The sequence below is a fragment of the Ziziphus jujuba genome, chromosome 11, assembly GCF_031755915.1.
Source record: "Ziziphus jujuba cultivar Dongzao chromosome 11, ASM3175591v1".
Classification (NCBI taxonomy): Eukaryota; Viridiplantae; Streptophyta; class Magnoliopsida; order Rosales; family Rhamnaceae; genus Ziziphus; species Ziziphus jujuba.
The window spans coordinates 12517407-12582781 of NC_083389.1; the positions used below are offsets into that span (position 1 = coordinate 12517407).

The following is a 65375-nucleotide window of genomic DNA, read 5'->3' on the forward strand; positions in this document are numbered from 1 at the left end:
ACATATATTATATGAAAACTTTTATCCATAATAGGATAAATCCATAAATTTTTGTCCAAGATTCATTTTATTATCAATATTATAGACAGAAAAAGAAAATTATATTGAAAATAATTCTATTATATATATTATTTAATTTTAGTTTAGTAGATGTTGTCATCCAAATTATTTTGAATATCAATACTTTATCATGATAATAGGATATGGACATCTACAAATTATTTAGAATGCAAACACCTAGTAAAATTTGAGTGATCAGCTTTGAAGATTTAAATTGATATTAATTGTTTAATGTAAATTTAATGAAATAATGAAAACAAATTTGGGTAAATCAAATCTTATGTGGATTTATTGTTAAATTTCATCAAAAAGAAAATAATATATTGTTAAATATTGATACTTATGTGCATATAGAGGAGAAAATTTATTGAGTGGCATCAAACAGTTTATGTATCCGATTATCACTTGATTACAAATAATTTAGAATAAAATATTTTATTAGTTATACATAACCAGGCTTTTTAATGGGACAACATAAAAGCTTGTTATCGCCAATAAGAAAACAACTATATATGTATATATATATATATATATATATATATAGATATATGCTTGAACACATCATTCTTGGTTTTGTAAAAACCCAAACAGCCTAAATATGATACTATTTATGAATTCCCTGACCCACCTCTCTTTCTATGTCGAAAGCTCTTCCCTCCTTCCTCAGCTTTATACATGTTGAAAGAAGTATTTTTGGGAAGCTGTGTCCTTCAAAAACAAAACAAAAGCAAGTGGACTAAGATTAAAGAGAAATTCACTGAACTTGGAATAAACAAAGGATTGTATATAATATATATTTATTAATTATATTTATTAATTATCTCTATTAAATATCTTCTAAACCTTTCTTAAATCTCTGCCAGGAAGACAAGGTGATGAATGCAGATCACTATAACTTATAAAGGACAATCATTTTTTTTTTTCTCTCTTATATTAATTGCAATCCCAAGGAGATTATTAAACGAAGCCCCCACTTATTAAAGAATTAAAGTTTGGAACATGTATTTAATATCTAAGAAGGAGCTTATAAAATTAATCAACGGTTGGGATAGAACTAGATGTGGGTGTGGCCATTTGCGCAACATTGTGGGAATAAAGTTTGACTAAAAGTAGTGATAGCTAGAGAAACTCATGAGCAACATATATCATTCAACACACAAACTTCTTTTAGAATATCCCAAAGAAACACTTGACTATTATTATTACAAACACCACCTACTTGTGTGTGTTAAAATTAAGGTTGAGTTGGCCAAGTATAGGGATTCAATCATTTACATCACCAAACTTAAGCAAATTCAAATAGTGATTTTTTTAATTTATTTTTTATATTTTTTAGCATTCCATGTGTCTCATGCCAAATCAACATATATGAAAGAAAAAGAAAAAAAAAAAAAATGCTAATTTGCTAAACCACTCAAAGTCCTTTTACTATAAATACAATTTATCCCATGCAACCAAATCCTCCAACATTAACCTCCATGGAAAACACTCGTCGGAGAAAAAGCTCCTCCGGCGAAGCATTCTCATTTCCTAGCACTCCAACCCAAGACGAAGACGATCACTACCAAGACTCGAGCTTCGAGTTCGGATGCATCACACCGGACTCACCGTCCACCGATCCTTTCAAAGATTCTCCGGCCGACCATTTGTTCTTCAACGGCCGTCTACTTCCTCATTCTTTTCCATTCCAACCGGGTAACGGGAACGGGTTTACTGTTACAACAGATACTAAGTCTCGATGTTTCGGGAGCCGAAACAGCAGCATCAGCAGCAGCAAGGACTCACTCACGACATCCCGCAGTAATAGCACCAACAGCAGGAGCAGCAGCTGCAGTAGCAGTGCGAGGGCGAGCTATAGCGATGGTAATTATTATTATTATGGGAGGACAACGATGGGAAATAATAACAATAACAAGCGGGTTTCGGGTCATGTATATGGGTCTTCTCAGAGATGGCAATTCATAAGTACTCCGGTACCATCTTTGAGTCGGGAAACTTCCAGGAGAAGGAAAGTAGAAGGGAATGGGGAATTGAGATCGGAAAAGAAACAGGACCATTATAGGAGAAATAAGGTGGTCGTCAGGTATCAGCTTGGCCGGAGACTTTTCCGGTGGTTTGTGTCGGCCTGTAAAGAATGCCACGCAATTGAACCTTCCAGGAAAGATAAAGATAAAAGTCTTGCGCCCAAATGTTAAATAATTACAATCATTTTGCCTTCTTGTTTTTTTTTTTTTTTTTTGGTTTTTTTTTTTTTTTTAAATTTCTTTCAGGTTCTGCGTATAGTTGTCTTTTAATTTTAATTTTTTTTATTTTTTTTATTTATTTATTTTTTGGGTTCAGCGGTCGGGTTAGAATTTGGAATCGAAATTAATGGGCTTTTCTTTAAGAATGAGAGAAAAAGTAAAGCCCAATAAATGCTGTTGGATTGTAGTAGTAGATGAGATGTTTGCTTTGTTTAACAATGCTTTTGTTATTGTTTTGTTCGATCAAGGTAGCAGAGGGAACTTTTATAGGATTTGTAATTGACAATACTAAAATAGTGGAAAATCTTGTTCTTACTTTTTTCTTAATTATTATTATTATTTTTTTTTTAACAATGTTTAAGCTCATTGAATTTGGTTTGGCCTTAGCATCAAAAGTCTCTCACTGATCATCAGCTCATTGGGCATGAATCTTGGAGTGAGAAACTGGTAAGACTCCAATTTTCAACACATTTGAAAAAGGATTACCAACAAAAAAATAAAAAATAACCCACATTTGAAAAAGGGAAAACCATCTATATTATTATTATTATAATACTATTACATTATGTATAGTGAAAAGCACATGAGCATATCACCTAATTTCATGCTTAAAAAAACTTTGAACAAGGAAAATATAGTTCAAAATTGATTCTATACCTGTTCATCCATTGTCAAATAAGTCTGGCAATGAATGTAAATCTGATCATCAAATGTAGGTACGCAGGAGTGGAAAACATTAATCCGACCGGGTTGAAGAAATCTTTGGATCCATAAGCTCCCACAGTGATTTTATGTGACAGTGACTGTTCATGAGTGGAGCAGGCCCATCACTTAATAATGAAGCAGTTAGGCCAGCAATGTTTGAAGATTGGAATATGATATTTAGGAATTTCTCAAAGTTTCGGTTTGTGGGTTTCTACTTTCTAGGATTCAGTAGACTTGTAGGTTTTGTTTTCTAATCAGGTATAATAGCTCCTGGATATATTAGGTACCAGTTGTTAATCCAGTATTCTAGACATTTTCACAAGTAAAACATTATTGTGACTCTGTGACAGCTCAAAACTTCATCTGATTAATTAAAACCGTTGGACTTTTTGAAGTACAAAAAACACATCTGGGCAATAAGGGAAAAAATCTTAATTGAATATCTCATCTATTTTGTCCATTATCCACGGAGAACTATATATAATATTTACCGGTTTTGTTCAAGTAACGAGTTAGAAGTTGGTCTTGCCTTTAAAGTCACAAGGAGGCATTTAGAATTGGATTTTATTCTATGAAATCGAGACGGCTAATTTTATTAGCTGGATTAAAATTGGAACATGCAGTTCGTTTTGCTTTTAACAGCAATATTCCTAAATGTATTTTATGTTCAAATTAACTAATTGTTCCCATCAATACTTGAATTTTGTGGCAGCAAGTGAGAAATGTTTAGGAAAGAATGAACTACAAGAAAACAAATAATCATTAAAGTCTCATCAACTAGAGCAAAGAAACACAAAATATATAAAAGAACATGAAAAAAAAAAAAAAAAAAAACACGGGAAACTATTAGCTGCAAAGGAACAGAAAATCTTTGCCTAGATACAACCTTCCCAACCCTTGCCTTCCAATACAAATATTACTCTCCCCATTTCACTCCAAGAAGGTCTCCATGACATCAGAGTACATCCCTGCCTCGGAATTTCTATACTCCACCGGTTGGTGCTGGTGATGGTCGACCGAAGTTGACGAAGACGAAGGAGTCATTCTTGCTGGCAAAGTAAAGCTCCTCTTGAACTTGTTTTCCATCTTCCTTGCACCATTATCTGTATGGCTGTCCAAGCTCAAGAACTCATTAGGATTTGCACCACCGGCGGCGGCATTATGCATATTCGAAGAATCTGAATTGGCATTAGGGGTGAGAGGGTGGTGATTCTGATCCGGTTTGTTACCCAAGCTCTCAGGGTTGAACAAAAGCTTTGCATAGTCTGCACGTCCGGTGAGAGCATTGAAGAAAGTAAGACCATTAGGCCATTTGATGTCGTTTTCGTGCTCACCCATCATATCTTCAACTCGGTGCTCAGACGAATGAGGCAGTAGAAACATATGTGTCTCATCTTTGGTTTGTGGATATGCAAGTCTGGCTGAGTTTTGAAAGTTTGGTGAAGGAAGCATAGATGTTGAAGATGGAAGTGGCCTTTGTTGCCAATTAAACAGTGGAGGAGGAGGCCGGATTGAAATGGCGGATTGCTTTGAAGGAATCGAGGTGGATGAGGAAGTATTTCTGGTTGAAGAAAAGAGCTGGGAAAGGTAGAAACCAGATTGGTAACCAAGAGATTCAAAGGTATGCCTCATTCTAAGCACAAAATGAAGGTCTTCAGGTATCTGAGGATGTTACATAATTCGCAATATAAGATCAAAGCTATTCAACAAATTAACAGCTCAAGCAAAGTTTGCAAACGCTGCTACCACATACTCATAATAACCACACATAAATACATACATAAGAATACAGACAGAACAATAAAAAGGAAGAATTTTCAACTCACAATCTTGCAGGAACCCAACTGTAGAAGACCATGGCCCGCTTGAATTACTGCAATTGTCTGATTAAAGTAATGAACAGTATAATTAACTGAAAAACTTCAAAAAGAGAATCTAAACAACACTCGGCTAACAATAGAAAGATTAACCATGTATGATCTTTCTTTACCTGGATGCCTGATTCAAACTGATCAGTCCATTCAGGAGGAAGCTGCAGTAGATAAAAGCATCAAAGTAAAGGGCAGTCACAATCAATCAATAATGAAGTACCATCAAACCAGCAGGACAATATTTATGCTAAATTATGTACTGGTGAAAGACACTGAGTCCCAGAGAGAGAAAAAGTTGGAGAAAAAATAAAAGAAAATAACAATAATAATAATTAGATTTTATTAATCACATACAGCATCAAAAGAACTTTGCCAGTAGTTGGAAATATTTGGTTCACATTCTGTTGGTTCTTTAAAGACCCATTTGTGGCACTTATCAGATGCAACCTTCCCCATCAACCTGCTTATACAGTTATACCAAATTTCATCCACAATCAGTGCAACATATATAAAACAAATTTCTCTTAATAATGCTTTTCTATCATATATGATTTTTATTTAGAGGCAGAGACAGCAAGAGAGAGACTGAGACTGAGACTGAGAGACAAGTGAAAGACAGAGAGAGAGAGAGAGAGAGAGAGAGAGAGAGAGAGAAATGAATCCACAACCAAAAAACACCTACCCAGCACCCACCCTTCTCCATAATTATACAATTGAATGGACATCTTGCTGAAGGCTTTTCTGACAGGATCCTCTCCATCAATTTCTTCCAGACAATCTGAAACTCTTCCTCGGCAAAATCCATCTTCCCACATCAACATCCTTCACATGAACAAAAATAATTCATACACAGAGAAGCAACATAAATCAGTTTGTTATTCAAACAATACCCAAATCAACAAATTGAACCAAACATTATTTACTTGTATAACGTTTATTAAATTTCTAATTCATAAACTAGTTCACTGTGTCATTTTTTTTTTCTTTGCCTCCGCTTTAAAAGAAGAAGAAATGATACAGAAGAATGGAATTGCAGCGGTAATTAAGTTGACTTAGTAATTCAAAGAATACTACTTTTTTTCAGTTTCTCTCTAAAAATTTTCAAAAAAGAAAACCACACTTACAAGCTGCCGTTGTCATCTCCAACCTTGCAGCCATTACCACCTCTGACTCGTCTGCAAAATATGAAACGGAAGATTACCCATTTAAGGAAACAGCTTTAAAAACAAAGCATCCCCAAAGCTAGTACACAGAGAGAAAGAGAAAGAGAGAGGAAGACAGAGAAATTAAACAAAGAGAGAGAAAGAGAAAGAGCGAGACAGAGAGAGAGACATACGGTCTAGGACGGATGGTCCAGAAGACAGAGTAAGTCCAGTCTGTGTTGAGACAGACGCTTCTGAGGGCCTCATGAAGGGCCATCATCCCAACAGCTTCTTTGCTTCTATCTGATGCTCCTGAGCCCACCATCTCTTTCTCTCTTTCACCTTTGTCTCTCTCTCTCTCTCTCTCTCTCTCTCTATGGCCTTCTTTTTTTTTTTTTTCCTTTGTTTCACTTGGACAAATTTAGACCACCCTCCACTCTTTCTTTCTTTTTCCTCTTCTTCTACCTTCTCTACTCTCGGTTTTCTCTGGAAGACAAAAAGAAAAAAAAGAAAAGAAAAAAAAACCAAACAAACAAACTCTAGCTAGCCAATTCTAACCTAAACTTTTTTTTATCTTCTTTAGCAACTCCACACTGCTTAACCACCACAAAGGAGACCCTTTCTTCATCACCCTTTGTTTGTCTCTCTTTTTATCACATATTTTATTCTTTTTGGCTTGCATCTCTCCGTCTCTCTCTCTTTCTCTGTGTGAGTCTACTATTCTTTTGTTGGTCCCAAGTAATCTGGTTTGGTAACCTTGACAGAGGGAAGGTAAAAAAAAAAAAAATTTAAAAAAAATAAATAAAAAAAAAAAAAGAGAAAAGAAAGAAAGGAGAAATGGGGGGTGGTGGATATTTGGTTTTTTGATGTTGTAGCAATAAGTATTTAACCATGGAAAAACAGTGGGGACAGCTTTTATCTTCTTTCTCTGTCTCTTGCATTTTGCAAAGCACAAATGTAAGAAAGGATAGCTAAAACAAAAAAGCTAAAAAAAACAAAGTCCTGGTCTTTATTAATCAATTCACCATTTTACCCTTCTGTTAGAAGTTTGTCTCTGTAGCTGTGTAGGGTTGGTTTAGCCATTGTTAGGTTTGGTTTTCTTCCCTTTGACCTGATATATATATATATATATATTTTTTGTTTTTTTTTTGGGGGTGCCATGCCCATATAAACCCTCGTTTGGGTGAATGGGTCAAAGCCACTATGCTTTCTTTTGTGCTTTCCTTGGTAGCTAATTTTGTATAAGAGAAAAAAAAAAAAATCTGAAAAAGAAAGAACATTCCTGTTGAAGTGCAAAGAGTAGGCTTAGGCAATTGCTTTCCTTGTGCTTTTCAAGTAGTTTTCCAAAAGTTTCTCTCAGATTTGCTTTGCTTCAATGGCCTTGGTGGGTGTTTTCAATGCATCTTTCCCTTTTATCAAAAATAATATACATCTCTTTTGAAAATGATACTATATCACACCCCAACTCCATTTCAGCATCATATCTCACTTTTCTAGTATTAGGTCAAAATTATATGCCTATCATTGCATCATTTATTGTATTGGTAGAAATTAAGTGAGCAACCAAAAAAAAAAAAAAAAAGGAGGTAAGAGAAACAAAAAAGCAAACAAAGTGCATTATTACCGGCAAACAAAATTTCTTCAAAAAGCTATTTTTAAGAGTTAGTAGTAGACAACTAGACATCACAAAAGATCAAGTTTATTTTTTTTATTATTTTCGGCTGCACTGCAAATTTACTTTAAATCATGTTCTTAAGCGGCAACAATCTTTTGACTGGTAGTTTCCCATTGTATAAAGTACACCAATGGTGAACGCCAATACATGTAAAAATTACTTACATATAATAGTTACAAGGGTAAATAGGCAATGAATCATTCATAATATTCGATAAAGTCCATATCCTGCATTTTGATATTGTATATGATTATATCATTAAATTTATATTGTACGTAAGTATTTATTATTGAACCCATTAAATTTACATTGCACATAATTGATCATGGAAAATAGATACTTTGGTGCAGTAAATTTTTCTTCAAGCTTGCAAGTTGGAGCTGGGCTCAAAACTAGGGCAAAGAATAGTCCGAAAATACAGTTTTTTTATTATTTTCTCTGTCAAATGGGATACCCAAAAAAGTCATGGTTATTCGATTACCCAACTTTTTTCCTATATTTAGATGCAATAAATCTGACTCATCTGATTCATAAGAATAAAAAAAATAAATAAAAAATAACTCTGACTCATTTTAAAGTTACAAAACAATCCTTAATATGGATTTCTTAACATCAAAGGTTGAAGGATTACTAAAACAATTGGTAAGGCGCAGAATCTTTACCAGTCAAAAGTGATAGGGTGTATACTGAAGTTTAGATTTGGACTAATATTTTTTTAGGGAATTTGATATTGTTTGTCATGTCAGATTGTATTTTTTTATAAGGGAAACTAAGTTAGAGTAATCATAGTAATTTTTGTACGATTCAGAGTATAAAGGGTGTACACATATTTTTGAGCACCCTTCTATCTGTTAGTTTCCTAACTTAGCTTCACAACCAAGGCAATTGAAAATTCAGATTTGCCCTTGAATTCAGGAAAAAAAAAAAAAAAGAGTAAAAATTAAAAATTAATTCGTATATTAGGTTCTACTTGAATTACTCTTTTTTGATTACCATGTTAGTTTCATTTGCTCAAATGGATACCTCATTCACTATTCTTTCATTGTTTTACATCATATCATCTTTACCCCGTTCAAAGAAAAACAATAATAAATAACCACTATTATTTATTTGTTTTTTTCCAACCTTAACCTTTTATGTCACTTTTGTTCCTTTTCCTAGTGAGTGATGATGTAGACACAGTATATAAAAACCATATTTATCTACACCCAAAAAAAAAAAAAAAAAAGAATCAGCTTGGTTAAAAAAAAAAAAAAAAGTGAATTTTGTAACCAATTACTCAAGTATAAGACTTCTACAAATCCCAAATAAAAAAAATATTTACCAAAAATGAAAAATCCCACATAAAAGTATCAAAATTTTATTTCAACCTATAATTGCAAAATTTTGATAATAATTAGGATAAAATAGAGTTTTTCTTTTCTTTTCTTTTCTTTTTTCTTTTTTTTTTGGGGGGGGGGGGGGGGGGTTGTATTTGGATAGAGTTTAAAGGGCATTGGTAATTTAGTCATTTTGAACGAGTACGGTGTCCCTCAGTCTAAAATTCTCAAAAAGGGTGCTCAAATCACATCTCATTATAGTAATTAACCAAAAGGTAGTGTAGAGAGAGAGAGAGAGAAAGAGGGAATAAGAGAGGGATTAAGGAGTCACGTGAGCACGTGCCATGACAGTGAGTCGGTGCATCGTTTCTCTTAAAGAAAGCGAAGCGCACGAATTGCGGGGCACTGCGTCCCCTACCTGCGACATCCACCTCCCTCTTTACCACGCGCTATTCCAGCGAGCAAAGCTCTAGTATCGTGAAGAGAACGCCAGGTCGCCAATCCGGTGGGTCCCACAAGGCCAATGAAGGAGCGCGTGGAAGAGACGAGGGTGGTGCATATCTAGAAATATAAGCATCAATCTCAATCCTTGGGCTCACTACCCTCCGCATTGACCGGCCCAGGCGTCGCTCCAAACCCATGACCGTATCTTCATGTGGGACCCACTCCTAAATCTTTTTTGGTTTTTTTGGCTCTTTCAATAAGATAAACCCGAGTCTAGTCTAAACCCTAACTCCAAACCCTAATTATTCATCCGCCAAAAAAAAAAAAAAAACTCCCAACCTAATTTATATATGTTTATTTTGTTTTTTGGTGAATTATGTTTATTTTGTTTATTAGTAGGAAGGAAGAGACTGGAATGAGAGTGGACACACAGCACGGGGAGTTTCTGCAAAGTTGTATTTGGAGGGTCAATCCAAAAGCACTTTGGATTTCAATTGTCATTTCCAAGCTTTCACTGGCAAACAATCATCAACAAAGTAAATAAATCAATAAGTAATTACAATTTGATTAGAATTTTAACAATGGGGATGCTGAGAATGTGAACATAGCCAGCTGTGACTAACCAATATATACATACATGAGATTTTTCTTTCTTGCTTTTTTTTTTTTTTTTTTTCATAGCAATAGATAAATAAATAAGATTTTTTTTTTTTTGACTTTGTATAATATATATATATATATATATATATGAGATATACTTAAAGAGTATATCAAATGAAAGAAAGCTATCATATTATAACATTGTAAGTCTAAGATTGTGGATTCCAACATGACAAATTTCATTTGTGCCTTATGATTAGATGCCATGTAGAATAGTTAAGGGGGACCAGATAGCTCACCCAAGCAGTTCATGGGTGGATAAATTCCATCTTGAAGCCCACTTTTTTTGTTTTTTGAAAGTATATATATATATATATATATATATAACAAAGTTCAAATAAAATGCTTAATATGAGAAGATTAATATAAGATATTATTTTTCAATTTCTGAATCATATCAAAAATTAAATTTATATTTATATTTATTAATTATCAAAATTTATGAAGTTTTTAGAATTTTAATATATTATTAAACTAATTAAATATTTTTTTAATTTTAATTCATAATGTTTAATATGATTTAATAATCATTAAATATGAAGTTTAATTTAATAAAAAAAATTTATTAGAGATTAATGATGTATATATATATGAGATATTATTTATAGGGTATGTTAACAGTTAAAGCCATTTCAAGTAATTTCCATCCTAAAGAAAAAAAAAAAAAAAGTAATTTAAAGTCAATATTTATTACTGTACTCTCGTAGATTTTAGAATAGATTTCCTATTCATTTTTTCATCAAGCATAATGATATGTTTATATTCCATGAATTGAAAGATTAATATAAATAAATGAAGTGAAAATAAATGCAATCCATTTCAAATTATGATACATCATCATTTGATAAAACAAAGCATTGTTGTTTTTTTTTTTTTTTTTTATATCCCCCTATATGTATACTTGGTCAAATTAAATTCGATTAGTTAAATCATTGATTATTCTGCAACAAACAATTATTGTTATTTGTAAGGACAAATATAGATAGAAAAATAAGACATTATTGTTTCGTTAATTAATGTTTGAATGGTATAAGAGATTACATGGGATTTTAGATATCATCAACTTGTAGTCAGCCAATAATAAAGCAATAATTTGTATATTAGGACAAATAAATAAAAGGTTTTTCTTTTGGTTTTTTTTTTGGCCTTTATATATTTGTGTGTAACTTATTTACCTTATATATTTATTAGAGTTAATTATAGCATCTAGACTTTCAATTGATGCTTTCTATCTTAAGACACCGTTTTTCTCCCACGATGGAGAACCAAAAATAAAAAATAAAAAATAATTTCTCTACTGAAAAAATCTCTTGAAAATTGCAAAAAACTATGTATGAGAGCCTCAAGAAATCATCTAAATTATTCTTGTGCTATGCGCGTGTAAACATACATATATATATATATATATATATATATATATATATTATGTGTTTGAAGACATGCATGCAGTACCTCATATGATATGTTAAGGAAAACACCACGAAAAAAAGAAAAAGAAAAAAGCATAAAATACAGAAAACAACCTCAAAGCAGGAGGACTCAAGTCAAATAAGGTGTTTTATTTTGCTGATATTTGATATGAATACATGGAAAGCATGCAAATTAATACTTTATTTCACATCCACATTTGAAATTTTTTTTATTTCTTTATGTATTTATGAAGTAGAGGGGATGGGTATAGTTGATGGTACATAATCATTAAATTTTCAAAGATTTCAGATATATTATATTAATACACTTTGAGAGGTGTTTAAAATAAAAATTAAAAGCCATGAGAGAATAATAAATTGAAGGGCGTGTGGAACGGGAGGCGAAGGGCTGAGCACGCTGCAATTTGAGTGTACGTCCAACCGCCGTGGATACTGGATTGTTACCTCAGACGCACGTGTGTTGATCAGTACCTCATACAACGCTAATCACTCCCATCACAATGCGCACGTGTTCATGCTGGGCTGCTGACAGCTATGCTCCAGAACAAGCATAATTTTCTTTCTTTATTAATTCCTCATATGTATGATAACAATAAATAAATATAAATTGATTGGATAGGTTCTATATAGGTAGATATCAAGATAAATAGATAGATAGATAGATAGATCCGATCCGGTAAAAACTAAAGATTTGCATTTTCTTCGATCCTCGTTTGTAATTGTTCTTTTTCTTTTTTCTTTTTTTAACAATGAAAATGAATGTTTACTTATTATATGTTTGATTTGAATATAATTTTCTTTTTTTCTTTTTTTTCTAATTACAACTTGAGACGTAGAAAGGGAGTTTATAAATACTTTTAAATTTTGGTCTTTTTTTTTTTTTAAATAGTTTTGTAGCTTCAATTTGTATCGGTCATTGGATTTGGAATGCAATAAAAGATATGTGAATATGAGGTGTTAAAAACATAAATGTACACAAGATAGAAATTTTGCAAAAAGTAAATTTTTATTGGGATAATTCAGTAGCAAAAATACATATATATTTTTTTGAATTATGGTTTTAATTTCAATATTTTTATTTCCAATGTATAAAAACATTCCTCAAATAGAAACATATACAATGGATCAATTAAATTGGTACATCTAATTTTAACTATTTGGGTTGGATTGACCAAGATAATTGATTTAGTTTGACTAAAAAAAGTAGGTTGGAATTTTATGAATTCCTAAAATAGAAACATATACAATGGATCAATTAAATTAGTCCATCCAATTTTAAGTATTTGGGTTGGATTGACCAAGATAATTGATTTAGTTTGACTACAAAAATTAGGTTGGAATTTGATGACAATGCTATTTTCAATATCTGGTTTCCTTTGGGCATTTGTCTTTTACTTCATATCAGACCAATCTATATATTAATGGGAGTTCAAAATTTCGTAGACATAATAATCACATATTTTTATGCATATAGATACAGGTAATAAGCAGCTGACTAGGTTTGGCGTGGTGTTCAAATTTGGATTCAACTTTCAAATGTTCTTTTTGTACACCGACCAAAAAATTTAGCTCCCAAGGACAGAATCTGGTTGCTGGTATTTATGTTTTTATTTTCCAATTTTGAAGTTTTTCCACCTTGTGTGCTTCCAATATCAAAATATGCCGCTCCACCTTACACATACAGCTGGGTTCCTGACTCAATTAGTCATATCCAGTTATCTACCAAATCAAATTGTAAAATAATGTTTAATTAACTCATCATATCATCCATATCTATGCACCGACTTGTATATAAGTAAATATATAATATAAGATTAATTGTTTGAATTATGATCTACATAAAAGAAAGATTAATTGTTTCATGTTACTACCTGCAAACTTCTTCTTTTATTAATTTTAATCATTTTAATGAATGAGACTTTAAAATGCATATTAGGCATATATATATATATATAATATGGTTCCACATGAAATTTACTTTGGTTAGATAAGAAATTTTTGGTAATTTGGTTATATAAGATTTTAGTAATTCACTATTGGACTCTCTCTTTATATATATATATATATATATCAATGAAAATATCCTTAGTCGTTTAAATAATTATTTCATAAACAATGTATTCTTAACGTTTTATGTTAATTTGCTTATGATACGAAGATACTTTGATTAACACACTCAAGAAGAAATTTTTTTTGGCAATATAACACATTCTAGGAGCATGGCAATTGGTCAAAGAGGGAAACTCTAGCTCCCGTATGAATATTGCTAATTGCTAACCATATATAATACTTTCATGCTTTTATTTTATTTTATTTTGTTTTGGTGAATAATACTTTCATGCATTTGCAAGCACATTTAAAAAAAAAAAAAAAGAAAAAAAAGAGAGTAAATTCTTGAAGAGGGTAGTCTTCCAAAATTGAATATGATGGTTCAAAAGTCTTTAGGGAGAGTAAGTTTAGTAAAAGGCACATGGTAGAAATTAAAATTATTTTGAAATTTGGTAAGTGTAATAAACGTGTAATTTCCTGTCACTTGATTTGATGGGAGGTACATACAATAAGTGCGGTGTGCACACCACTCCGCTAGAGGATTGAGGTATGGTCATTGTCTTTTTCTCTGTTTAACTTTGACGCCAGGTCAACTCTCTCCACAGTACAATTGACAGCACGCCACAGTTTACAATTAACTTCGTTGACAGAATCAAAACACCCATAATAAGGAAAAAAAAAAAAAATCATAATGCTTTTCAAGGCAATAATTTAGAGGCTTAATTTCATGATAAAATTCATGCATATGGATGGAGTAGATGAATGAATTCTATATTATATTATTAATATAAATTCTCCAATTCTCAGTTTGCTAATTATTATTTTTTTGGTCTGTTTGTTTCTTGGACACACTGTAATTTTTTCCTTTAGAAAAGTATACTTAAAACTAATTAACTAGGCTTATGGCAAATCTGCATCTCTCATGTGTTTTCATTTTCTCTGTAATTTGCTTTTAGTCTTTAAAAAAAATATGATGATAATATTAAAGAGCAATACTTCTTTTGATTTGTTTTCTTTTTTGTTTTTTTGGGGAACAATCTACACCAACTCTTTTTTGGAATCCAATGTGTGTGTGTGTGTGTGTGTGTGTTGGGTTGCTGTGAACCTCAATAACGTGGACCTTGAAATTTAAATAAGAGGGCCCAAAGGCATTACAGAGCTCAATTTTACCGTTTACGAATCAATGAAAGATTAAAGGCCCCAAAGCAAGCAACTACTCTAAAAAATGAACAATAAGTATCCAAGCCCCAAAAAAAGGATATAAAAAAAAAATATATAAAAACAAAGAAACAAACAAAAAATTAAACAACTAAAACAATGGAAATAACATTAGTAGCCAAAATTTTAAATATCCCAACATTATTTTCTTATGAGAAATACTAAGCGCAATGCCATATTCCTCTATATATTAGGTCTTGAGTTTTAATTGTCATAATAATAATAAATAAATAAATATTAGGGGTAACAAAAAAGTATACAAGAATGCGTTTAGCAAGAGATCATTGATCATTAAGATGTCATTAACTCATTGTTTTATTCGTTGAAAAATTAATATAATATAAAGCAAACTTTTGAAATAATAAACATAATTAAATATAAACTAATAAAATAACAAAACATCTCGATAAACATTTGTTTACTTTTTGATGCTCTCACATTATTCTTTTCCTATATGATAAAATTTTATTTTTATTAACAATGATGATAATCACTAATAAAATATGACTAATATAATAATTAATTATTAATTGACAGCATTTAATTATGCAATATTTTTAATTTATGACAATAAACTCTTTTCATATGATCCCACTGTTGCTAGCCATAGCAATGACAAATAACATTTTTTTATGTGATAAATATAAACTTCTATATTAATTTTCAGTCACGATTTTTTTAGAAACGAAGGATCCACTATTACAGTGACAAAACGTTGTACACAGTGAATATCACCAACCTGGACTTCTAATTATTGTTTCCTTAATTAGAATTCCCATGTCTAGGATCTTGTAGTTTTTTTTTTTTTTTTTTTGTTTCCCAATTCTTTTTTTTGATAATATACTAACATTAAAATGGTGTATATTTTGATAATATATTACCATCCTTTGATGATATGTTCATTGATTAATATCTAAAAAAGAAATATACATACATATACAATTTTTATTCAATACGTGGAATCCTGAATAAATTTTAACCTTATCCTTAAATATTAAATGCATCAATAAAAATATATCTTTATTTTTTAATGATAAATTATCTCAGAGAATCGTTATATACATAAATATATAAAATGAATATTATTCTTAACAGCAAAAAATGTTATTTTCACTGTTGATGACCATTATTAGTGGTATCCATGATTATGTTCATTGGCTATTTGAATTCTAATTAATATTAGTGATTAATTAAATTGTTAAACTTGAATTTGATATTATGTCATAGTTAATTTTTTTTTTTTTGGTAAATTATTATGTCATAGCTAGTTAACAGAGAACATTGCTTAAAATGATCATTTTTTTCTTTTTGATAGCATGGCATTTGGCAGACTTACATTTAGATTTCATGAAGCTAATTAAAAGCCAGAGGTTGAAAGTGTTCAGGTTTATGTTTATGCTGGGCAATAAGGAGAATACAGGATAAATTTAGATGGAGCTGTCTCCGAAGAAAAGGGAAGAGTTGGCACGGGTTAAGCTTTTTGTGATGATAAAGGTAATCTGATGACAGCATTTGCCAAACCTTTCAATCAACTATGTGGTCCCTTAACTATTGAGTTTATGGCTACGACAGAAGCTTTGCTTCTTTTTATGCAATTAGGTTTTTATGGTGGAGATTTAGTGAAGGATTCAAAGGTGGCAATTATTTTTCTTCATTATTGTTAAAGTCTTATTAGGTGTTAATTGTTTTTTAGTTGATGATATTATTATTATTATTTTTTAAAATTTTTATGGTCAAATGGTAATTTTTAGGTGTTTTTTGGCTCATAGAGAAACAAATCAAGTGGCATATGAGTGAGCTCGACATGCTTTACCTTAAAAATCTCTTTAATGTTGGATGAAAAAAAGCCGTAATTGGTTATCATCTGTTTTACAAGTTGATTTTAGCATTCTTTTTGCTTCTTAATGAATTTATTTCTTTCTCACTTCATTCCTTTTTTTTTTTTTTTTTTGGGATAAATAATTGTATTGTACTGCATTGGAGAGCCAAAATATAATATTAACTCTAGCAGCTCTAGGCCAGAAGAAAAAAAAAAAAAATGATCTTAAGCAAGACTTAAAGGGACACCCTACTGTATTTTAACGCCAGTACATGCTACCTGTTCAAACTCTTCAATTAATTACTAAACTTAATTGCAATTAATTAAACAAAAGTTTGTCAACAACAGTGGCAATGTCTACACCCCTCCTCCATATGTGGGGTTCTAGATTAGAGTAACTTTAATGAAAAAAAATAAAAAATAATAATAATAATAAACAAAACCACCTTAATATGAAATTGTTTGTAACCAAATTAATTCAAGGATATGACGATATGATGTATGCATGTAAAATTTGGATCCTATACTTTAATTAATATACATATTCAAATAATTTTCGAAAAGAACAAGTAAAAGATATGGATCAACTTGGTTGTAGGAAAATTATGATTATTGTTATGTTATTAGGAGCTATTCCAGTTTTAATAGCAACAAATAATCCTCCTCTACTTTCTAATGGGCTTATTTCCCCTTCAATATCAATCCATAATACAATATGTTTTGTTTCTCTAATCAGATTTAATATTTGCCTTGAAGGCTCCGTGAAGATGTACAGCAAGAGATATCAAATTCCTTAGTACACCTTCAAATTTCAATGAATGTCAAAATGTTTATGCCCAATACTGCCTTCGGAAGCACTACGTATTAAAATATTTGATTTTTCATGTTCTAGTGATAATAATATTGGAGCACCCTTTATATATGTATATATATATATATATATATATATAATTTTTTTTTTTTTGTATATATATTGAAAATGCACTTTATGATACTTTGCATTGGCAATGTTGTTTCTTATTATGTTACTCAATTATAAATAAGATGACCCAAGTACAAATTATATATATAAATTTTGAACCTTATTGTGTGTTATGTGTATAAACATATATATATATATATATATAAATAAATTGCAACATTAATCGCATGAATATAATATAACATGTATAGGTTTTCTCAATTAGTCCTACTAAGTAGTGCAATAAATAAAAAAGAACAAATTATATTTTTCAAACTTCTATTTTATGATCTATATTTTTCAAACTTCTATTTTATGGACTATAACTTTTTTTTTTTTTTTTTTTTTGTTTTGTTTTGTTTTGTTTTGTTTTGTTTTTTTTTTTTTTTCCTATTGAGATCTTCAAATTAAAAGCTTATGCAAGTGTAAAAACAACAGGATGATGAAGACTGAGGGGAATTTACGAATGTAAAAATGTGAGAAATTCATTTATAGGGTTTGTTATATATTGGGAGAAATAAAGGACAAAAATATATTTTTTTTGTTGGGAATGAACCTAAAAGTTCTGAATGCAAATGTTATTAAATGAAAAATGTTAATTAATTCCTGTAATACAAATTTAATTATTATTAAAATCAAAACATATATTTAGTAAATGTGGCTCGATGTCTTCCCATGCGTTCTTTGTACCAAAAAATTGATCAAGAATGGATCATTAAGTCACTTTCATATGCTCCTCATAGTTCTACCACCGAGGGTCGTCTACAGGATAAGCCTTATAAAGCAAAGACATGGCAAAGAGCACAGCCTTCAATGGTTGTGAAATGAGTACTGGAGAGGCATGCAACAGCAAATATCCCAGCAGTCATGGCTGCTGCAGCTGCAGAAGCTGGAGTTAACTTTGGACTGACAGAAGCTTTCAATTTGGAAGTACTCAGACAGTATCGGCATAGTCAGCGCGACGGTGAAGTGCAACCCTGCTGGAGAAATTGCTGGCATAAAAAGGTTGCATAACAGCATTGGTGGGTTTCAATCTGGTACCACAACAGGTGGTTTTGGGATTGGTATTGCCTCCTGAGATTGATCTCTGGAGCATTTCCTCAACAACCACTAGCTTAGGATGATTCGTATAATGGGATATTACTTGCCAAGTTTGTGCGGATGCTTCAACAGTTTGTCAATATTTCTGAAAAAGGTGGGGAAGTGGACAAACTGCGAATTCGTGAAACCTGTTCTCAGGCCACTGCTTTACTTCAAATCTGGGTTCTTATTCACAATCAAATGCAGAGGGCTTCTCACAACTTCTCCGTCTTCTCTGTTGGTGTCCAGCTTACATTTCTACCCCAGATGCATTGGAAACTGGTGTTTTCATTTGGACTTGGTTAGTTTCCTCTGCGCCCGTGTTGGGGTCGCTTGTTCTTGTGGAGCTTGTTGATGCCTGGTTATGGACAATTGATACAAAACGAGGTCTTTTTGCATCTGATGTGAAGTATTGTGGCCTGCTAAGCGCAGCCTGAAGTTGATCCTGTTGAACAAATAATTGCTCAAAGAATATAGCTTGGATTTTTTATTGATCGTTTTGGGGTAGTTCGACATAATAGTGCAGAGAAACTTTTTGCTTATTGGTAGACTGATACTCAACAAGGCTCCCTTGGAAATTTTCTCACCATCCTGCAGCTGCTGGTACATTTTTCACTATTATGCTTCTTGGGCTCAAGTTCTGCTCATGCCAATCCCGTGGCAGTCTGCAGAATTTTAAAACAGGGCTTCAGCTTCTGGAAGACCGTATTTATCGGGCTTCTTTGGGCTGGTTTGCATATGAGGCAGAATGCTGCGGCATAAATAGTATGAATTTTTCCCAGAGTGAGGCTCATTCTGTATCTGTGTTTGTTCACTACATTTCAAATGATAAGAGTAGATGCAGGCCGATATCTGATTTAAAAGTACGAGGGCTTGAAAATGGGAGTACTTTGGTTGATGTGAACCATCAATATCATCCTGTCTGGGGGCCAAATGGAGAACTATGCTGTGGGAAGAGAAAGGAGGAAGCAGTTACTTCTGATAGCTTTGTCATTGAGGTTTGGGCTCATCCTACTAAATGCAAAGGAAAGTACATCTTACCGGTCAAAAATTAGCTCGGAGAAATGGATTGAATATGCTAGGACTGCCTTTTCCTTGGATCCTCTGATTGCTTTGTGCCTGGCCGCAAGGTTCCCAACTCATACGTTTCTGAAGTCCGAAGTAACCCGTTTGGTTCAGTCACGTATGTTGGATATCTGCGGCATTCCTAAGCATTGCCATATTTTTTTGACCCCAAAGGCAGTGGATGAGAATTCAGCACTTTTGCTACAATTGCCACACTGGGCAGCTTGTTCTATCACTCAGGCTCTTGAACTCCTTCCTCCTACATATAAAGGGCATCCACGTGCCATGGCATATGTTCTGAGGGGTTTTGGAGTTTTACCCTCCTGAAAGAGTTAAAGTTCTTCATGCCGCAGTTAGTCAGGGAAAGAAGCTGTCTCTGGGAAGAATACTTCTTTTCAAGAACTGTTGCCGCTGGTTAGGGAACACATAATTGATGGTTTCTCTCCAGTGGTACTTGAATTGTTTATTAAAAGAGAATTTGATTTCTTTGACAAAGTTACATCAATTTTCTGGTGTACTTTTTCCTCTTCCCAAGGACTAAAGGCGAGCTGGTATCCGAAGGGAGTTAAAAGAAAATTGAAGTGGACGGAGAAGTCCTGTATCTACCAATTGCTCCGACTAAGCTTGTTAGGTGCATTCAGGCGGACAGTGGAATTCCCTTGCAGTCAGCAGCAAAAGTTCCTATCATGATTACGTTTAATGTGGTTGATCGGTATGGGGACCACAATGATATGAAGCTACAAGCTTGCATTTTTAAGGTTGGAGATGATTGTCGCCAAGTTGTTCTTGCACTTCAAGTGATTTCTCTTCTTAGAGACATATTTGAAGCAGATAGAATTTCTTATGGTGTACTCCCAACTGGCCCAGAGAGAGAGACATAATTGAGGTGAGTGGTTATCTTGTGGTTTCATGTTGTAGGAGTGTGGTTTTTGTGGTTCATGGAATCGTGGCTAAAACTTGTGCTATTATGCTATCTTTACGCGGATTATTATGTGTTCATCGCAATTGCATAGTTGTATTGTGTGTATTTTTAAAATTGTATTACTAAACAAAGCTTTTTGTGAAATAACTCATGCGTATGACTGGGCAAAATGAAAATTCAGGTGTTTCTCATTTCTCTATTATTTTGACCATCCCCCTGCCCCAATTTCTGAATTTATATATGGTACTGGTATCATTGTACAACTAGGTAGAACTTTTTTTAAAGTCCTGAAAATCGTCTAAATATAAGACCTCTCAGTTTTCTTTATAGTAAAAGGACTAGTCATAGTATGTTTTGTATTTGCTTTCTCTCTCTTGATTGCTTTCTTACCTCGCAGGTTGTGCCTAGCACAGGGAGCAGACGCCAGATGGGTGAAATAACTGACGGTGGTTTGTATGAGATTTTTCCAACAGGACTATGGGCCTGTCGGCTCTCCTGGTTTTGAAGCCGTGCTGGTTATGCAGTTGCCAGCCTCTTACTTCAGGCAAAGGACCAGCACAATGGGAATGCTTTAGTTGACGAGTATGATCTCCTGTCACTTTCAATAAATTTGCAATGTAATTTTGAATTTTGATGACAAGTGAAATAAAGTTTTTTTGTTAATCGGGCTTTCCAGTGTGCTTGATATTATTTTCCAAGCCAAAATTTCATAATTGTTGACAAAGTGTTAATGTGCTTGTCAAAATGCAGTGTGGGGAGGCTTGTCCATATAGATTTTGGATTCATATTGGAAACCTCACCAGGACATTGGCGTTCGAGCAGCCTGTTAGAGCTGAATTACAAAGGATGGACTTGATCATTGAGACATCCAATACCTTTTTCTTGAATTTCTAAGTATTAGGCATGTCACCTGTCTATAGTTGCACTGCAGCTATATTGCACCTCTCTATGTAAATTTGTGATTTGATCGTTTGTTTTCTGAAATTCAATTTGATGTTTCTCTTCCCCAAGGTTTTTTAGCTCAATCTGATACTCGTTGATTGGGAATTTTATTCATTGTAAAAATTTCTTTTAGTTATTCTTTGAATAAGTAGGATAGAACAAAGACACCTATTTGGAATAGAATAGGATATGGTAGGAATGGACTAGTTTTAGTCCTGCATTTGTTCCGTCCTGAGTTTAGTGGAGATTGGATTAGACTATAATTTTGATTTGAAATACATATTGAATTTATTGAACATATGCTTATATCACCATAAGCAAATCAATTTAATTTTTTTATTTGGTTTACTTATTCATTTTTCAAATTATTTCTTGGATTTATTTATTTTCCAATTTATTTCATTTTGCCAACAACCATTTTATATTTTAGGAGGCAATAAAATATTCTTCATTTTTCATTTTGAGGAGAAAATGCAAAAAGTATAATAGTAATTTTACAGGGCTAAGTGTTAATAGCTATTAGTTTTTTTTTCCCCAGTAAAAAAAACTGAGAGCTGGAATCGTGTTTCTCATATTTGTCAATAATTTCTTGGCAGTATTTCATCCAATCTCCGTTTATAAAATTAAGCAGTATCATGGAGATAGTGATTTTTAAAAAATCAACAATGGATATGACCAAGAATTACATTGTGTTTACTTAGAAAAATATTATGCCACCATTACTAGAAGGATATATAATATGTCCTATACATACATATATATATATATATATATATATATGCCACATCACAGTTTAATTGATTGTTTAAAAAATTCACTTTCGTATAGTAAGATTTTAATATGAAAAATCAAAACATAATCGAGTGCATCAAATTAGCAATTATGACTCAAAGATTAGGGGTTGAGTGTATGGCCATACACATTCATGCATATGGGCTTGGGTGGAAATCCATTTTGTTCGATAATATGCAGGGAAGCATTGGGAGTGGGAGGGATGCATACGTTCCAAAAGAAGTAAAATAAGGTCCAAATGAGTGACCAAAGCTGCAAGAAATAAGTTACTTGTCCCTGAATGGCAATGGCAAACTAGTTTTAATTCCAATTGTTGCTCAACTTTGTGCTCATACAATACTCCTTATTAACCAAAGAATAAAAAAAAAAATAAAAAAATAGTATTTATCATCTTAACAATGGGATGTACCAGTGTTTTAATGATAAATACGAAAACTCTTTATTTATATTAATATTATAATCTTATTTATCTAGATGCACATATTATTATTTTATTTTATATTAGAAATCATGCTCTGAAATATATCACTTTATTATCACTTTATTAATCATTTAAAATTAAAAAATAAAGCATTAATTAGTTAATGTGTAATGGATCATCCTTACTACTCTATAACAATGCATGTACATTTTGTTAGAAAATTTTATGGATCTAAATATATATAATAAATTCCATAAATCATAAATTACTAACCTCCAAACGCAGCCATTGATAAATTAGATCTTTAATCCTGCAAAATAGAAATAACGTAAAATAGTGCCTATGGACACACTACTCTCAAACCACTCTCAGATTTCTGAAAACTCTAATCTCCAAATACTGTATGGTATCTTATTATCTGCTTGCCCTAGACCCTTTAAATAGTCTCTGCAAGTCAAACTTATCCATTAATTTTGACACACATAAAATAATAATAATTTGATAATATAATTATACTAGGAAAAATATGGATAAGTCAATGGGCTTATAAAGAGAGTTGGTCTTCCAGTCCAATGGGCCAACTGGAGTCTTATAGAGAGTGTGTGACCAAGGGCCCTACTACAAAATAATAAAATAAGCCAGTCCCATTAATGGCATAAATAGGCCCTGTAAGTGAGTAACTGATTATGCCAAGTCCACAAATATTAATTTAATTCAACATTCTCCCACTTGGACTGCATAATCATCATCATATAAAATCCAAACTCACTTACTATAGAATCTCCCGAACCATAATGCCATTTCATCCAAATATATAGTATACCGACAGGGCACAACAATATACTAGACTAGGCAGTAGAGATTCTCTCAGTAAATCTCCCAAAACATTATACCATTTCAACCGAGTACTTTGCATGCTATAAATTCAGTTTAGGTAGTAGAGATTTACCTAACCATGTGCAATCCCCCAACACACAAAACCATTTCATTCAAGCACATTGCGTATCGACAGGATACAACAATATACCCAAACTAGGTAGTAGGGATTCACCATGGCACCTGTGGATCAACATACACATATACATAGACTAATAGTCTCAACAGGCTTGTAAATATAAGGAGTAATAATATGTGTAATAAATCATCTCATAAATAAATAATGATCTACATACATCAATGTATTAAAATATTCAAAGAAATAAATAATACTCAACATGGATATTACTACAGAAAACATAACAAACTTCCACTGACCGACAGCAGTCTCAACTGCCTAACAATCCTATACGGGACACATGCTCCTCAAATATGCCTACCGGTAAAGCCTGGTCAGTGGATCTGCCACCATGCTATAAGTCGGCGTGTGAACAACAGTAATGAGGCCCTCTTCAACTTTCTCCTTTACCATAAAATATTTCACATCAATGTACTTCGCACCAGGAGTACCTCTTAAATTATTGGAGAAAGACACCGCTGTAGTATTATCACAATACATCATAATAGGCCTCTCAATGGAGTCAACCACTCCTAAATCACGGATAAAATTCCGTAGCCAAACTGCATGACGGGTAGCCTCATAACACGCCACATATTCTGCCTCCATAGTCAAGGATGCTGTCACTGACTGCTTGGCACTCCGCCAAGACACAGCACCTCCTGCCATGATAAATATATAACCACTGGTAGATTTCTTATCATCCACACAACCTGTATAGTCTACATCACTATAACCCACTACTTCAAAAGAGTTGGTGCGACGATATGTCAACATATGATCTTTAGTACCCAGAAGATACCTAAAAACCTTCTTAACTGCTTGGTAATGAATAGGACCAGGATTGCTCATAAATCTACCAAGCACACCCACAGCAAAGGCTAGATCAGGCCGTGTACAAACTTGAGCATACATCAAACTACCTACTGCTGAAGAATAGCGAACATTCTCCATTGCCATCCTTTCTCTATCATTCTTGGGACACTGATCTTTAGAAAACTTTTCACCTTTCGTAACCGGTACACTTCCAGGAGAACAATTATGCATATCAAATCTCTTAAGAATTCTATCAATATAAGCTCTCTGAGACAATTGCACTACATAATTAGTCCTATCTCGAACAATCTTGATGCCCAAAACAAAAGAAGCCTCACCAAGATCTTTCATATCAAAGTGGTTGCACAACATCTGCTTTGTCTCAGCTAATAGGTCAGTGTCATTAGTAGCCAAAAGTATGTCATCAACATACAACACCAGAAATATAAAACTGCTCCCACTGACCTTTATATATATGCATCTATCAACAACATTCTCCTTAAAGCCATTTTGGGTGACAACCTCATCAAACTTAAGATATCATTGTCTTGAAGCTTGCTTAAGACCATAAATAGATTTCTTAAGCTTACAAACCAAATTACCATTCTCTGTTTGTTGGAAACCAACTGGTTGAACCATAAATACATCCTCATATAAATCACCATTCAGAAAGGCAGTTCTGACATCCATTTGATGCAACTCCAGGTCATAATGCGCCACAATCGCCATAATGATTCTAAAAGAATCCTTTGTGGATACAGGAGAGAAAGTCTCTGTATAATCAATTCCTTCCTTCTAGCTAAACCCTTTAGCTACAAGTCTAGCCTTATACCTCTCCACTTGACCATTGGAGTCTTTTTTAGTCTTAAAGACCCATTTGCACCCAATAGGCTTGCTACCCTCTGGTAACTCAACCAAATCCCAAACTCCATTTGATGCCATGGATTTCATTTCATCTACCATTGCATCCAACCAAAAATTTAAATTTGAACTGCTTATGGCTTCCTCATAAGTGACTGGATTTGAATCATCACTTATGTCAAACTCATGCTCCTGCAAGTAAACCTCATAGTCATCAGGAATAGCTGATCTCCTAGTCCTTTGTGACCTCCTCAAAGGTACATCAGCCTCTGCAATAGCTGGAATATCTTGCTCTTCAACAATGAGTTCATTCTGACCAACTACTGGTTCATCAACTACTAGATCAACAATATCTCTATCAGGAACAACTATACTGGGAATGAAAACACTTTCTTCTCTAAATTGAGATTCCCTTGAACCATTACTATCACCAAACCCAAAATCATCTTCAAAATAAATGACCCTGTCTGATTCCACGATCCTGGTGGTGTGAGAATGACAAAAGAATCTTGAACCCCTAGATCCTATACAATAGCCAACAAAATATCCACTAATGGTTTTAGCATCCAACTTCTTAATTTGGGGATTATAAATCCTTACTTCAGCTTTGCAACCCCATATTCGAAAATGATGCAAATTAGGCTTTTTTCCTGACCACAACTCAAAAGGTGTCTTAGGAACGGACTTACTTGGAACTTGATTCAAAATATAAGCCGCCGTCCTTAAAGCCTCTCCCCACAAATAATCTGGCAACCTAGAATTTGCCAACATAGACCGTACCATATCCAACAAAGTTCTATTCCTTCTCTCCGCTATGCCATTTTGCTGAGGTGTACCAGGCATTGTATATTGCGCGTCAATGCCACACTCACGCAAATAAATAGCAAAAGGCCATGGGCTCCTTCCAGTCTCATCATATCTACCATAAAACTCACCACCTCTATCAGATCTTACAGCTTTTATTTTCTTATTCTTTTGATGCTCCATCTTTACCTTAAACTCTTTAAAGGCAACTAAAGAATCTGACTTCTCACGAATAAGCTCAATATGTCCATAACGAGAGTAATCGTCAATGAAGGTAATAAAATATCTATAACCACCCAAAGCAGTTGGTGTAAAAGGTCCACATATATCAGTATGGATTAACTCCAAAACATCTCCACACCTAGCTAACTTATCCTTTCTTACCTTGGCAGTTAACTTCCCTTTCACACATTCAACACAAGTCAATAGATCAGAGAAATCAAGATTAGGAAGTATCCTATCCTTCACTAACCTTTCCATTCTGTGCCTAGAAATATGTCCCAAACGTTTATGCCATAACATTGAGGAATTGTCATTAACTCTTGGGCGTTTGGAAGCAACAATAGAATTAACAGAGAAATTGAGACCATTATTAAATAAATCAAGCTTATATAAATTGCCACATAAAGTTCCAAAACCAATAACTTTACCATCCTTAAATAATTCAACTTTGTTATTTCCAAACAAAAAACTATAACCTTGACTATCCAAAACAGAAATAGATAACAAGTTTCTTTTTATTGAAGGTACATAAGAAACTTCTTGCAACTCCAAAGCATATCCAGTGGCAAACTTCAACTTGATTGTTCCCACAATGTCCACCTTCACTCTTGAGCTATCTCCCATATAAACATGCTGCTCAAGATTGGTTGGGCCCCTTCGGTTTATCATCCCCTGCAATGAATTAGTAACATGAATTGTTGCTCCAGTATCTAACCACCAAGAATTCATAGGCACATCGATAATATTGGTCTCAATCATTAAAATATTACCTTTCTTCTCTTGCTTTCCCTTTAAGGTCCAACAGTCTATCTTCTTGTGCCCAACTTTATTGCAGTATCCACACCTTCCATTGAAGTACTCTTTCCTTTCTCTAATATGAAAACCACCATCCCTCGGCCCTTTAGGCTTCATACCAGAAAACTTCTTCCTATTGGGGTTAAAACCCTGCCCAGGCTTGAAACCTTGTCCTGGCTTGAATCCTTGTCCCTTCTTTTGGAAAAACTTCTTGGACTTATCTACCTGACATGAAACCATAGCAACAGATCTAGACTTACTTAATTTAATATCATCCTCTTCCTTGACAAGGATAGAAGTCAATTCCTCCAAACTACAACCTTCTTTCTTAGTATTCAAACTCAACCTTATATTATCAAACTGTGATGGAAGACTCCTCATTATAGAATAGGTCAAGAACTCCTCTCCAATGTCCATCTTAAGGTCCTTAAGCTTATTATAATAGGAGGAAAGTAGCATAATATGGTCCCTTACTCCTTTAATACCATCATACTTGGTATTGTTCAATAGGTCCAAATAATGATGCTTCTCATTCATATCAAACTTGATAAACTTCTTTCCTATCTCCTCAAGAAGTCCCTTTGCAGTATCCACTTTAGGAATACTAGCATATATGGCCTCATCCATGTAATTCTCCATCATCATCATACAACACTTATTAGAGTGCTTCCAATCCTCATAAAGTTTCTTAGCTGCTACAGTACTCTCATCAGTCGGAATCTCTGGTGGATCTATCTCCAAAGCCAAATCCAATTTCATGAAAGTCAAATTCATAACTAAGGTTTTCTTCCATTTCTGATAATTTGTCCCATCCAATTTCATCATGGCAGTCATGAGCATAAGATTTGGGGTGCTACTAGCTGTAAAAATAGTAAACAACAAGACATTCAAAAAATTTAAGACAATTCAATTACTATTTTCTAGCCCCTCAATACAAAAACACAAACATAAATATCGCTTAGGGTCTTTGTAGCACTAAAGATACCCTTACGCGGGCCAGGGACAGTCAACCAAATAACCACAATCAAATGCATTGAACTGAATCACCGACAGGGCAACTCAGAACCCGCAATACATGGCATTTAATTAACTTCCACTGCCATTCCAGGCGTCATACAAAGCAACTAAAACTACCGACAAGGTAGCTTAATTACCCGCATAGACCCTGGTTAATAAGTGGGAGAAAAAATAACATATTGGCAATTTCATGAAATAGGCAAATATAAAACATCCCATCCACTATGCCAATATACATTACATTGGTACACATAATGCAGATAAAATAAGTCTCACGACAGGTGAGTACCTAAAATCCCATACTACTATACCAACTAGGCACAAAGTCTCTTTGAGTAAGCTCACACAATCCAATTTTCCAATCATAAATATTTAATTTATTTTAATAAAATTTGGAATGTGATAATTAAACAAATAAATAAACAATAAATAAATAAATTGAACAATTGAATCATTAAATTAATTAATAAATAAACAACAAATAAATCAATAATAATAATAAAAATAAAATATAAAAGAAAATAAAATAGAATAAAAAATAAATATTTTTTTTTTTTGGTAATTTAGGTTGCTGACGTCAGCAAGAGGGACGCTGACGTCAGCGTCTTCTTCACTGAGCCGGGTCGCACCTCCTAGTTAACGGGTCGCACGACCCGCTTCCCCAACTCGGTCGGAAAACCACAAAATGCCCACCGTTTTCTTCAATTCTAGTGTCTATAGATTCTTTTCAGTGTGGAGAATATTATTCATGGATCAATTTGGCCTAAATACCCAGAAATTTTAACACCCAATCATCATGAAATTCGGCCGTCGAACTCCTCTTTTTTATTTTTTATTTTTTTTAATAACCCAAATTAACTCAAAAATGTTCCATTCGATCCAAAAATAAATTCCACAAAGAACCCAGGTCAAAATTCGAACTAAAAAACAAGGTTTATATACTTTGCACAAATTTGATTCAAAACCCGATTACCACTAGTTTCGCATCAGAATTTTTTTTTTTTTAAATTTTTAGATCCAATTAGAAATAATAAACAATAAAACACAATAAAGAAGAATTTTTCACCATACCCAGGTCTTAATTCGAACTAAAACAAAAAATCACATAATTTGCACAAACTCAATATAAACCCGTATTGCACAAGAGAAGAGAAATTATTCAATAAAATTCCATCTTTAAAATTTAGATCTCCAAACAAGCCGCATATCAATATAACAACAAATTTCAAAATAATTTATTATGTATATTAACCATGCTCTGATACCAATTGTTAGAAAATTTTATGGATCTAAATATACATAATAAATTCCATAAATCATAAATTACTAACCTCCAAACGCAACCATTGATAAATTAGATCTTTAATCCTGCAAAATAGAAACAACGTAAAGTAGTGCCTATGGACACACTACTCTCAAACCACTCTCAGATTTCTGAAAACCCTAATCTCCAAATACTGTATGGTATCTTATTATCTGCTTGCCCTAGACCCTTTAAATAGTCTCTGCAAGTCAGACTTATCCATTAATTTTGACACACATAAAATAATAATAATTTGATAATATAATTATACTAGGAAAAATATGGATAAGTCAATGGGCTTATAAAGAGAGTTGGTCCTCCAATCCAATGGGCCAACTGGAGTCTTATAGAGAGTGTATGACCAAGGATCCTACTATAAAATAATAAAATAAGCCAGTCCCATTAATGGCATAAATAGGCCCTGTAAGTGAGTAACTGATTATGCCAAGTCCACAAATATTAATTTAATTCAACACATTTTATTCCCAAAAAAAAAAAAATGTACATGATTTATGTCAAGTTTTAACTCCGAATTATATATTTATTTGGCAATTATTCTTGAGATTGATTTGAAAACTATACATACATACATATATATATATATATATATATATATATATATCAATAACTATAGCATAAAAATTACTAATATATTAATAATTATAGCATAAAAATTATTAATATATTTTTATTTGTATATATAATTGCAATTTTGTATAGATAAAAAACCATACATTTTCTTACCTCTAAAAAAAAAATGTCTATTTAAAGAAATTTTTGTCTAGGAAAAGTCTTTCCACATATGATTTGGCATGCAAAAATTTGCATAACACCTCATAACGCCTCACTATATGCATGTGGAAAGGCATATTTCGAACAAATCTCAGATAAATTATCATGGATAATAGAAAATTTATATAAAATTAGCTATTTAAAGCAAGTATTTGTTTTTAATTTTTTAGAAATAGAGAATATGAAGTGCCATGGAGGGGAGGCAAAATACTTCTTAAGCATATCATGAGGAATTTATTGATTATGTCCCTTAATTAGTATGATTCTCTAATATATGATAATCATATGATTAAAAGATTAATCCACAAAGATTTAGAATTTGCTGAAGTAGGATGAATTTCAATGTCAAATTGATCATATACCTTAGTTTTAATTTATTTTATTTTAAGTATGGATATGCATAAATGATAACAAGCGTAAAAAATTAATATATCCACCTGTTTATGGATTCAATTTAAGGAAATTATTTATCTGTTATCTATCTGTTTTACAATAGATCTAATTTATGAAAATTATTAATTATTTATCTGTTATCTATTTGTTTTACAATGAATTTAATTTATGAAAATTATTCATCTGTTATTAAACTATATAATTAGAAATGGCAGTTTAGATCATAACACAATAACATGTTCTGAAAACGACATAAAATTAACGAATTTAAATTTATTATAAATAAATTTAGATTAAATTCTGATTATTAAATGTGTCATTTTCAAGTTAACTTGCTTAAATTAAAATCGACTCATTTAACTAAATTTACTAAATTAAAATATCAATCCAACCTAATACAATTATAACTCATTTATATTATAATATGATATATTAATTTTACCATTAATAAATTTTTAATTAATAATTTTTTATTCCTTAATTACAAATTTATTTAAAATTGTGTTATTTATTTTCTTTTATTAATTAAAAACAAGAAATAAAATTATTAACATAATATTTATTTATTTAAATATAATAATATGTTTAAGCCACTTAACAGGAATACCGAGTCATCAAAAAAAAAAAACAAAAAAGGTGCTGATCAAGGAGAGTAATAATGGCATAAACTTGAGTATGGTTGCATAATTTTAAAAAAATATTACGGAAATTATCAATATCTTAGATCTGGTATATTGTATATATTATTTATTAAAAACAAAATTAGAGTTGGAGCAAAAAAAATCACATGAATGAGCTCAAAATATAGATTACTCGAGGAGATATCGCTAAAAGTTGTTATAATTTAATTGAAAATACAATCATTAGGTACCTATAATATTTTCATAAAAAAAAAAAACCTATAAAAAAAAATAAAAAATATTATTTTTTAGAAGGTCTCGGAAATGTTCTTTGCATGATACGAATTGGTTGATTTAAAGAGTATGGGTTCTGTCACCAGTCCAATTTAGGCCCAAATAGATTTTCTTAAAAAAAAAAAAAAAAAAAAAAAAAAAAAAAAAAAAAAGGGATGAAGAAAAATCTTTTTATTAAGAATTCTACTGAAAAATTAAAAATAAAATAAAAAATAAAAAAGAGAGAGAAAAGGAAAGAAAAACCAACACTTTCTTTTCGATCTCTTGGAAGCTCGCAAAGCCTCTCTGCGACGAGTACACAGAGAGAGAGACAGAGAGAGAGAGAGAGAGCGATAATAAAGACAGAGAAAGCTGGAAGAGATCTGTGTTTCCAATACAGAAAGACTATTTCGTATTTGCATATGCATTGGAATCCCATTTTTATGGGTAAGTGTTGAATCTCAATCTGTATTAAAATTTTTATTTTTATTTTTATTTTTTTTAATTAACAATATTCGTGAATTTGGATGAAACTGAGAGACCTCAGTTGGAAGAAATAGTTTGGTTGTTGTTGTTGTTGTTGTTGTTGTTTATTGTTGTTGTTTCGCTTTCGCTTTTCGCCATTTCGAAATTTGAGCCCTCCTAAATTGCAATAATTCTGATGGCATGTCACTTTAGTGAATCCCACTTCACCTAACGAGAATTGGGAAATTAATCATACCCATATCCTTCTTTGCGTTGAGTGCACGAGCTTCTTTTGCATTGTATCTTTTACATATCTATTTATGTTTCAATTTTTCTTTTTTGATATCTTTCCTTCTTTTTTTTCCTTTTTTTTTTTTTTTTGTAAGTGGTGGTGGAGTTTATTTTTTAATGTGTGATTATTTGTAATTCTGCAGGAAAGATACATGGTTTACTGATTTACTGTTTACATTGCTGTTTCAGATTTGGTGTTTGAAGCCAATGTTTGGATTTATAGAAACACATTTTGGGATTTCTGAATTTGGGGTTGCGAATTGGAAGTGGGTTTTTTAGGCTTGGAAAATATTTGGCTGCAAGTTATTCTTCATTGTGATTATTTTCTGACCTCCGTTGTAAGGGCTTAGTCTGTCAGGATAGCAGTTTGCGCACAAAAATGGCTGATGCGGCAGGTCTAGCAGAGGCTGCAGGATCAAGATTTAGTTCAGTCGAGCTAATTGGGAGAGGATCATTTGGGGACGTCTACAAGGGGTAAGCATGAATTTACAGATTTTCATTGTGCATAAGTGACTTTGCTGCAATCCATTCGTTTTTTCACATTATGTTTTCTGTGGATGCTAATAAGAAAACGTTAAGAGTATTAGTGAAACTCGGACAGAAGACATGCCTAAAGTCTGTATTGGAATAAACCGTGTTCCCATTTTGTGCTATGCAGATAACATTTGCATTTCGCTTTTAAGTTGAGAGGTGTCAATGATACATAGCTATTAGTTTTAGTTCTTATCTAAGTTATCTTTGATTATAAATTTTGGGATAATGGGATAGTAATTTTATTCTAACTTAATTCTCTCTCTAGAGGTAGTTTTTAGTAGTCAGCAATGTAGGTAGAACCATAGATATGGCACCTTTAAAGTGAAATTACTTATTAATATGTGGGTTTTAGTAACCAACTTAATCAATGTTTTCTTTATTCTTCTCATTATCTATAGAAGTTGAAACTTGAGCAGTTGTTTTCTGACAAAAAGGGTGGTCATTATTGAATTACATAAATGGATGGATTATTGATATATGACCTACCTAACTGTATACAGTTCAACATACAATATCTAAGATGAAGAGTTGAAATCTCTGGATTTAATTTTTATAGCTAATCTGAGGCTCATAGGGTTGAATGGTTAAGCAAGGATCCCACAATGTTTACTGACATTGTTACTTCTAGAATGAAAAAACGTCTTCTTTATGAGTAAGGTACTTCTTCCTGGGAGGAAAGAAGATACACACACACACACACCTTTTTTTTTTTTTTTTTTTGTTTGTTTGTTTTTGGGGGTGGTGGTGGGGGGGGGGGGGGGGGGGTGGTGTGTGTTGGGGGGTTTGTGGGGAGGTTGGTTTATTGTAAAGGCGTTGTGAATATTAGGATTTCAGATGTTCTCAAGAGGATGTGGTTGGAGTGGTATACTTGAGAAGGGTTAATTTGGAGCAGGAAATGTTTTTTTTTTTTTTTTTTTGTTTGGTTTTGAAGGTCAATTGAAGGTGAATTAGATTTTTCAAGGCTTAGAATATAGGAAATGGATGACTTGAGCAAATACTGAATTATGGATGGAACTGAATGAAATGCGAAAATAAATAAAATCAGAGAACAACTAGGCATTTCTTCAATTATTAATTATTGCTTTGCATTTGCATGTTTACCCATTATTTTTTGAAGGAAGGCTTATCTAGACTGTGAGTCTGGGGGGGTCTTTAGAAAATTTATATAGTTATTGACAGTTTCTTTTGGGGACTTATTAAGTGAGCTTCATGAGTAGTAGGTATCTGTCTCGATTTCTGGAGGTTTCTTGAATGTGCTTGGTCACTGCCTTGATAAGATTACTTATTTAATATTTAATTTGATCACTTTAGTTTACCAAATTATTGCTAATTATACTTGAATTACTGAAGGTACTATATAAACTGAGAACTTGTTTGTATTATCTGCATTTAATTTGTTGTTTGATTGTTTCCTAGTAGTTTTGTCATACTTTATCTTAATGTGGAATTGGGATCATGATGGTAGAAAACTGATCCTGATCATGAGCTCTCATAGAGTAATATCTTGTGAAAAATTTATATTCGGGGGTGGGGTGGTTGGGACAACATAATCTGAAAATTGATTCGTTCTGAGCTGACTTTGCTGACTTGCAGGTTTGATAAGGAGCTTAACAAAGAAGTTGCTATTAAAGTAATTGATTTGGAAGAGTCGTAAGTACATGGCTTTCATTTTATTCATATATATCTTTCTGCAGCATCTTCATCTTTATCTTTATTTTTGCCTTTTAGTATGTTGAATAAAGAGTACATTGGGCATTTTCGTTGACCATTCTGTTTTGGATGCAAGCTTTCTCATGTATGAATGAAACTAGCTTTCTAGAAGAATTTTTTCTCACAGAAGTTCTGCAATGCACTTCTAATGGTAATGGCAATGAGTGTTGCTTCTGGATAAGACTGTTTGTTTAGCATAAATTGGACAGTGATAAAAAAAAAAAAAAAAGGGGCCATATGTTTCTATCAGAAAAAAAGTGGAAAAAAGATATGTAGACCTGTTGCTCTGCCTAGATGTGCGAGATGGTCAGAAACAATGTTTGATTTAATTTCATAAAATCAATGTAACCTTTTGCTGTTCAAGCAGCTAAGTTTCTGAATATTGTTTCCTTTCTTCCCTCAAATTGTTGCATGGCTACCATCATTTCATTATTATTCAATTAATTTATAATTGGAAATGGCAGGGGGTAGGATAAAACCTACAGAATCAGATAAAATTAACTGTACGAATTTATCTACACCATGAAAGTTGATTACAATCAATCCTGATTTTATCAATCAACTTTCTAATGGGCTTTTGTGCAGCAAAATATTGTACATATGTAGAACTTGCTGCTGCATAGCTTATTAATGGTGCTGCATTGCCCTTGTTTTTCATGCTAGGAACCTTGAGTTAGAAACTTAGAATGCTGTGGAACAGGACAACTGGCATGCATCTTTTGATATGGCTTAAAATTTTCCTGTGTCATTTTATTAGCATACAATCTCCTTGGTACCGTAGAATATGCTTTTCCCAACCATTCAATGTTTTATCACCCTGCAGCTAGTTTTTAAAGTTTTCTATTTGTGTATTGTCATCTGCAGAGAAGATGAAATTGAAGACATTCAGAAGGTACTATCTTATACTCTATATTGTCTAGTATTTCTTTATCTGAAAAGCTTTAAAAACTTAGATTGATAATATATGTCAATTTTGTGTCAGGAAATTTCTGTGCTGTCACAATGTCGCTGTCCTTATATTACAGAATATTATGGTTCTTATCTCCACCAGACTAAACTATGGATTATAATGGAATACATGGCCGGTGGCTCTGTTGCTGACCTAGTAGGTTACTTCTGTTGACTTGCTTCTACATTTTTAATACTCAAAAGTGAAAGTTATTTAATTTCCAGGACTCATTAATTTATGTGATTTTTCCTTTTTCTTGTGATCTTATATCATTTACCATGTTTCTCCCTAAAAAGGAGGTCCTTAGTTTTGGTTTTTAAATTTGGTGGGTTGACATATAACCATGTTAGTATGTATTTTTGTTCAATGGTGGGTTGACACCTTTCTAGCACAATTTATGGGTTGCAAATTTTGCCATCTCATCATATACATAAATAAGTGAAACCTTAATGTGTAAGCTTTTAGAGTAAACAATCACCAATGGTCAGTAAACAATCACCAATGGTCTACTAAATATTGTTTATGTCCAAAGGTATATTATTTGAACTACGGGATTGACCTTTCTGGTAGAGGTAAAGTTTTCTTTGAAAAGAAAATTCAAGTCAAACTCTATTCATGCTTGATGCGTGGGTTTACCTGTGAAAGGTGGGGGAGTGTTAGAATGTAAAACTGAATTATACATCATTTGGCCGGCAAGCATTTAAAGTAAACAATTACCAATGGTCTACTAAATGTTGTTTATGTCCACAGATATATTGTTCACAGGTATATTGTTTGAACTACTGGATTGACCCTTCTGATAGAGATATTTTCAAGTTTTGTTTGAAAAAAAAAATAAATAAATAAATTCACAGAGTATATTCAGGTTGTGCATTTAAAGTCAAACTCTATCCATGCTTGATATATGGGGTTCACCTGTGAAAGATTAGAATGTAAAACTGAATTATATATTATTTGGCCATTTTTTGTTAATAAATGCTCTTGGGACAATTTGGGTTATCATCACATGCATGGTAAATTCCAAGTTTGTCCGACGTTTCTTATATATCCTAATTTTAGAATTGATATATCTGATTTTCCAAGTTTGACTGACATACTTATATATCCTACCTTAGAATTGACATATCTGATTGGAGAATGGACTCTAATTGGGGAGCTATAAAATTGGATGAGTATGAACATCCAAATTGAATATGGCATGCTTGTGGTTTGCATGAATTTGTTTCAATAGTTGGCATCAGTAGATGGAGTCCTAAGAAAGTAATAGAGTGGTATGATAGCTTTTCACCATATTCGCACTAGTCTTAGATATAGAAATAATGGACCTGGTTATCTGTATTGCATATGAATGAATAAATATTAATTTTTGGAATCGGTAAACTTGGAAGTTATCAATGCCATGACAAATGATGAAGCATATTTTTGATAGGGACATTATGCACTGAATTTCTTTTGCTGCCTCTTTCCTGTTGCCTGCATTACAGAAGCATAAGATAGCCTGTGTAATGCTTTTTAACAGGAAACTAAAGATGTTTTATCTCTGCAGATACAGTCTGGTCCACCTTTGGATGAAACCTCAATTGCTTGCATTCTTCGTGACTTGCTGCATGCAATTGAATATTTACATAATGAAGGAAAAATTCATAGAGATATCAAAGGTTAGATTATTATTATTATTATTGTTTTACTTCATAATTGCTGCTCTATTTAATTTCTTTTAGGTGAAATTCATGTCTCTTGTTCTTAAAGTTCATGGTCAGATGGTGACCTTCTTATAATTCTTGCAGCGGCAAACATTCTATTGTCTGAGAATGGTGATGTTAAGGTACATTTTCATGCTCAAAACAGGCTTGCATTAGCATAAAAATAGGAAGGACTAGGAGAAGGATAGACATTACAATTGGGGTAAATTTATTTGCATTTGGTCATCCGATTGATTTGTTACTGTAACAGGTTGGAGATTTTGGTGTTTCTGCACAGCTAACAAAAACCATATCAAGGAGGAAGGTACTATGTTTTGCGAAATCGGTGCTGTTTTTCTTTATCAAATTAGCAATGAGATTATTTAATTATGCTTTCCTTTTATGATAAGAAGTATGATGTGCAAATAATTTTTAAAACTAACTTAAAATATTATTAAAATGCGACTAATTATTGCCTTTTCTACTTTTCTTTAGTTCATTTTGTGAATGTTGAATGGTAAATTGATTTATTGGCATCAAATTGATTTCTCCTGCTGTTTTTCTGCATCATTCCCATCTCTGCAGGAGAGGTGTTGACTATGTGATGTTATTACCCATCTACTTTATTTATTTATTTATTTTTTTTTTTTTTTGCTTTATAATGAATGAGGGCCACATATCTGTTGTAGTTCATTTTGATGATGTGGACTGTTGCTTTTCTTAGCAAGTACTTGTTAGTAATGTTAATATTTTCTGCTATCTGGAATACACTAATTTGTTTAACAACACCAGACATTTGTAGGAACGCCATTCTGGATGGCACCAGAGGTAATTCAGAATTCGGATGGATACAATGAGAAGGTATCTTTTTAGTCGACTAATTTGTCTTGCTGTTGCTTTATACCTCCCCTCTTCTGCATCATTCTGAGTCTTGCTGAGCCTTGATTGTTGGCAAAATGGGACCCCTTTCATGATACAGGCAGATATCTGGTCTCTGGGAATCACTGCAATAGAGATGGCGAAAGGGGAGCCTCCACTTTCTGATCTTCACCCAATGAGAGTTCTTTTCATTATACCTAGAGAAAACCCACCTCAGGTTATCAAAATTTTTTGGTTATATGTTTTAGATAATTTAGAATGATGAAGTTCTGTAATCAGATGTAAACAATACTCCATAATTTATATTGATCATTTTCTTCTCTCTATTGTGCAGTTGGATGAACATTTTTCTCGTCCTATGAAAGAATTTGTTTCACTTTGTTTAAAGAAGGCACCGGCTGAGGTAATTATATTATACTCTCCAAATGCCCAGTTGTTATTTCCGTTTCATTATTGTTATTTGATTTCTTATATATATATATATATATTGTTGATTAGGGTATGTGCTTTCACACCATAGTTTATTTGATTTGCATCACCTTTTGCCCTTAAGATGGATGTAAAGAAGTCATTAGTTGATACTTTATATTCACACTGAGTGGAATTGCCACAGGGTAGACCTGTGGTAGTTTAACTGTTTTAAAATGAACATCCTATCCTTTTCAGATGCAATGTTTTGTAAAGGATTTAGTAGAATCTTGAATATTCCTAACTGAGAAGCCTAATGGAACAGTTAACTGATATGCCTAACGGATTTATGTGGAACAAAAGGAAAAGGAAAGCATCAAAAAGTAGTTGAAATTTTCTGTTTATTCAGTTTGTTTAACAAATTTAGGCTTTTAAAAGAAGCCATATTGCAACTAAGAATTGCAGTAACAGGGATCCTTTTTGAAGTATTTTATTACAATATGGGAAATTTGACTTTATATATATATATATATATATATTTTTTTTTAATCATTTACCATAATTTTCCTCCACCCCAGCGTCTCAAGCCCACAACCTCCCAAGCGTAGGTGTGACTGACTTTATTTTGACTTATTTGCAACTCAGTAGAATCATGGCATGGTACATTTATTGCTTGTGAATAGATTTAATTTCACTTTTTTTGTATGACAAATGAAAAAAGAAAAAGCACTCTAAAAAATCATGTTCTTTATGCTGCATCCCTAGTACACGTGGTACTTTGTGTTTGTAATATTTCAATATCTACTGCTAATTTGAATGGTGATTTGTGATCTTCCACTATAGTAATAGTTAAAAACTATATAGCTTTATTACAGTTAGTTTGACCCGTGGTTTTTGTTTGTTATGAAATTCAGCGACCAAGTGCCAGGGAACTTCTGAAGCACCGATTTATTAGGAATGCAAGGAAGAGCCCAAGGCTTTTAGAGAGAATAAGGTCTGTAGTTTTATGTACTTGCACATTTTGTTTTATAAATGTCCCTATCAATTATGCTTACTGAAAGGTATAAGGGAGCTTAAAACATAGGAACTGCACATCAGATGTCAGTCTTCAAACATTTTCGTGACATGTGTCATTTGTGTTTAAATTTGGATCAATAACTTTAACTGGAGCATAAATGCTCTGTGGTTTAGCATAGTGTTGATGTGCTGCCTTTTATGATATTGACAGAGAACGTCCAAAGTATCAAATAAAGGAAGATGCAGAGACCCAAAGAAATGGTCCTAAAGCTGTAGAGACGTCTGATACAGTGAAGGTGACAAGAAGTTTAAGAGAAGAAACTGTTCGAGCTAGGTTGGTTTACCGTTGTTGATTGAAAGTGTTTTGCTGATTGTTTGGCTTAACTCTAACCAATAATATAAATTTGCAGTAATCAGGGTAAAAATCTGAAATATGCTGGATGGGATTTCAGCATTAGTGGACCACAAAGTACAGGTACAGTTAGAAGTAAACCACCCCAAGCTAGAGAAAGAAAGCCAGAAGTTCCATATAATCAGGCTACACTTGGGAGAATTCCAGAAAGTGGTAACCAACGGTTGTTGGCATCTGGAAATGCACCTGAAGATTCTTTTGGAAAAGATGCTAGAGATCAGGAGACCAACTATGAAGATGTAAGTCTCGCTTTCCTCATATTTGTTGTAGGTAGAGTCTCTTCTCCACTGTCTCATATGTCAATTGAATTAGACTGAGGTAAAGCTATATGTCGTCAATATTTATGAACTCATATGTTCAATGGATTCGTATTTTTGGTTTTTTCTTTAACTAACACAATTGGGAAAGTTAACTTGCTACAAGCATGCCAAGTTGTTCTCTACTGTTTCCACAATGCCTGGAATCACATGTGGCTGCATCATTCTGTTTTTTTCATGGTACCAAAAGTAATTAGTTTAGTTAGGTTTTAGTGCATGATAATGGCCTGTCAAGGTTGTCTACTTTTTTTGCCAAAAAATAATACATAACTCATTAACATGATCTATTAAACTCCCTCTCTTAATTTTAATTTCATCCGGGCATATTTGCATCACTAAATTTTTGCCTCCCATATTGTGCATATGGAATGTTTTAAGGATTTGAAGTGCTTAATTTTCAGGAAGAACTGTCTGTTAGTGGATCAGGAACTGTTGTTATTAGAACTCCAAAAGGGTCCCAGTTATCTGCTCAGGTTCATGATCAAATATCTTTGGTGTGTTTTCTGTTAATATTACAATAAATTTAAAATTAATAAATTATTTCCTGTGATGTGGTCGCTCAAATATTAAACTTAGCTTTGTGTTTGCTATGTAGTCTAGCAGCACATATGCTTCTTTTGATGATGCTTCTCCCAGTGGAACTGTTGTATTCCGTGGCCAGCATGACGATTCTGATTCTCCTCGAACTCCTAAATCCAGGCTGGGAAATCAAGAAAGAACTTCAAGTTCCTCACTTGAAGACAGTGCTGCAAACCTTGCTGAGGTCGTTGTTGTTATTTATTTATTTATTTTTTTCTTGTTTTAATTAGTAAGCTTTTTGATTTTTCCTCAGAACCACTTGAGTTATTTCAAGCTTAAGTTTCTTGTTTTGTGTGCTCTGTTAGAAAGCTAGACAACTAGTTTAATAGTGGGAGGTAGCGAAGAAGACAGATAGTTATATCCATCCATTACATCTGACATATGCAGTTATAATTATAAGAGACATTAGAGATTCCCCATTCACTCCTGTCACTTGAAGGGTCACATTTTTTCCCCCAAAAAAAAAATAATAATAAAATTTATTGTTAAAATACATCATCCTTCTCCAGTCCAGTACTCTAACCTAGGGGTTTCATAACTGAAAATACCCCTGCAGTTGGGGTTTTAATTTTCCTGAAAGATTAAATTTCCACAATCCAGAATAATCAAAGTTCCTCGTTTGGTTGACATTTTGATTATAGGCAAAAGCAGCCATTCAAGCAGGGTTCAGGAAAGGAAATGTGAGGGAAAGGTCTGCTGTGGGCAAGATCGATGGCCCAGAAAACAGAAGAAGAGAGCGAATCCCAAATAGTTCTGATTCTTCTAGGTACATCTGTTAGCCTAGAAGCTGCTAGTACATATGTTTCTTTTATTATCATCAATATATAGGACTGGTTTTGGCATACTGATTTCTGGTTGTGTACTCTTTCTTTGCCTTAGAAATTCCCATGAGTATTTTGATGCACCAAAAACATTACCAAGATTGCTCCAAGCAAGTGATGATGAAGAATATGCAAAAATATTATCCTCCTGTACACCATTATCAGTGCTGCTCATCCCTTCCTTAAAAGAGGTGAACACCCAGTAAATTCCATAACTGTTGTTCCTTTTATAGTGCTATATTGGTAACCTTAGATTTTTATTTATTTTGTTAAATTATGTTAGTTTTGCTGGATTTTATTCTTATCTTGTCTACTTGGTGACACTCCTCAAGGTCTTTGCAATGAAATCTCTTTTAAGTATATGATAAATAAATCTCATAAAAAAAAAAAAGTATATGATAAATAAATAAAGCCTTTTCTGCTGAAACTTAATTGTTTGTGTCAAACAAGTAATTGCAAGGGCTGCATTTTTAGTTATATCAATTTTCAAGAAGTTTGTTATTAAGCACATATGCGTTCATTAATCAAGAAGCATGCATATCATTCTTAAATTGCCTTGTAATGCACACTAGGGCAAAGCACAACTTTCAATGAAAGATACTGACCTATTGATGATTTAATTGTTAGTTTTTATTTGTTATTGTGTACATGATATGGTGGTATCCTGTACATAGTTGTTTTTCCTTGCACTGTACAGTTTCCATGGTTCCACCTTTTACCTGGCAACGAGCTCTGTATCCATGGATTAAGAGGATGAAGAATTTGATGACCTATTTAGAAATCGTCATGGTCAAATTTATTTTTGTGCTGTTGGAAATTTTTTCTAAACCATTTTAGCCAAAGTGCAAAAGTTTATGGATTTATTTTTTAATGGATATCTGAATATCTGAATGGACTCTAATTTAGTACATTTTTCCTTTCGATTTCAAATATATAAACTTTCTTTTAGGTTCATGCCTTGTGTGCACTTTGAAGTCTGAACGAAGGTCCATCTTCAAGTGCAGCTCAAGGGCCTCCATTTAACATCACATGTAGTTTTACCTACCATATTTGACCTCTGTGTATGTGATGATGCAGGTGAATGCTGATGATTCTGAAGGGTCCATTGTTCATGCAGTTGCAAATTCGCTAATCAATATGGAGCGCTTGAAGCCTGGATCTTGTGAAGTTCTTATCAGCAGGTTACTTCAGCGATTATCAAGGTTCAAAAAATTCTTCCACATTTTTTATATTACTCCTGTTTTTCTTGCCACTTCAAAAGGCTGACTGATGATGTTTAGTTCAAAAGACTCATGTAGATGAAAATCTTTGTAGTTCAAAAGAATCATCGTTGAAAGATCTGAATGATCTGGCTTCTCATCTCTTCATGAAAGGTAAGACAGCCTCTGAAGAAACACAAAACGTGAATGCAGAAGCCGATAACAAGAAAAAGCAGCCGAACAAGGAATTCCCTTCGAATACAAATTTGAGCCCACTTGCAAGATTTCTGCTCTCAAGGTTGGTCAAATGATTTCTTTTTCACATTGATAGTAATTTAACAAATGGGAAACATGTCAATGCCAAAAGTAATGCTTCATAGAGACACTAGGGACCTTCAAATGACAAGGGAATAGTAGGGACCCAACCTTAAGATGATGTCTGCTCATATAGGAAGGAAAAAACTATAAATAAATAAATAAGAAGACAATCATGGTTGTGCTTCTTTTAATTTTGCAAGTGGAAATTAGAGAATTTTCATTGCGTTTGCTAATTATTTGTAAATGATGCAGATGGCAGGGCCAAGCTTCACGAGATCTCAACCAAGCTTAAAGGAGATTGACACAGAAATTTTTTTCTATGTTTTTGTAGTGTGATTCCCGCATGTGCATTCATACTGATTCAATGTACATATCATTGTAAGAAATTCTGTATTTATTAACTGTTTGATCATTATTTTTTTTCATCTCAACATTTTTGTTTCACAGTCACAGCATTGCTGTATAATTTAGGGGCTTGCTAAAATAACATTTGTCATTGTAATTTTACAAAAACTTTACTTTGATTTATTAATAATTATCTTTCTGCAGCTTAAGAATTCTTTTGCTTCAGATTTATTCTGCTTTCTTTGCAACATTTGGTTCCTAAAGGTCAAATGAGATTATACAACCTAATTACAAGAAAATTAACAGGGAAAGTTTAGAACTCTTTCCTCTCCTGATTCTCAGCCGCTAACTAAAATCTACCCTTTCTTCTTCTTTTTTTTATTTTTTTATTTTTTTATTTTTTTGGTAGTCTTTTCATTCTCCACTCTAATACTGACTAGAGTACCAACATAATGTTGTACGATGAAAATGGTTCCAATCATTTACCCCAAAAAGCAAAAAAGAAAAAGAAGAAAAATGGTCCGAATGTGATAATTGCATAGATAGTTTACCATTAAGCAGTTTGCTAAGTACTTATTTTATTTTATTTTTTTAATAACGTAGACTTTATTTTCCTTCCAATCTCATTTTCATTTTTCTCATTTATCGTGTGTACTTATCCAGTGTTTGATTCAGTTGGCAGCTCGTCATACAGATTATAGGGTTGTTTCATTAGTGTACTGGTTACTTTTTTGTCCCATTCTCGTCAATTTAGGCTACTTTATTTGCTGAAAATAAACAAAATAAACATTATAACTGTGATATCCTAAAATTTTGAACCATATTTTTCTTACCAAAAAAAAAAAAAAAAAAAAAAAAAAAAAAAAGAAGAAGAAGAAGAAGAGAAAATCTAGAGGGCTATCATTCGGCCTTTTAGCATAAGATTGATGGGAGTAAACTAGAGGGCTGTCATTTGGCCTTTTAGCATAAGATTGATGGGAGTAAAAAATTGATTTTTTTTTTTTTTTTTTTTTTTTTTTTTTTTTTTTTTTTTTTGGTGTGTGTGTGTGTGTGTTCAGTATGAATTGTATAAATCGTTCAGAATTTAGGGGCATAAATCTTTTTAGTATTTAGTTAAAATCATCACAAATCTACAACCAACTTTGACTGAGAAGCAAATTATAAGCCTAATGCTCTCAAACTCACTCAAAAAACCAATAAGCCTCCAGTTAGACACAACAATTAGGCCATTGATGAATTCATTAGATCAGATTACAAAAAATTAGCACATTTGGAAAATGAAGTTTGTGCCATAACAAAATGATCCCATCATCGAGTACCCTTGCAACTTCGTTTATCAGGCCTTGATGCAGCTTGAGGTGAGGATCTTACTACTTCCTGCATGGTATGTAGTATTTTTACATAGCAGCGCGAAACAAATATTGATCTCTTTACTTAAAGATAAATTTACATACTGGTTAGTTTGTTAGAAACTAGTATTTCCATCTTCCTTTGAGAATTTTGCTTTATCATCTTCCCCGAAAATCTTGCTTTACAGGCGTCAACTTCCGAAATGCAGCATGCAAAACCATGACTTTGAATATTAAAAATAAAAAATAAAAAAAGAAGAAGAAAAAAGGTTTAAAATGTGAGAAAGGCTTGCACAAAGTAAAAAGGATGCATAGAAATAAAGAAATTTATCCAAAATTCACCTGCATAGCTGACGCCCAGTGCCCAGAAAAGAGCCATTTGAACATTCGAACATATCAAAATAACAGCAGTTACTGCAAACATGAAGGCAACCAATTAACGTCCAAAAAGCAAACAAATTTTTTTGGGCATTTGTTAGCTTGCAACATGGTTCATATGATTTAAAAACACAATATGAGAGAGAGAGAGAGAGAGAGAGAGAGAGAGTTTCAGACAAATGTCAACGGCTAGATTAAGGCATATTAGAGCATGCATTGTTCCTTGAACACCAAGGTAAGGAGCTCTTACCAAGAAAATTTGGATATTAGGATTCAACAATCTTAGAAGATACAGGATGCCTGAGCAATTGCTTGGCCAACATTGAACCAAAAAAGATAAATGAAAACTACTGGGACAACATAGGGGCTCCTTCAAGAAAATGTGATAGTTTCTAAGAAGTCACAAGACCTAGAGGAAAACCCTTTTGAGTAAAAAGGAGGGTTATAATACCACACAATGAAATGGGCCGATTCAGTCTAAAATGAACCTACATGATACAAACCATACAGCAGATGGAATCCACAGTCATAAATTCTTTATACTTTCACAGTTTCGAATTATAAACAAGAAATTGCACCTTTCAAAAATCATCACAATCTGAACTTCCTTCCCTTAAGAAGCTAGCACAAATAAAGAATGTTTCCTTTATTCACTTAATACAGTGAAAGAATGCTGGTTAAACGCAAAAAAAGTCAATAACTCACCGCATTGGGCACCACGAATCAAACACTGCCGAACTACTGGATATTGATCCAGTCCCCATCTTTCACTAAAAAATTTAAAAATATCCCATAGAGCCAAAGACGATAACAATCCAACAAGTGCAATTGGCATCTTGTACCTTCAACCATTCACAAGACAAAGAAATATATTAGATAAAATCAAAAGGAAATGACACATAACTGTTATAAAAATCCCACTTCCATAACAATAGAAGAAAGGAGAGAGAGAGAGAGAGAGAGAGGTGGGAATCAATGCCATGGTCAGAAAAACAGAAAATTTGCTTCAACTAAGCCAATTATTGCACTAGACAATGGTAAATAGATTTCTTCTTTGTTTTCTTAAACTCTCTGCACGTATTAAAAAGACACTTTATATCCATCAAATTTAAATTCTTTCATCGAAATTAAATCAGCAACTAGAAGAGTTCACAAATGAAAAGAAATTAGCTAAAAGCCTTGTGCATATGTCATGATACCAATTCCACTGGATTCTTTCATACACTATCTAATTCTTGAAAATTTAATGCATTGAAAACAAACTTGAACTTGCCATTTGAAACGCAAGAAACAGACCACTTCTCTAATCAGGTGGTTAGTTGAAGTGATACCGTATGTCAGAATCATAGAAATGAAACGACTTCCTAATTTATTCCGAGTTATATAGACAGCTGATTAGAGAGTTATATAAATATATATATATATATATAAAATAACAATAACAATAATAATAATAAAAAAGGAGCATTGATTTGAAACCTATAGATTACACAAAAGCAATTATCAATAAATTCAAACAAATCGAAGAGAATTTAATCTAAACTCTTCCATCATCTGCGCGGAGAAGCTATGGAACAAAGAAGCTTAACAAGGTCATCCATGTACATATCTTTAAGTCGAGAAAAATTTTAATCAAATTTCCAATTTTTATAAAACCAAAGCAACAAAAACCACAAGCTCCAAATCCCGAATCCCAAAAAGCCATATAAAAAATGACTCAATATTCCCAATTCAATCCACTCCTCAGTTCTCTCAGCAACCACGAACTGCAATTCATTTACATAAAATTCAATTCAAAATCCAATTTTTCTCCCTTGCATATTCTCAATGTTTTCTCCAGAACAAAACAGGACCCCCTTCTCAAAATTAATCCTAGAACACAGACTCAGAGAATTAGAGCAAAAAGAGCTTACAAAGTACAAGCAAAGAAGATGACGAAGAGGGTAGCATAATTGCGAGCATAGCGCTTGACATTCTCATGGACCCTCAAGCGAGCCTGTGAGGAAGACGAAGGAAAACAGTAGGAATGGCAAGACCCAACAAACAAAGTAGTCCAAGACGGTGTCTGGCCGGAGAAATCATCAGTAGTGAGCTTGGCAAATGGGTTAAGAGTGAAAAGAGAAAGAAGCGTGAGGATACGGGACAAAAGAGAGACGAAGACGCCGGTGACAGTGGTGGTGGTGGAATAGGTGGGTACGACGGAGTTTGTCGAAGTGGTTGAAGGGACAGAGTGCGAGATGCGGTGGAGTTCGGAGGTTCGCTGGTCGAGGACTTCGAGGTAGCCGCTGTCCCGCAGCCATGTCTCGAATGCTGGGTCGGGGACGCTAAGAGACAATGGGTTCGTCGAGAACGCCATTTTTCTTACGATTACCTAATTTCTATAATTTCTTTCTCTATGTTTTTGGGTGGCGACTAATTTGCCACAAAATTGTCGTCCAAGAAAACTAACACTATTATCAAAAAGACAAAATATATATATATATATATATATCTATATTTGTGAAATAATTTTACAATACCGTTAAAAATCTTATCTTTGTTATAAAAATAAAAAGAATAAAAAAAAAAACATAATTTGATCATATAGAAGATAAAATATTTCATTTTTCTTAATAGAATTTATTATCCAAACTGAAATGCACAGTGACGAAGCCGACAAACAAGAGCATTTTTGGAGCGAAGGCAAAAATGTTGAGTCATTTCTTCAAACAGTTGTTCTACACGATAAACACTCGCTGCTTCCCCAAACCCTCTCGCCATCTCGCTCACCCATTTCCCTCTCCTCTCCCTCTCTTCTTCATAAACCGCAAACCCACTGAGCCATGCAATCCCAGCTCCTTCCCTGCAAACATCTCGGCGTCTCTTTCTTCTTCATCCTCTTCTTCCGAGGCTCTTTATACCGGCTCCTTCGTTTCTCCTTACCTCTCAGTTCGGATTCGCTGTCCAAATGATGCTGCGGTGAGTATATTTCTTTCCAATTTTTTTCTTGAAAAAGATTCCAATCTGGGTTTACCTTCGTTTGGGTTTATCTGCATTGTTTCGTAGAAAGGTTGTAACTTTATTGTGTTTTTGGTTGCTGCGGAGAGGGGGGGAAAAAAATGAGAATCAATGAAAAACAGACGAAGATAAGAGGAAGCCTGAGCAAGACATAACAGGCGTTCCTATGTTTGTTTTCCTCTTTGGAACTTTTTCAGCTTGAAATGTGAAAGGAAAATTATTTTTGGTCTTGTGGTTTTTTTTTTTTTTTTTTTTTTTTTTTTTGAATGGATTTTCTTAAATGCTTGGACCATTTTATAGTACCATAAGTTTATTAAGGTTTGGTTATGGTGTTTGTCCTATTTTTCAGTAGAACAGTTGGTTTCATCAAATTTCAATCTATTCTACTTTTTATTGGCCAGGATACACTTTCAGAAGCTCTTTTATGCTTCGGTGCAAGTTCGACCACTATCGATGAGAAAGATGTCAATGAGAGTTCTGATGAGGTGAATGATGCTATGAGCTTGTATTTTATATGACTTGCTTCACAATTCTTGTCATTTGTGCTTGTTTTATCTCGTTCGTTATTTAAAGGCTTTCTTTTATCTTTCCATTTTCTTTTTAAGAAGATTAGTGACTAATAGTGAATAGTAGAGAACGAAGAGAAGATCATGATGAAGTCATACTTTGGTTTTTGAATTAACATATCATTCTGAATCCCTTTATTTTGCTGGATGGTATGTCAATATGTTGATACTTATGACCCCTACTGTGTCCAAATCACTTTGGCCATAGATCATAAGATGGGTGTTTTAGTCAGTTTGGGAGCATGCTATTACCGACAAAAAGGGCACCCAAAAAAAAAAAAAAAAGAGGTGTGGAGCATGATATACGTGTCCATACTAAATATGCAGCACTAGACATGAAAGAGATTTGAGAGAGAGAGAGAGAGAGAGAGAACAAGAAGATACTATAGTGGTAGGCGCATAAAATGCAGTGTATAATGGAGAGAAATGTAGGTGGTCAACTTTATCTATAAAATTGTTGGGAATATGTCCCTGCAATTCTTCAATTTGATTTAATTTTCAGGGTTCTATTCTAGTTTTGTATACTTTCTTGCTATTCTTACTCGTTAATTTCACTTACACAGACTTGTATTGATTCCATATTTCCTGAAGGCCATGACGTGAAAATATGCATTTTACATGCTGCTGATTCCATAGGCTTGAAGGACATACCTAGTTATGAAATTAAGATGGGCGAGCAATATGACTGGATAAAGAAAACTCAGGTAACTTTGCTATTGGTCTAAATTGGTAATTTTATAATTCTGAATTGTATCTTGAAGTGCTCATGTTGCTTCTTTATCTTTACTCTCCTCAGTGTTATAAAAATCTTTTGCTAATTTAAAGTATTATACCAACTTCTGACAAGAAGTTTCTAAGTAGTCCCAATGCTGCTTCATTTAACAAGTCAGTTTATTTCTGATCTGCCTTGGTTATAACAATCGATTAGTTTATTGAGCTGGCTAATTGTGCCTTATCTATGTTTGTTATAGTGGATATCTACAAGAGTTGTCAGTAACTGAGCAAATTCTAAGCTGTTTAATGCAAATGAGTTAATTTTTTTGGGACATAATGCACTCTACTCTCTTCCCCCACCCTCTTACACTCTCTCTTTCTGGAACCTTTATTTTACGAAGCCCAGACACCCCTCCTAAACCCATGAAAGGTAGGTTTGGACCGTTTGGTAGCCCATTGCAGACATCTGTATAATCAAACCGTTTGGATTTTCAAGAAAGTATTTAAATTTTGGTCGACCCATTTTAGCAATGAAACCACTTTTTGTGCAAGAGGATGCCCACTATTATCTCCAATCCACACAATGATGAAGGAACTGATCTTAGTTATTGGTATGATTTCCAGATGAAATAGGCTATTCTTCTAACTGTGATGGGTGTTTGATTAGTGCAATGTGTTATTTCTTGAAAAGGAATGACTCATGAGAGTCGATCAGTACACTTTTTCTAACCTAGCCCCTTTGCTGATGGGAACTGGAATTATTTTCTCACCTCTACTTAAAAATGTATTCTTTGGGTTAAACTTTACATGGTGGAAAATTAATGTCTTGGCTGTGCGGATAAAATATTTATCATGCTTTAGTGAAAAACTTTATATAAATATGCTTTCCTGTTTTTTCAGGAATCATTCAATCCAGTTGAAGTTACAGAAGGACTTTGGATTGTACCTGAGTGGAGAACTCCCCCTGTATGATTATTCAAATTTCCTTTGTTGCATTATTATCAATTGGAAAACCTCAAGTTGTAAATAAGTGGGTCCAACTATATTAAGCTAACACAAACATACACTTAAAACTTCGCCTCATATAGAGGCTTATCCAATAATGAGACATAAAGCTAGCCTTGCATGTGTTGAACATGAACAATAAACCAAAATTAAGGATGAGAAGGAACCATGTTATGGTCCCATCAATTTCAGAAACTTGGAGCTATTGGAAATGTAATAGACTATGTATAACTTTCAGCTAGAACAATGGTCCATCTTTTTATGTGGTCTGCAGCTATTGTTTTAAGTTTGGATCACAAAGAAAAATCTGATGTTTACACTTTACAGTTGATGTTATATGGAATAAATACAACTTTCTTTGCTTTGCTGCTACAGGATGTTCAAGCAACAAATATAATACTGAATCCTGGATTAGCATTTGGAACTGGTGAGCATCCCACCACTAAATTGTGTCTCTTGCTGCTTCATAGCTTGATCAAAGGGGGAGAACTTTTCTTGGACTATGGCACAGGTTCTGGAATTCTTGCAATAGCAGCAATTAAGGTATTCATTTATACACGAGCCTTTAACTTAAATCTAAAAGAAGTTACTATTACAACTGCTCCCTTAGATTGGTGGTTTTGCACTGTTGTTCCGAGTTGGTTTCTCTGTATAATTCAATTTCCATAGAAGTCTTTCACTGGAGAAACCTTGTGATAAAGCCATCCATGTTTATAGAAGAATTTGACAGCTGAGGTTGTTTTTTTCTTTGAATGAAGCTCTTGGATGCATATCACTTTTGAAAGAAAGAACCTTGAAATTTCAGTGATGATCTTGATAGCTGGACTCCTGAGTGATGAATGGATAATTATAATTATTGTATGACAAGTTATTGAATCAGTGTCTTACTTATTCTTGACCCCCCAAAAAAAATGGTTTTCACTCATAAGCCATTTTCCGAGAAATATAATTGTTGGAAACATTAGGGAAACTGAAGGACTGATCCCAATATGTTAAAATTTCTTAGGAATTTATTCACCAAATTCTTTCAATTCTTGAATTTTTTGCCAGATTGTCAGAAGAACTCCATTTTTTTTCCCCCTAAAATTATTGCCAAATAGCAAAGTAGTGTTTTTGCCAGCTTAGATGTGAAATCCTAATTCATCATGTTGACTGGGAAAACAGTTTGGAGCTGCCACCTCATTTGGAATTGATATAGATCCTCAAGCAATTGCTTCTGCATGCCAGAATGCTGCTCTGAACAACATAGGACCTGATAAAATGCGAGTACAAATGGCTCCTGCCAAAAGGTCTATAGACATTGATTCATGTGGAGCTGTGGAAGAACAGGGGTTGTATGGAATGAAAGCGAATCCAGAAACAGAGAAGTATGACATTGTTGTAGCGAATGTGCTTTTGAATCCTCTATTGGATTTAGCAGAAAATATAGTCTCTTACGCCAAGCCTGGGGCAGTGGTTGGTCTTTCTGGTGTTCTATCTGAGCAGGTGACTTCCTAGCTTTTTAGATTCATAATCAACCGTGAGCTCTATCAAAGCTTGTGACTTCCAAGCTCCAGCTTGTTAATATGCTTGAACCCATTATGATTTTCTGTGATGTCTAATAAACTGATCTGATTTTTTCACTTCTTCCTTTTTGTTACCATATGCTTCATGCAGCTTCCACATATTATAGAGCGATATACAGAGTTATTGGAAGGCATATCCGTGTCAGAGATGGATGGTTGGGCATGTGTGCATGGCACAAAAAAATCAACCCCTAGTGATTGATGGTGAAACTTTGAGCTTTCTTCAACCTGTACAGCCAGAAGCATTACTCCATTAGAAAGTTGGACGGTCATCTTCGAACAGCGCCTTTCCTTTTTATTCTTATTTTTTCCTTTGATTGTAAATTATTTTCTTTTATTGTATATTATTTCCTGACATGCAGGAATGGCTAAAACAAACAGTTGTTTTGAGGATCTGTCTAGCCAGAGGGAGCACAGTATTCAATGTAAAAATTTTGTCAACTTTCATTCTTTTTGTTTTGGTCGTCTTGGTTAACTTCCATTCTATGAAACAGTGAAATTATCAGAGGCTAAACATTGCTGAACCTAATTTCAAATCCCATATACTTTTCGAAAGGTTCTTTTTGATGAAAACTTTTTAAAAGGATAGGATCTTCCTTATGGCAAAAATGTCTCCAACCATGGCGGTTGAATTGTCACTTACACATGGAGTGAAAAATAAGCTGAGGATCCACATCTAAAATATAATGTAATTTGATAACTGGGTCTAATCTAATAGTATATAATTATTTAAATTTAAATAGACTATAATTTCTTATGACATTGAAGATTTATGCATATTTTAAGAAGGGTCCCTGCACAACATGTATGTCAAGAAGCCCCAAAAACAAGTTATTTTTACCAACGGGAAGGCAATCGTCAATTCACATTACATACTGAAGCAAGCAGGTCGCTTACACCTGGATCATAATTATACCAAAAATGTAAGAACAAATATCCTAGTGAACTCAAAACAACAATTTGGGTCGTCCATACAAGTTTTCATCTCTTAAACAAGCAATTTCACCATGACTTGCCTTTTGACTTGAATCTATAAATTATAAGCCTTCAGATACTGCATTGAAAGGCAGCTTGCAGATAGAAAGTTGTCTACCACAAACTGTTATAGAAATAAATTTAGACAACTACAGCAGTCGTATTTGCACCCAGAACCTGATCAATTATTACCGCTTGAGCTGCCTCCTGGCCAAAGCAGGAGCTTTTTTAGGAATGTATACCTTGTAGCTCACCTGGGCAGGATTATCAGAAATAAAACGATAAACAAAAGAAAAGATTAAATCCAGACAGTAAAAAATATACCCCACTAAATTAAATGACTAAAGCCTACTTGTTATAGTAAATTTGAAAATCTACAACGGACCAGATAACCTACCTGTACCATTTCTCCACCCCGCATTACAGACATAGTCTTCTGCTCAAACTGTGAGCCATCCTTAACCTCATCTTGCATTATATCCGACCTATTCTCTCCCGTGGCAGAATTAAGGCAGGTCGAAGGCTCAGGAGCACCTGAACCACTTGTATTATTGACATCTAAACCATTATTATTGTTACTTCTATTAAAAGTTGGAGCAGTTTTAGCAGCAGTCTCATCTGGACTACTTTTACTAACCAACACCTTTCCACCAGGATGTTCCTGCGAAACAAGTGCTTGCTGAATAGTGGAGTGAGTTTTTGATGAATGACGCACCACTACTGCTGTAGCCAACTTTGGTTGTACAGTACCAGTGCTTTTTACCTTTTCATTAGGATTACCAGAAATGGTCATCTGCTCTGTTGGATGACCAATATTCTGTTTGGCAGAAACAGACAGAGATTCATTGCCACCAGTATTCCCATCTAGAACATTTTCATCATTTTGGGAAGAACATGCGACATCTTTCCCAACAGTAGGAACTCTTATCACTTTTACTAATTTAGTTTTGTTTGAACCAACCACTTCAGCATCATCCTCCTTGGAGGACTTTGCACCAACCAATCTAGGACCATCCGTCTTAAGGAACTTGTTTTGAACGGATTCAGGTTTCAGAGATGATGAGTGATTCACATCACCATAATTTTTATTTTTCTGGTTAGCGGCAGTTTTTTCAATTGTCTGGAGCCCTCCTCGGTATCTTTTTAAATTCTCCAAAGCTCTTTGTCTTAAAAGTGACTCCAAGTCATCACCACTCTGACTACTAATAGCTCCAGAGACCTCACTCACTTTTTCATTCACTGGATGATTTATCTGAAGTTCATCACAGGCAGGGATACTTCCATTATATTGGCCCTCACCATGGTTTTCAACTTTGGAGATTCTAACATCTGAGACAACAGCTTCATCCCCTTGAACATTCTCTAACCCCAAGTCCTTCTCAGATCCAACATGTGAATAATAATCTCCCTCCCTCTTGCTTCCCCCTTCATTACTATCATTGCTTCTACAGGAAGGATAATCATCATTAAAGTATATAATCTCTTCTTTATGTTCATCCCTATTTAACTCTCTGCCCTCATTGTCCTTTTCAGTAACAGTAATAACTGATCGCAACCGCCTAAAAGTGTTCTCACCCAACACCTTCTGATCACTCTGATAATCACTACTTTCACTACAACTGCATAAAGAACGACTCCTTGACCTATATCTACTCCTTTTACTCCTGATTTTAACCTCCTCCAAATTTCTTTTATGTCTCTCATCTTTTCTATGCCTGCTTGTATACCTTTTAGTTTCAATCTCATGACTGCTAATACTCCGATCTGAACAAGTTGAGCAGCTCAAAGACCTGCTACTTGTGGAACTATCACTAGCATATCTCCTAGGCTTCTTCTTTGCATGGATTTTTTTCTTAGCCTCGTAATCATATTTTTTCTTTGACCTTTTTCTCTTCCCTACATGGGGGGAATCCTCACTACTTTCAGGGCTACTTGAGCGATTTCGAGTCCTCTTCTTACCTATCACATCCTTTCGAGTTCGAGAACGAGCCCTTTTGCCTCTATGGTTATCATCCTCAGAACTAGAAGAGTAGGATGAAACTGACACTGAAGTTCTTGAATCATCATCGGAGTTATCATGACGGCGAAGCTTCTTGGATTCATATCTCCTCCTCCTATTCTTATTCTTTTTCTTCATTCGAGCCTAAACCAACCACATAATGTATTAACATACAAATATTTTAATTGAAAAAGAAAATTTACCCAACATACCAAAAATAAAACCAAACTAAAGAAATAACAACTAAATTAGAAATTCAATATTATATATATATATATATATACATTTGCATATATATTATATGTGCGTGTATCTACATATTTGGATGTATATGTATGCATGCATCAATCATCAATGTGCCTAATTTATTGGGTTCCGTAGTGTTTAAGCTTCCACTTTCGCTATATGGGACCACAAACAGGAAATAGTGAACCAGGAAATTTTTGGTTTCTTTTATTTTCTTACAAAATTTCTCAGGATCCGAACAGAATGATAAGAATATTAAAAGTAGGTTAAAATTTGAAATTAACGAAGAAAAGAAAAACTAAAAGAATTTAATAAATAATAAAACAAGTAACTTTAAGAACACACATATAAACGGAGAACAGAGGAAGCCCTAAAACCCAACAATTAGAAATAGTGAAGGACAAAAAAAAACCAAAAAAAACCTGAATGCCCTTCTTGGAGCGCTTTTTCCTGTGAGAAGAAGACGTTTTGCCCATCTGTGTTTACCTGCAAAAGACCCAAAAAAAAAAAAAAAAAAAAAAAAAAAACAAACAAACAATCGAGGAATTTGGAATATTGACCCAAATGGGAATTGAGGGGAACGAGGAAGAGTGAAGCAAAATCCAACCAAAAAAAAAAAAAAAGGCCAAAATTGAGCGTCGGGGTTTCTTTCTTCAGAATCCAGAAACGAATGCAATACGTGGCCTTCTACATAAATTCCTTCCTTTCTTTCTTTCTTCTCTCTCCGTCTCTGTCTTTGCCTTTTCTCCAACCACCTTTTATAAGTGGTCTATTTTCATAGTCAATTCTTTAGCACTAAATAGTTTTATTAGTGACAGATTGTAAGGCCCAATAATTTCTTTTCCTTCGGTGCAAAGCTGGACCAACTCAGAGTAAGGCCCAAAAAGCCTCTTTTGAGGGCCTTGAGATTCCCACGTAGATTTTGTTACCCAGAAAAGCGCCAGCCCTCAAGTTCACTGCAGGTTTATTTATTTATTTTAATAATTTTAATATTAATCGATAGTAATTAAATATATTTATCAACTATCAAATCAATTTAAAAAATTGAAAAATAAAAAACATAAATAGAAGATGAAAGTTTTTAGTTTTTTTTTTCTTTATTAACATATATTTTATGATTAATATGTTTAATAAACTCTAATTAATATCAACTAAAATTAACAAATTATTAAAATAAGAAAACTATATACAATTTTAAAAAAATAAAAATAAAAATAAATCTGTTATAAAACCAGTGTAATTTTTAATTTTGTATTTTATTGGAGGTGGATTCCTAGTCCTAAAAGAGCTTGTTTGGCACAAACAAATATTTAAAAGTATTTTCCAATAATTTTGTTTTAAGAAAAATAACTTTCTAGAGGAAATTTGATACCTATGAAATCATTCCTAAACTGTCTCTTGTTAGTAACAAAACCTGATATACATAATACATATATAATAAATTAATATTCTACTAGCTTAACCTTTTGAAATAAATGATAATTTAACATGGTAGCATAACACAAAATTCTAAAAATCTAAATTCGAACCTCACTGCAGTCACATCACCATCCATTTAATAAATTGACACTTATAATACATAATAAATATATAATGAATTTGTTCCGATCAAATTGATAATTTAATCAAATTTGATAAACCAGACTTAGAATAATCCAATCCCTTATTCCAAAGCCTAGTGTTTTTTAATTTAATCAAATTTGATAAACCAGACTTAGAATAATCCAATCCCATATTCCAACCAAGCCTAGTGTTTAAAAAAATGTTTGAGGGTGTTTAAGCTTGCCATTTGCTACACTTTCTTCTTCGAAAAGAAGGCTAAAATGGTGATGCAAGACTTTACCCCTAAAAAAAAAAAAAAAAACCAAAACAAAACAAAACAAAAAACAAAAAGACAAATTTCATTGTATTCAAATTTTATTATTATCGGACAGATTTACATATATGTATATATATATATATATATATATTTCCCGTGTTCTTCACAGTTGTTGAAGATTGAAGATCATAAGCATCTTTCAGCATCAGAGCCTTGATGTCTTTGAACAGCTATGAAAGACAATAGAGTGTCTTTTAAGTTTAAGCATCTTCAGCATCACTCATGCTAGGACGGGTATTAATATAGAATCCCGTTGAAAAATCCACTTCATCGACAATCCTCCCCCTGTGTTTTTGTGTTACGAAAAATTTATTTAACTTTTTGCACGCTTATATTTCAGGAAGGAATGACACTAATGAAAACTGAGTTTACCATTAAAATATCAAGGAAGTCTTACCTTTCAAGTATAAATTTTCCCTCTTTGTACTTCTGGCTTTTCTCATGTGCAGCCTCCTAGGAAAGCGAAGCGATAATAAAATGTTTAGAGAGCATAACAATGGCAAAAGAAAATCAGGTCTAACAGATATCTACATGACCTTACAACCAAACCCCTCGTTCAGCCTAAATTGAAACTTGCTCAAACATGTTTGTATTAAGTGGAGTGACTGTATGTATGTTTGCGCATGTACGTGTGTGCGAGTGTGAGACAGAGAGAGAGAGAGGGAGAGAGATTACATATTTCCAGCCAACAATTTGTCCACAAAAGCAGCAAAATATATCAGCCACGGTATGCTGTCCTGAGAGCATCATCCTTTCTTCTAATGCTCCAACATTGATGTTTACCCTGGAGATTAACACCAAGACCCAAAAAACAAGTATGCATATAGACTACGAATCTTCTAAAATCTATAGATATATTATAAACAAATACTTTCTCCATTAAACATAGATAGGAAATAAGATAGTAGTATTAATCTTAAATAGTAGCTTCCATGATTACAAATTTTATCTACAATTTTGTTTTTTTCCCTGTGAAAAACTGTTCTATCAAATTTGTTAATGAAATAAGGCATATTATATAAACTTTTTCCAAAGAAATAAATGTTGCAATAATATGAATGGAAGTCGCTTCTGTATGATGAGAGATCAGGGGATCATTCTCCGTTATGATATGTCAACTTCGAGGTGTTCTTACACCATGAAGCATCTACGAGACCCATAATCTTGCAATTTAACCTTAAACAATTAGAATTGGTTTGCTTATATACTGTGTGGTACCAATAAAACTAATTCAGCAATACTAGTGCTTGAAAGAACTTCAAAGAACCTAACTACATATAACAAGTAAATGATGAAACAACAGAAATCCTGACAAACATGCCTTCCAAAAATCAAGTTTCCGAACTGAGATTAAAGAAGAGATAGAACTCACGCATGATTGAAGAGGTATGCCTTTCCCCGGCGGCTGTGAAAAGCCTGACCAATTCATAAGGGAATTCAGATTTGAAATAATTCAAAAATCTAGCTGTACTGTCCCGATAATACATTATAGGTGTATGACAATTAACTAAGAATAACTAACTATTTAGAATAAGTCCTGCAATGAAAAATAAATTAAGTTTGATCTGTCCACTAAAGATTTGGTTGAATATTCAGTTTCTAAGGAATAATAATTATATCAAGTCAATACCATAAGCAGCTTAATCTTAAACATCGGAAATATGTAAGAAAATCTCCAAAAGATGTAAGAAAAAATTGAAGAGAATGATTGAAAGATCTGAAGATGAGGAACAATGACGATCTGAAACTACTTAACCACAAGCCCATTGCTTGATAGATTGTAACAATGTCATAGACATTCAATGACCATATGAACTCTTTGTTAGATTACCATCAATCCCAAAGTACAAGTTGGATTTGAATGCTTCAGAAAATAAGCTCTTATGCAGTGTTAACTTACCACTTCTATCAAAAGTTTAAAACAATAAGGAAGTTGGCCAAAACTAACAAGCAGGCAATTCAAACTGTGTTTCCTTCCCCCCTCATTTTGTTAAATCAATTTGTTTACTAATAACAACCTTTCCAACAACAAATTACCTTGTTTAGCAGAAAGATGCACACTTAGCTACCTCTAATCTTTGGTATGTAAAGTATTTCCAAGATTCATATTTTTAGGCTTCTCTCACCTACCATAAGGTTGCAATTGTTCGAGGTTTTTTCCAGGGTATACCGAATGAGATAGTGGGATGTGAAGAAGGCACTCTCAACAACATGCAGCAGAAACAAAAGGAATAGCTCAAGATATTGAGACGGCTCAAATTAGAACTACAGGTGATGCCTAGCATTATGTCTCCGAAAAGCAGATCGGGGTCTTTGGCAGTCTCCTCTCTGCGGGCAAAACAGCAAAACTATGTAATCAGGTCATGCAAGGGTAGATTTACTAACCGGAAGTAACTGTACGGTTTCAGGAAATCCCTGATACTGGGGTTTTCAATATTTCAATAAGAATTTATGAGCATCTTCTTTGGCTACCATGCCAACTCCCTAACCAACAACAAAAGAAATAGGAAACATTGTTAGCTCACACCTTAGAAAAGTCTGTTTAGACTGCCTTCAATTTGGGCAATCAGCATGGTTGATCATCAGGTCCAGAGTTACCACCAAAAAGTAGTTAATGCCCCTTTAAACTGCAACCAGACTGAACAGTCCAGAAAGAAGCAGAAAATTTCTTTTATATGCTCTTTCTCCCCCCATTTGGTGTATCAAAAATAACTAATTAGAAAACCTCATGGATTAAAATTAGAATACAAAAACATAACTTGCAAGGCACCCTCTTCTACAATGGCAAAAATCTTACTCAATTACTTGTTAATTATATCAAAAAAGAGGGGCAAAATAAAAATTAAGAGCACGAAACCCGTAGCTCCAGCTTCTAGATCAAGTAACATATGGAGTTCTTATCCCTTTTCCACAGACCATTAATCTCATTTCCTCTGAAACAACATATTAGGACCTTTCCTCACACACCCACATTAAAAGGAGCTTCAAAAACTCTGTAATTTCGAGATATATATATATATATATATATATGTTAAGCAAGCAACAAGTTTTCTAACAAGAGAGAATTTTTGCAGTAGCTAAGAAAATCAAATCCTCGTATAAAATGGTGAAAACGAAGAGATCACAAAGAAGAAATACCCGTGAGACAAGATCATTAGCAAGGGCCAACTGGGTCTTACAGAACTTGCATCTATAACACCTTCCCTCCAACTCTACCACAAATATCCTTCCCATCTTCTTTCTTCTTCAGAGAATTTTTAGAAAACCAAATATTTCAGATAGACAGGTAAGAGATTAGAGACAGACAGACAGACAGACAGAGGATTAGATTCAGTGATGCACAGTGTCACATGCCATCGAATAACAGTTTTCCAACACCTAACTACGTCACCACGTGTCCTTCTCAAGTATACTACACCAACCTCTTTCTTTGTAATTTTCTGTCACTTTAATTATACTCTAATCCTAATCTCTTTAATATAATAATATTTAAAAGTATTTAACACAGAGATACGATATTATTTCTTAATTATATCCACAAAAGTCATTCGCTATTCCAAATGACAACATTTTTACATTAATTATCAGAAAAGAAAAAAATAAAAGAAACACGAATATGACAATTTTTAAGATTTATTTTGATTCGAATAAATTTGGTTTATTTGGGTTTTTGAACAAGAATAGGCCATGGAATACCCAATAAGGAATATATATTATCCAAAAGTGATGACACATTGGGCCATAGATTGAGCTTTTACGCAACTTCCATGATTCTATGAAATTAAAAAGTATTGTCCTCAATGGGTGGTTCCAATTTAATAATACAGAAACAAAACTCCAACACTTATCCACCATTGAAATTTGAATATAACGTTCGTCTGGCAAAAATAATAAATAAATGGGCAAATGCTACTCGCTGCAAATATTTTATGCAGTCTGTCGGAGAATTTCATTAGAACACCACTCTCATTCAACAGCTTCTTAGAAAATTCTTCTTCCCTCCTGAGTACCATCTAAAAACAAATCAGAAGTTTTCTTCTTGTAACTTTTACTAGATATAGGAAGGGATTTGCCATTAAGTAGTTGGTAATGACTGATGAGACAGTGGTGGTGGAGTATATGATACTGCTAATATACATAGTTTGAAGCATCTTTTGAAATATTGGTTAATTGGGATTTTCCTTTTTCTATTTTTTGATATAAATATAAAAATAAGAACTCAATTCATTATAAAAGAAAACATTAACTTTGTTACTAAATTATTCTGTAAAATCTCCTTAAATATGGATTAAGTTCAAGAAATTAAATCATAAGCCAAGCCTTGACTACAAAATAAAACTACAGTAAACTCTAAGATAATCTTAAATATTTGATGGGGAGGAGGTTTGGTGGTCACATAATTAATTTAATTGAAAAAAATGAAATTCAATGAAGTTATGTGAGCTATATAAAGTCCAGCGACGAATGACTACTAAGATTCCAGATAAGTCGCAAAATAATCATATTTAATGATAATGATTTTTATGGGCTGTATCCAATACAGTAGATAGATTTATTGTTCCAAATCAACAAATTTAATCATTGTTTTTCTGAACAATAATTTTAAATTCGATTACATGCACAATATGTTTAAAAAAAAAATTATTGATACTCTCAACAAAATAAAAATATCAAGAAAAATAGAACTAATTCAATATAATATTTACAAGAGAGTAACTGACAAAGATGAAAGCAAAAGGTTAAAAAGCATTATTTCCCCAACGAATGTTAAGAAAAAATAAAAAAATTAAAAATTAAAAATACTAAACTAGGACAGGAATATACTAAGCTCAATAGCCAAACAAATCTTTGGTCACCTGAAAGCCCAACAAACAGAGCCCCAGAAAGAGCGGTCCACAAAGGGCAGCCAGCCGCCCAACAACAATAAATTATTAATTTATTTCTTTGGCAGGTTTTTGATTAACAGACAGCATCGCCTCCTAAGCTCCATCCACCTGGCAAGTTGCATCGAAGTCCTCGCTTTCATCGAGGGAGGGAAATGGGTCCCATTAATCCAACTCTTGCCTACTCGCCGGCACTGACAGAGCTTTTTAGACCTCTCCCCCCCAGCGCACCCCATCTGTCACTCTGCGGCACGTCATCACCACACCCGTCGCAGCCTGCGAGACTCCGTACGTTCGTCACGTGGAACCACCCACGCGTCGATGAATGATTGTTCGAAGGGTCAACATCACAAAAAAACGACACAGCACTACAACAAGGCTGCATGGGAACGGGGCAAAAAATCTTGATCACGGATTCCAGAGGACACGACATTGGAGGTGGGACCCAATTCTCCCAGGCGGCCGCCGCGCCTCCACCTACATTACACTTTCACACGTGGACCCCTCCTTTGTCTCTCAAGATACCAAAATGCAAAACCCCACATGACACAATTTGAATATACCATTTAAAAATAAAATAAAATAAATTTGAAACTTGTAATATTAAAATAATAGCAGAGGGGAGATTTGGCCTCTGCTTTCACACTCAGTCCCTAACATAAATAAATAAATCCCATTGAGTGAGTTCTTTTGCTTTTCTGTGAATTTGCCCACTTTCCCATCCATTTCTTTTTCCTTTTATTAATTTATAAGAATTTGTTAACAAAAAAATCTCAGATTCGTATCCGGATTTAAATAAATTTTATTTTTAAAAGTCTAAGGCGGCGGATTTTAGCCGGCAAATTGTTGATCATATATATTATTATATTATCAGTACGTTGTTATTTTTATTTAAGATAATCGTGTTTATGGCCATGAAACGTACATATATATATATATATGATTATTATTCTATAAACAAAATGGTAAGCCACAAACCACGCTTTGCCTTTATTCGACACAAATCACACTTTAATCTTTTACGAGTTACCATCAACTTTTATTTATATATTTATTTTTGGCTTGTTTTACTTTACAACTAATTCTCTTTAAACTGTTGTAATGATTTAATTGATTTTTTTTTTTTTTTACTCACTCATCTATTTAATTTATTTTTTTATATTTATATTATATATTATATCAATTAATAGTATTTTAACTTATATTATTGATAAATTCAAAAAAAATAACTTATATTATTGATAAATAAATTTAATAAATATTTTGATACTTATAGTATTACTGTAATAATATATTAGAAAAATATTTTTGCTCTTTTTTTTTTGTTTAATTATTTGTAATTTGTTTAAACAAAAGGTTTATTAGTTATTAAAATTTGTTAAATATCTTAAATAATTACAATTTAAAAAAAATAAATAAATCAAAATCAAAATCAATACAATTTCAAATAATTTTCAAATTTGTGTTTATGTTTTTTTCTTTTTTACTTTTCTATTTAATTTTATAGTTAATCTAACAAATTTTAACTATCATTAACCAATATTAAAGAATATTTAAAACAAGTAAAGTATACACAAATAAATATAACTAATAGAAATTAAAAAATCAAAAGCCATTGCATTAGCAAATGACACATTAGCAACAGCACCAAAATGTTTAACAAACTTTAATTGAAATGTTTATTTTTTCTCTTCAGTTTCTATTTAATTGACATGTTTAACAAACTTTAAATATTATTAAAAAATATTTAAAATATGCAAATTGGAAAGATAATATGAACAAAAAACCAACACCTTTACAGAAGACGCCTAAAAGAAATTACACCATTTATATTTTCTGTTTTTCTATAAAAAGAATTTAGAAGCCTCATTGTTTAACCTTTTTAAAATTAAAATATTATGAGAAAACCTTGTTGAAAAATCATACTGTTTATCTACGAAAGTCAATTTATTTAATCTCAATCATGACTTATGTAGATTTCAGTACATTTGACTTGATGGAGCTCAATGGCCATAAAATATATCAAAATCGTATAATCAGATAATATGGTTCTTCAATTATTGTATGTGTGGTTTGACCTTCCTGACAAAGAATCCCAGCTCTTACATACTGCAAATAAATAAATAAATTTTAAAAATAAAAAATTAGTAATTATCGGTACGACGTCCTATCCAGCATGTCGTTTATCACACATTAGTATATTAGCACCATAGATTTTTTGTTGGCTTAATTTTTAAATTTTTTTTATTTAAATTTTCAATTTTCAAAAATACAAATTTTTACTATTTTAATTTGTCTGATTAAATTTTCAATTTAAACAAATAATTGATAATAGTTTGATTTATGTAGATTTTTTTTTTCTTTTCTCAGAGACTGCGTTAGTATTATTTTCAATTCTATTATAGAAATAAGTTGCTAGTAGAACAATTGTCAATTTTTTATTGTTTAAAAAATTAGTAAATGAGAAGAAAAAGGAAAAAGATATGAAAGAAAGTTAATGATAATTTTGGACTATTAAATTAATTAACTTTTTTTTCTTTCCATCTAATTTTTATTAATTTTGAAAGGAAAACAAAGTAAGATAAAATAAAAGAATATTTTGCTTCACTTTCTTTTGTCCTTTCCTTTCCACCTTAAATAAGGAATTTAATTTTTTTTCTTTTTTTATTTTATTTTACTTCATCAATGCAAACACAGTGTAAATTAAAATGAAAACAATAAGTAGCTAATAAGATAATATATTATTACTGCGAAAGAGCAAAGATCATAGACACTGGCTTTTAGGTAATTACCAAATTGACATGTTATGTGAAAGTGGTGCTATTATTATTATTATTTTTGTTAATATCATGATTATTTTGGTTGTTAATATCATTATTATTATGATTTTGCAATAGTATTTATTACCCAAATCCACCATATTAAAATAGCAGGTAAACGGCTAGGGAAAACAAATAAAACGATAGCATAAATATAGAATAAAAGAAAGCTGCACACTTCAGAAAAATAAATAAATAAATTGCACAGATAAAACGTTTATTTATTTGTTTATTTATTTTTTTAAAAGTAGAGTATACATTTAAAGAAATATAAAAAATAGTAGTATGTGCATAAAGCACAAATCTTTTAGCAACAGCAAAATAAAAATAAAAAATAAAAAAGAAAGAAAGAAGAAAAAGACGTAG

General features: G+C 33.0%; 7 protein-coding genes and 1 pseudogene across 22 annotated transcripts; 4 read left to right on the forward strand and 4 right to left on the reverse strand.

Annotated features, from left to right (window-relative positions):
* The first annotated feature begins 1426 nt into the window (after positions 1-1426).
* Positions 1427-2522, forward strand: LOC107432463 (uncharacterized). Its single transcript, XM_016043613.4, has one exon. The coding sequence runs from the start codon at positions 1509-1511 to the stop codon at positions 2253-2255; it is 747 nt and encodes a 248-aa protein (XP_015899099.3). The 5' UTR covers positions 1427-1508; the 3' UTR covers positions 2256-2522.
* Positions 2523-3747: 1225 nt separating this feature from the next.
* On the reverse strand, positions 3748-6963 carry LOC107432509 (protein RICE SALT SENSITIVE 3). Of its 3 annotated transcripts, XM_016043655.4 has the most exons (7): positions 6216-6963; positions 6004-6054; positions 5573-5701; positions 5234-5339; positions 4999-5040; positions 4835-4891; positions 3748-4670 (listed from the first exon to the last, which is right to left on the reverse strand). In XM_016043655.4, the coding sequence occupies exons 1-7, from the start codon at positions 6344-6346 to the stop codon at positions 3939-3941; spliced, it is 1248 nt and encodes a 415-aa protein (XP_015899141.3). In that variant the 5' UTR covers positions 6347-6963; the 3' UTR covers positions 3748-3938. The 3 variants fall into 3 exon arrangements, with proteins under 3 accessions (XP_015899141.3, XP_024935280.3, XP_048321154.2); XM_025079512.3 differs by lacking the exon at positions 6216-6963 and having other exon boundaries at positions 5562-5701; positions 6004-6023; XM_048465197.2 differs by lacking the exon at positions 6216-6963 and having other exon boundaries at positions 5234-5342; positions 5562-5701; positions 6004-6023.
* An 11308-nt stretch (positions 6964-18271) lies between these two features.
* Positions 18272-21840, forward strand: LOC107432464 (phosphatidylinositol 4-kinase alpha 1-like; annotated as a pseudogene).
* Positions 21841-31896: 10056 nt separating this feature from the next.
* On the forward strand, positions 31897-43846 carry LOC107432558 (uncharacterized). 10 transcript variants are annotated; one of them, XM_060812750.1, is made up of 22 exons: positions 31900-32155; positions 32608-32730; positions 32815-32938; positions 34592-34648; positions 35573-35600; positions 35691-35813; positions 37204-37315; positions 37445-37482; positions 37611-37664; positions 38132-38200; positions 38319-38435; positions 38553-38621; positions 39541-39620; positions 39855-39977; positions 40054-40294; positions 40774-40866; positions 40968-41135; positions 41593-41717; positions 41831-41963; positions 42850-42974; positions 43087-43269; positions 43542-43846. In XM_060812750.1, exons 3-22 carry the CDS (start codon positions 32844-32846, stop codon positions 43579-43581), a joined length of 2073 nt encoding a protein of 690 aa, XP_060668733.1. In that variant the 5' UTR covers positions 31900-32155; positions 32608-32730; positions 32815-32843; the 3' UTR covers positions 43582-43846. The 10 variants fall into 10 exon arrangements, with proteins under 10 accessions (XP_060668735.1, XP_060668734.1, XP_060668732.1 ...); XM_016043726.4 differs by having other exon boundaries at positions 32654-32730; XM_060812749.1 differs by lacking the exon at positions 32608-32730 and having other exon boundaries at positions 31899-32155; positions 40774-40845.
* Positions 43847-44717: 871 nt separating this feature from the next.
* On the reverse strand, positions 44718-47821 carry LOC107432465 (PRA1 family protein H). 4 transcript variants are annotated; one of them, XR_007238350.2, is made up of 5 exons: positions 47275-47819; positions 46067-46203; positions 45326-45397; positions 45089-45207; positions 44718-45011 (listed from the first exon to the last, which is right to left on the reverse strand). XR_007238350.2 is itself a non-coding variant. In XM_025066912.3 (5 exons), the coding sequence occupies exons 1-5, from the start codon at positions 47715-47717 to the stop codon at positions 44971-44973; spliced, it is 783 nt and encodes a 260-aa protein (XP_024922680.2). In that variant the 5' UTR covers positions 47718-47821; the 3' UTR covers positions 44718-44970. The 4 variants fall into 4 exon arrangements, 3 of the variants coding, with proteins under 3 accessions (XP_024922680.2, XP_048321161.2, XP_060668548.1); XM_025066912.3 differs by having other exon boundaries at positions 45089-45178; positions 47275-47821; XM_048465204.2 differs by having other exon boundaries at positions 44718-45207.
* A 113-nt stretch (positions 47822-47934) lies between these two features.
* Positions 47935-52655, forward strand: LOC107432544 (uncharacterized). 2 transcript variants are annotated; one of them, XM_016043700.4, is made up of 7 exons: positions 47942-48319; positions 48760-48843; positions 49488-49628; positions 50539-50604; positions 51019-51186; positions 51808-52128; positions 52300-52655. In XM_016043700.4, the coding sequence occupies exons 1-7, from the start codon at positions 48050-48052 to the stop codon at positions 52408-52410; spliced, it is 1161 nt and encodes a 386-aa protein (XP_015899186.3). In that variant the 5' UTR covers positions 47942-48049; the 3' UTR covers positions 52411-52655. The 2 variants fall into 2 exon arrangements, with proteins under 2 accessions (XP_048321157.2, XP_015899186.3); XM_048465200.2 differs by lacking the exon at positions 50539-50604 and having other exon boundaries at positions 47935-48319.
* Positions 52656-53016: 361 nt separating this feature from the next.
* Positions 53017-56177, reverse strand: LOC107432543 (uncharacterized). The gene is made up of 3 exons (XM_060812564.1): positions 55851-56177; positions 53581-55326; positions 53017-53437 (listed from the first exon to the last, which is right to left on the reverse strand). The coding sequence occupies exons 1-3, from the start codon at positions 55902-55904 to the stop codon at positions 53372-53374; spliced, it is 1866 nt and encodes a 621-aa protein (XP_060668547.1). The 5' UTR covers positions 55905-56177; the 3' UTR covers positions 53017-53371.
* Positions 56178-57310: 1133 nt separating this feature from the next.
* Positions 57311-60736, reverse strand: LOC107432466 (protein yippee-like At5g53940). Its single transcript, XM_048465208.2, has 5 exons — positions 60446-60736; positions 58680-58723; positions 57983-58091; positions 57705-57760; positions 57311-57592 (listed from the first exon to the last, which is right to left on the reverse strand). Exons 1-5 carry the CDS (start codon positions 60539-60541, stop codon positions 57508-57510), a joined length of 390 nt encoding a protein of 129 aa, XP_048321165.1. The 5' UTR covers positions 60542-60736; the 3' UTR covers positions 57311-57507.
* Positions 60737-65375: the final 4639 nt, after the last annotated feature.

Coding starts and splice junctions, on each gene's coding strand:
- LOC107432543 (XM_060812564.1), bottom strand. CDS start 55,904: ATGGGCAAAACGTCTTCTTCTCACAGGAAAAAGCGCTCCAAGAAGGGC. Junction 55,327..55,850: donor GCTCCAAGAAGGGCATTCAG/GTTTTTTTTGGT, acceptor TGGTTGGTTTAG/GCTCGAATGAAGAAAAAGAA. Junction 53,438..53,580: donor GGGGTGGAGAAATGGTACAG/GTAGGTTATCTG, acceptor AATCCTGCCCAG/GTGAGCTACAAGGTATACAT.
- LOC107432463 (XM_016043613.4), top strand. CDS start 1,509: ATGCAACCAAATCCTCCAACATTAACCTCCATGGAAAACACTCGTCGG.
- LOC107432465 (XM_025066912.3), bottom strand. CDS start 47,717: ATGGCGTTCTCGACGAACCCATTGTCTCTTAGCGTCCCCGACCCAGCA. Junction 45,398..46,066: donor GATTCGTGGTGCCCAATGCG/GTGAGTTATTGA, acceptor TCATGTTTGCAG/TAACTGCTGTTATTTTGATA. Junction 45,179..45,325: donor ACTGGGCGTCAGCTATGCAG/GTGAATTTTGGA, acceptor GCATTTCGGAAG/TTGACGCCTGTAAAGCAAGA.
- LOC107432544 (XM_016043700.4), top strand. CDS start 48,050: ATGTTGAGTCATTTCTTCAAACAGTTGTTCTACACGATAAACACTCGC. Junction 51,187..51,807: donor TTGCAATAGCAGCAATTAAG/GTATTCATTTAT, acceptor CTGGGAAAACAG/TTTGGAGCTGCCACCTCATT. Junction 52,129..52,299: donor CTGGTGTTCTATCTGAGCAG/GTGACTTCCTAG, acceptor TGCTTCATGCAG/CTTCCACATATTATAGAGCG.
- LOC107432466 (XM_048465208.2), bottom strand. CDS start 60,541: ATGGGAAGGATATTTGTGGTAGAGTTGGAGGGAAGGTGTTATAGATGC. Junction 58,724..60,445: donor CTAATGATCTTGTCTCACGG/GTATTTCTTCTT, acceptor TGAATTGGTCAG/GCTTTTCACAGCCGCCGGGG. Junction 57,761..57,982: donor AAATTGTTGGCTGGAAATAT/GTAATCTCTCTC, acceptor TCGCTTTCCTAG/GAGGCTGCACATGAGAAAAG.
- LOC107432509 (XM_016043655.4), bottom strand. CDS start 6,346: ATGGTGGGCTCAGGAGCATCAGATAGAAGCAAAGAAGCTGTTGGGATG. Junction 5,702..6,003: donor GGAGATGACAACGGCAGCTT/GTAAGTGTGGTT, acceptor GTTCATGTGAAG/GATGTTGATGTGGGAAGATG. Junction 4,671..4,834: donor AGTTGGGTTCCTGCAAGATT/GTGAGTTGAAAA, acceptor TAACATCCTCAG/ATACCTGAAGACCTTCATTT.
- LOC107432558 (XM_060812748.1), top strand. CDS start 32,131: ATGCATTGGAATCCCATTTTTATGG. Junction 38,436..38,552: donor CTAGAGAAAACCCACCTCAG/GTTATCAAAATT, acceptor TCTATTGTGCAG/TTGGATGAACATTTTTCTCG. Junction 41,136..41,592: donor GTGCTGCAAACCTTGCTGAG/GTCGTTGTTGTT, acceptor TTTTGATTATAG/GCAAAAGCAGCCATTCAAGC.